Source organism: Megalobrama amblycephala, linkage group LG24 (assembly GCF_018812025.1).
Source record: "Megalobrama amblycephala isolate DHTTF-2021 linkage group LG24, ASM1881202v1, whole genome shotgun sequence".
NCBI classification, from domain to species: domain Eukaryota; kingdom Metazoa; phylum Chordata; class Actinopteri; order Cypriniformes; family Xenocyprididae; genus Megalobrama; species Megalobrama amblycephala.
The window spans coordinates 7641876-7713964 of record NC_063067.1 but is presented as its reverse complement, the minus strand read 5'-3'; the positions used below and the strand labels follow the sequence as shown (position 1 = coordinate 7713964).

General features: G+C 38.7%; 2 long non-coding RNA genes across 2 annotated transcripts; one reads left to right on the top strand and one right to left on the bottom strand.

Annotated features, from left to right (window-relative positions):
* Positions 1–38108: 38108 nt before the first annotated feature.
* On the bottom strand, positions 38109–42300 carry LOC125260796. The gene is made up of 2 exons (XR_007183124.1): positions 42241–42300; positions 38109–38553 (listed from the first exon to the last, which is right to left on the bottom strand). It is a non-coding gene; the product is annotated as an uncharacterized LOC125260796 (long non-coding RNA).
* LOC125260797 lies at positions 41739–71106 on the top strand. The gene is made up of 3 exons (XR_007183125.1): positions 41739–41774; positions 44184–44391; positions 71049–71106. It is a non-coding gene; the product is annotated as an uncharacterized LOC125260797 (long non-coding RNA).
* Positions 71107–72089: the final 983 nt, after the last annotated feature.

Below are 72089 nucleotides of genomic sequence, written 5' to 3'. Positions count from 1 at the left end.
AATTGTATTAGTGATCATAAAGAAAATACATCTTTTGAAAACTATACAGAAAACTATTTTTAAAGTTTTATTGTTTAAAAATAACACTGCTGAACACTGGTTAGTTGCAACAAATAATAAGCCACACAAAATTCTTTTACTGTATTGATGTAGAAATGATTTGATGCAAATCAAAAACATAATAGTGATTACCATTTTTATGTGACTTAGTTTAAATAAGTATTTTGCTAATATAAACATACAAAACTGTTATTGCCTTCTCATTTAAGACAACCATGTGCCATTGATTTCAATTAAACTCTTGTTTTTTCAGTTGAAAGTTGTAAATGCTTTTGAAACGATGTTTGTTTAATCTTTCACCATAATTTGATTAAATGATACGTTTCATGAATGTTTGAAAGGAAAGATGTCTTTAAAGAATATTCAAGGTCTTAGAATTTCACAGTACCTCTAAAGCAAGTTCTCTAAACAAGAGTGGTTTGATGTGTCATAAAAAACTGACAGCCCTTGACATGTATGTCCACAGCCTGAACTTCAGAGAATATATTGATAATCTTTAGTTCTATATATCCTGTCTCTTAATAGCTTTAGGTTTCTTTTAAACTCAAAACAAAGCTCTTTGACTGCTAAAATTCCTATATAAATGTTTATAATTCAAAGCCTTCACCCTGATGCTCTCTCGTTGATACTTACACTGTTGTTGCCAAGAGTTTCCTTGACAGATAAAGACCAGGGGCCTGATGTATAAAAGTTGTGTAAGCACAACATGGGCATAGACATGTGCATACACAGTTTTCCATGTACATATCAGGATTCTTAAAAAAGAAAAAAAAACGGCGTAAATATGTGCACACTGTACGGACACTGACTGTGTGTGCACACTTTTTTAGTGGTGTGTGTGTGTGATTTAGCGACACCAAATGGGCAAGCAATAAAGTGAACAGAATGATTAAAAACTCAACCACTTCATTTAGACTATTACACCATTTGTAAGTAAATTGCCTCAATCGGACAGGTAGTTAATCAATAGAAATATATTTAACATTTATCCATGTGCATTGTGCAAATACTTTGTGTTAATTCATTTACTTAAATGAATTGGCCATAAAAAGGGATGTGTGTGCATGTGTGTAGTGTTTTAAGACATCGAGACAATGGATGTGCTAGCGGTATTAGAAGACCTCGCCAATGATACTATGTGGAGGAAGCGTGTTTTCATGGCTTATGAGCAGATTTAGATTCCCGAAGGCCATCCTCTTGGAATTGTGTTCTGAATTACAGCCAGTATTGGAGAGACTCTCATGGAGAAATCACACTATACCTGTTCCATTGCAAGTATTGCCACTGGTACATTTCAGCAGGAGTTGGCAGACCGATCGGAGATGTCACAGTCATCCCTGATCCGCATCATGCCACATGTATGGGATGCCATAGTAGGGATGGCACCCCGATACATCAATTTTCCTTACGCACAAGCTGAAAAGGCCAACATCAATACGCAATTTGCAGCGATCGCCCGTTTTCCCAATGTAATCGGTGCTATTGACTGCACTCATGTTGCACCATCTGAGAATGAATTTGCTTTTCATAATCAAAAACATTTCCACTCAGTGAATGTGCAAATCATACATGATGCGCTTTTGCCTTTGACAAATGTAGTTGTGAGATGGCCTGGGTCAACCCATGATTCCTACATTTTATTCAACAGTAGTGTAAGGAACAGTATTTTACCCACATAGGATTGCGTTGGTGGTGCTCTGGATGGCAGTGGTGGTGGCACATAGGATGCCTTTGGTGGTGCTCTGGATGGTGGTGGTGATGACGTAGGAGGCATCGGTGGTGCTCTGGATTGTGGCGGTGGTGACGTAGGAGGCGTTGGTGGTACTCTGGATGGTGGCAGTGGTGACGTAGGAACAGTGGTGGTGCTCTGGATGGCGGCGGTGGTGACGTAGGAGGTGTTGGTGGTGCTCTGGATGGTGGCGGTGGTGACGTAGGAGGTGTTGGTGGTGCTCTGGATGGTGGCAGTGGTGACGTAGGAGGCGTTGGTGGTGCTCATGGTGGTGGCGGTGGTGGCGGTGGTGACGTACAGTAGGATGCTGTTGGTGGTGCTCTAGTTGGCAGCGGTGGTGACACATAGGATGGCACTCGTAGCGCTCTCTCTCTTACGTAGGATGGCGTTGGTGGTGCTCTGGATGGCAGTGGTGGTGACGTAGGATGGCGTTGATGGTGCTCTGGATGGCAGTGGTGGTGACGTAGGAGGCATTGGTGGTGCTCTGGATGGCAGTGGTGGTGACGTAGGATGGCGCTGATGGTGCTCTGGATGGCAGTGGTGGTGACGTAGGAGGCATTGGTGGTGCTCTGGATGGCAGTGGTGGTGACGTAGGATGGCGCTGATGGTGCTCTGGATGGCAGCGGTGGTGACGTAGGATGCCGTTGGTGGTGCTCTGGATGGCAGCGGTGGTGACGTAGGATGGCGTTGATGGTGCTCTGGATGGCAGTGGTGGTGACGTAGGAGGCATTGGTGGTGCTCTGGATAGCGGTGGTCGTGGCACATAGGATGCTGTTGGTGGTGCTCTAGTTGGCAGCGGTGGTGACACATAGGATGGCACTGGTAGCGCTCTGGATGGCGCCACGTAAATCAAGTACTTACGTAGGATGCCATTGGTGGTGCTCTGGATGGCAGCGCTGGTGACGCAGGAGGCATTAGTAGCGCTCTGGATGGCGCCGAGTAAATCAAGTACTTACCTTGAACTCCGGAACAATGCCACTTATTCCTCTCTCACCTATGATCGCACACACCCTCACATCAAAGGCCGAGAGGTCAGGGGTTCCTTGACCACCACCAGTCATAATAACTCCATCTGTGTGCAGAGATTCTTTTTTTATTCTCAGCAACCTTTAAATCAACCACTTTTTTTTTTATTCCTTGGACACTGGGCACAGAGGTGGCAGCATTAACTGCTGCCATTACCTGCTCCCACTCCACAGTTTTTTCTTTTATTTGAATTTCCAGCAGAGAGCCCACCAAATAGAATTTTTTATGCCTCTACCTCAGACAGCAGTACCTCCATCTCACAGTCTGAAAAGTTTCTCTTTTTTTTTTTTTGCTTTGAGTTTTTCATTTTACCCAACAGATCTATTGAAAATTACTGGTCATTTAAATGCAGTGAGATCATTAATATAAAAAAAGGGCAGTCTTAAGCTCCATATATGGTTATTTCGAGGAAAGAAACAGAGGCAAACTGAAAGCACATGCACCTGCGCATAATATTTAGATAATTATGATTTATAAAGCCAACCTTGCACAGTTTCAGGCATATGTACAGTTTTATAAATCTGAAAACGTTTGTGCGTACACAAAATCTGGCTTTTGTGCTTACGCACACTTTTAGGATGAAATCTATGCAAAGTTTTATACATGATACCCCAGATGAGCACCTCTTCATGATAAGGAACTGTAAAAGCACGGTCAAGGCAAACGTTAGAGGTGCATTTTTATGCAAGCACACAATCTTCTATGTGAGAGAACAGAATGTGTGGGCCTGAGTCATTATTACTGAATATTCTTCATAAAGTTTCAAGGATGGCTGTACTGAATTCACAAAGTGTCACAGGGTACATTCAGTCAAGTGAACATAAAATGAAGAAGCTTGTCTGTTTGAGAGCCAAAGTGTACAATATATAATATAATAATACAAAACCAACCCTGCATATATAATATATATATATATATATATATATATATATATATATATATATATATATATATATATATATATATATATATATATATATAAGGAATCTGTCATTGAAAAATGTATTATTAGGCAAATAACAAACTGAAACAACTATGTGTGTTTTTATTGACACATAATAACCAAAAACATTATATATTTTATTTATATTTTGTATGGCCTCCCTTGGCCTTGATAACGGCTTGCATTCTTGCTGGCATTGTTTTTATATACTTTTCCACAGTCTGTTGTTATTGACTTCCAAATAATTTCTAGTTGCTTTTAATGAAACTTTTGTGCAATCTATCTTTGAATTCATTAAATCCCAACAATAATTATATTTTAGTATTAGAAATATTACTGTGACTAAAGAGCTTACACATACTGGTGTGAATTAACCATTACAGAAACATAAAAAATGATTTTGGTAATCACCAATACTGTTAGTTTAGGGCAGCTGTGGCACAAACCTTACATTTGGTGGTGGTCTAATAAATTTGTTAAGCACTGTATATATTAGTTATTTAGTATTTTTAATTTGCAAACAAAATCAATGTATTTCAGTAAAGTAAAAAAAAAAAAAAACCTCAAAAGTAAAATGTCTCTATGCAATAAGACAATAAGGGAAAAAATGCATAACTCTGTGAAATTTGACCTGGACATTCACATTAACAAATAAAATATAAATGGCATCATGAATGGAGCCTTCTCAGCGTTTTTGGCAATACAACACAAAGCGAATCGTAATTGATTACAGAAAGCTCTTTTGCACTGATGGAAGATATCAGTGAAGCAATGAATCTATTGTCAAGAGTATACCTGCTCCTAATGCATCAAAGAGCTCCTTTGTCCCTCTAAATAGTGTGGTTTCTCCAAGACCTCATTACCATAGTATAGCTGACTTGTGGGATCACTTTGGTCCCCAGATGCTGCTTTTATTCCAACCAGACCCCACTGTATTTCACCCTCATTAATAAGAAATCTCATTGCACAGACTTTCATTTGATAGACCCTGCCATTGGTTTCCTGGTGGGTTCGGATATTGTTACATCAAAGACTACGGCACTGTTAAGCTGCTTATTGATATAGTCTTGTGGGATTTGTATAATATAAATCAATAACATTATGTATACAATGAAATTGATGTTTATTTTCTTTCATATTGTGGTTGGAAAGGCCTCAATAAAAGGCTAAACACTGCTTGATCACTAGAAAAATGATGAGAAAACCATGGCCAAGGCATAATAAGACAGCTCACCAAATCCGCTATCTAAAGAATTACATTAATTTACGGATTATTAACGTTCCACTATACCAATACAAACTCTCTCGCTGCTATACAAGGCTTTTCTACAACAACAACAACAACAACAAACGCTACATTTTCTTGTGAAGTCTCTAGACTCGTTATGCCATGTCTCCTGGTTTTAATTGTGTCAGGCAACCTTGGATATTTATTTGACTCATGGAGTCTTATGACAAACGGATTGAGGAAAGCAAGCACGGCCTAATTGGCTATCAAAGTAAAGCTTCTATCTTCGCAGGCTTCGGGCCCTTTGTGTTATTAGCGTCATTGATTGAACAGGGCTGACATTAAAACTACGGAAAATTGAAAACAAGATGCCAATGGATCATCAGCGGAGCACACATTTGTGGATGAGAAGAGAGAATATGATTTAGTTCTGTTGCAGAAGCATCAATGAAACGGCAATGTTTTATAATTATCTTGCTTTTGAAATTCACCATCTGGTGTATGTTTGTTTCTGTCAAATATATGCAAACAGACAAATGCATATACATTAGTTATGTTGTTAGAAATTTGCATCTCACTTCTTCTGAGCCTCCTGTTGGTATATTCGCACATTTATTTGTGCTTTCCAAGTATACTACTACTGATTTTCTACCTGGAAGACAATAAAAACTAAAACCACACAGAACAACATTAGCAACTGCATAGCAATGCCTTTGGCAACCACCCACAATATCCTTGCATCCTGGTGGCGACTTCTGCCCAAAACGTCTCAAGCTTTCGACAGAAAATATGAACACTTAGTTAAAATAAATAATAATATACTGATTCAATCGATGGACAATACAGCATTATCTGGAAACAAGTCATTTTAATAGAACACAGCCTGCTGTTACGTATTAACACACAGCATGGAGGCATACATCCCACTCTAATCCCATGGCACGCACACATTCCAGCATTATTGGGAAGCACTGAAGCGATTTACTGTACACACACACTCACTGCTTTGTATTCTTGATGAATTCTGCATCATTGAGAACATGCAGCCTCCTCTCACAGTACCTGGATGCATTAGTGAGATGTGTCATTGTCTTATCAGAGTCTCATTCCTCTGTCACCTGCTTCCCACCTTGCTGTGGGAGCGGATGTTTGTCAGTCTTCCGCCTTCTCTCTCTCTCTCTCTCTCTCTCTCTCTCTCTCTCTGGTAAAGAGCCAGTATCCTACAGTAAGTAACAAACTGTTATTTTTGTTCATTGTTATAACTGAATGAATACTCCATCAACCTCACTCTTTAAACAACAATAGCTAAAGAAAATGCTTTCTTTGAAACAAAGAAAAGATATAAAGCAACTCAATTTCATGTCAAGAATTTAAAAAGACCAGGGTCAATTGTAACACTAAATTTCTTCAATAAAAAAACAAGATAGAGTAACAACACAAAATTCGGTGGTGCAATATTTTCTGTCCTTTCTTGTAGGATTGCGCGATTCAAGCCTGGCGATCCAGACTGTAACTAGTTACATAAATTGTATTTAAATATAAATTGTATGGTGGAATTCAAAGATTGAATCTTTAAAATACATAAATGAACAATATTTCATTGAAGTCACAATGAAACGGAAATAGCAAAAATTTTCGTTCATGTTGTGACACACCGATCAGGCATAACATTATGACCACTGAAGGTGATTTGAATAACACTGATTATCTCTTCATCACGACACCTGTTAGTGGGTGGGATATATTAGGCAGCAAGTGAACATTTTGTCCTCAAAGTTGATGTGTTAGAAGCAGGAAAAATGGGCAAATTTGATCGAGTTTGACAAGGGCCAAATTGTGATTGGCTAGACGACTGGGTCAGAGCATCTCCAAAACTGCAGCTCTTGTGGGGTGTTCCCGGTCTGCAGTGGTCAGTATCTATCAAAAGTGGTCCAAGGAAGGAACAGTGGTGAACCGGCGACATGGTCATCGGCGGCAAGGCTCACTGATGCACGTGGGGAGCGAAGGCTGGCCCGTGTGGTCCGATCCAACAGATGAGCTACTGTAGCTCAAATTGCTCAAGAAGTTAATGCTGGTTCTGATAGAAAGGTGTCAGAATACACAGTGTATCACAGTTTGTTGCGTATGGGGTTGCATAGCCACAGACCAGTCAGGGTGTCCATGCTGACCCTGTCCACCGCCGAAAGCACCAACAGTGAGCACATGAGCATCAGAACTGGACCACAGAGCAATGGAAGAAGGTGGCCTGGTCTGATGAATCACGTTTTCTTTTACATCACGTGGATGGCCGGGTGCGTGTATGTCACTTACCTGGGGAACACGTGGCACCAGGATGCACTATGGGAAGAAGGCAAGCTGGCAGAGGCAGTGTGATGTTTTGGGCAATGTTCTGCTGGGAAACCTTGGGTCCTGCCATCCATGTGGATGTTACTTTGACACATACCATCTACCTAAGCATTGTTGCAGACCATGTACACCCTTTCATGGAAACGGTCCCTGGTGGCTGTGGCCTCTTTCAGCAGGATAATGCTCCTGCCACAAAGCAAAACTGGAATGGTTCAGGAATGGTTCGAGGAGCACAACAACGAGTTTGAGGTGTTGATTTGGCCTCCAAATTCCCCAGATCTCAATCCAATCAAGCATCTGTGGGATGTGCTGAACAAACAGTCCGATCCATGGAGGCTCCACCTCACAACTTACAGGACTTAAAGGATCTGCTGCTAACATCTTGGTGTCAGATACCACAGCACACCTCCAGCGGTCTAGAGGAGTCCATGCCTTGACGGGTCAGGACTGTTTTGGCAGCAAAAGGGGGACCAACACAATATTAGGAAGGTTTCATAATGTTATGCCTGATTGCTGTACATTAATAGATTACATTAATAGTGTAATAGATTACAGAAAATGCAAAAATGCAAGGCGGGAACTTGGTTCTAAGCATCAGTTTATTGACTGAATTTTTTAGATATGTCCACTACAATGAATCCCTCACAATAAGATCTATAACATGCATTCAGAAAATAGATAGGTTGAATTTTCATTTCATGTCGACTTTATCTAGTTGAAGACTTAAGATGATCGATAAGGGTTAGTATAAATGATTTAATGTGTTTTAATAAAGTTTAAAATGTAGATACATCTTAGACTTTTGCTTTAAACACAGATTATTAAGTCTTCATCAATTTAAATAGTACTGTTAAATATTACTTCTGGCACATATACAGTATTTTTAAAACAAAAGGATAGCGGCACATTTCTATAATAAGCTACAATAGTCCCTGATCTCCCCTACACTTGGCAAACCTCTGCATTCCTTGATAAAATTCAAACAGTTTGATGAGAGCGAGAGTGAGCTCTAGTCACTGCATGGATAAATGAGTAAATATGTAATTAGAGAACCCTCGTTAGCGCCTCATTAGGACCCCCTCTGAGAAGGTTTAATTAGCTCAATTAGCAGTGAGGGCTCAGACCTACTCCCTTCTATGTAATGCCCACAATGGTCATCCCTCCAGGGACCCCCTCTAACTCTGCAAACTGTCTCAAAACTCCCTGACAGCATAGCGATGGAGCCCAAGGCTCCAGGGACACATCTCATTGCTTTGCCTCCCATGCAAACAGATGGCTTTCATAAAACGAAAAGATCCCCCCATCCCACCCATTAGCTTTCCTTCTTGATGTTCACATGCTAAGATGATACACAATATATGTAGTGCAGAGTTGCAGATGTGCTTCGTAAAAGGTAAAAAGCTCAAGATTTGCATTTCCTGAAGGAAATACAAGTGCTTTGCTAGGCACCAAAACAATTGTAGTTTGAAGACTTTGGTTCAGCATGAATGAAATGCCACATTAGAGACTTTGCTGTTGTCATGACACACAGCACACATTTTCTGTTGTCTATACATCAGAATAAACATAACACAGCAAAAGAAAAAACTGCTAGAAGTGCAAAGATATTATCCAGTCATAGATCCTAAATCACGCACCCGATGTGGACTTGCGGTTTCGTGGCCTTTATTCACATACAACAGCGAAACTTCACAGAAACCGCAGGGTGTCCCATTTGACATTTTAGGTTTGAGAAGGATGCTCACGTGTATTTGTGTCCTCGTTTGCACCCTTTCAGAAGCCTTATCGAACAGTCCATGCGGCAAAGCGTCGACTCGGAGGAAGACTTCCAGGGATCAGGGTTCAATTTGAGACAAGGCCAAAGTGAAAGGGAAATTTTCAATTTGAATAAGTTTTATTAAAAAAACTAATATAGATAGTACACCTAAGGGTGAAATTATCTTACAAAACAAAGTTTGAATTGAATATGTAGAGCTGAATTAATTAAATTAGAATTGTGAAAAAACTGTGTGTTTGAAGAATATCAACACGCAACCTTGCAAGCACTGCAACGGAATCCAAATCCTAGAAACAGTGAAAGCAGGCGGACAAAAAAAGGAATGAAACACACAGGACTGTCACAGAAAAGAATATTTCACTGTCCACGGTGTCTTCCTTTCAGACAATTCCTTTCAGACAATTTTTACTTAGTATGGATTTGAAAAGTGCAGCCATACCCTGAGGCTATAGAGGCCTCTTCTAGATTTATAGTATAACATTCAGACAAGGTCATGTCGACAGTCAAAGTAGCTTCCAAAAAACATTTTTTTGAGTCCATGTAAAAGTCTTAAATGCAAGAATGACAGCAAACTGTTACAAAACTAGATTTTCTGAAGGAAAAGTGATGCTTGTCTATGAATGCTAGTGTTTATAGGGTGTTCTAGATGTTTGACCAAGATATAATATATAATGGCCATTGCTATAATGATATAATGGCCATTAAATATGTTCCCTCCTTCAATGTAAATGTGATTTTTCGTGTCCCCCCTCCTCATTTACCTCAATATGATGGCTTTGAAATGTAATAACAAGCCTCTCCACAACAACCAACACATTATAGGTATAATTCATAGTTATGCTCCAGTTATGCTCCATTCTTAGGTTTAGGGCTTTTTTTATTTAAAAAAAAAAAGAAAAACCTGTTAGACCATAATAGAGAACTTCCTGCACCAAAACACACAGTAGATGAAGAACAGATATTCAAAAGTCCTAAAAAGATGACATCACGTTTGACAGAGAGAGCAAGCACCCCTATCAGATTCTCCCTAATTGGAAGTTTAATTAAAAGTTCTTTTGAATGTGTTTTACCACTGGCTGGGGGAAATTGCATCAAAAGCCCACAATGGGGACACAACCTGCCCGCGCTTCTCCAGTCAGCAGTTCTCTTTGTGAGAGGTAACACTCGCCCTATCTGAGCTCTCCGGCTTTACAGCTGTTTCATTATGGACCACAGATATCCAATTACACGAAAAAGGCAAAGGCTGCTTTGGGACACGACACGCAGATCTGATTTTGATGGGAGAGGCAGATTGTACACTATCTCTCGTGTAATTCCATTAGTGCGGTATGGAAAGACGTAAGATGCTGCCTCTAAATGCACTATGAACATTTGCACGTCCGTTCACAAAAGGATGTTCTGACCTCATCCTGGAAGGACTGTGTTTTAACAGGTGTGGCCGAATTTATATTTCCTGAACATAACATAACACAACACAACAAACTCACCTGGCAATTTATTAGGTACATCTTCTTAGTACTGGGTTGGACCAACTTTTGCTTTCAGAATTGACTTAAAGGGGACCTTTAATGCCCCTTTTTCAAGATGTAATGTAAGTCTCTGGTGTCCCCAGAATTTGTCTGTGAAGTTTCAGCTCAAAATACCCCACAGATCATTTATTATAGCTTGTCAAATTTGCCCCACTTGGGTGTGAGCAAAAACATGCCGTTTTTGTGTGTGTCCCTTTAAATGCAAATGAGCTGCTGCTCCCGGCCCACTTTCCTGAAGAGGGCGGGGCTGTAACAGCTTATGCTTCAGTTGCTCAACAACAACAAAGCTGCAGAATCTCACGCTGCCAAAATGATGATTGTCAGTAACGGTGTTCAGCCTTACATTGTTCAAATCGGAGTCGGACACTGATGAAGAGACTCAGGAAGAAGTTACAACTTTTAGAGTGAAACTGGACGTTTCTGAATGATTACGTCATGATAATCTTTTGTGCAAATCCAGCATTGAATTGACCCTCGTTTGTGAAACAGTCCGGTGTAAAATGACGGCATGGTAACAACACTCTACTACAACAACTCTTCCTCTTCTCTAAAGCAGCCCAACATAGCCTCGCCCCCTTTGTTGCGTGTTCTCGGGGGCGGGGTTTATGTAAATTTTGGGGTTAGTGATGCCACTAACCCAGGAAGAAACTCATTGTAGTCCCTACCAGCCGTTTGTTGTAGTCCTTAAACAGAATTCTTTCCCTTCGCATTGAACTTTGAGTGTCGTAACTTTGCAGATGTTGTTTATGCTCTATCTGAACATTGCCATGAGTTGGTGCCATGTGATTGGCTGATTAGATATTTGCATTAACGAGCAGTTGAACAGGTGTATCTAATAAAGGAGCCGGTAAATGTATATTATATTATATTATACTACTACTTTTTTTACTAATCTTTGCAAGAAACTTAAGCAAGAAAGATAATATACTTCTTTGAATTGTTTTTTAAAGGCTCTCCTTCAAGGACAAAATGTTTCTTTGTGGCATTTCTTTTCTAAAAATTTGAAAGAACAGATTAAATGTGCACGTGTGTATGAGCAAGCAAGCCATGATCTGCAATGCCTGCCCACCTGGATGACAGAGGGACAGCTGCCCAGTTTCCACAAAGCATTGGATCATTTGTTCAACAATTGGCTGAGGCAAGTTAGCAATCTGTCCCATTGTACAAGCTACCTTTGATACAGAGAAAACAGCTTTGTGGTCCTCTAGTGCTTCTTTTCGCCTTAACCGCCAACAGCGACAAGCTCCAAGGTTCTGAATCAATGGAAATTGGGTGGCACACACCAAACAAATGAGGACGCTGCCTCGAGGTGTTTCGCTTAGGCGGTGAATGGTGAGGCTCTTTAGCATTAGATCTAAGGCAAATCAGCCAAGACCGCTAATTTACAGTTATATCACGCAGGAGAAAATAAAGATCCCATGCAGAAAACTAGTGAGCTGTCTTGCTGTCTACTGCAAACATAGGAAGCATCTTAAAGATGCCCTAGAATTAAATATTGAATTTATATTGGCATAGTCGAATAACAAGAGTTCAGTACATGGAAAAGACATACACTGAGTTTCAAACTCCATTGTTTCCTCTTCTATAAATCTCATTTGTTTAAAAGACCTCAGAAGAACAGCGAATCTCAACATAATAACTGACATGATCCATGATAACATGATATTTTTAGTGATATTTGTGAATTGTCTTTCTAAATGTTTCGTTAGCATGTTGCTAATGTACTGTTAAATGTGGTTAAAGTTACCATCGTTTCTTACTGAATTCACGGAGACAAGAGAGCCGTCGCTCTTTTCATTTTTAAACACTTGCAGTCTGTATAATGCATAAACATAACTTCATTCTTTATAAATCTCTCCAACAGTGTGTAATGTTAGCTTTAGCCACGCAGCATAGCCTCAAACTCATTCAGAATCAAATGTAATACATCCAAATAAATACTATACTTACATGATCCGATGTATGCATGCAGCATGCATGACGAACATCTTGTAAAGATCCATTTTGAGGGTTATATTAGCTGTGTAAACTGTGTTTATGCTGTTCAAGGCAAGCGTGAGGTCCGGGGGAGGGGGAGCACGAGAATTAAAGGGGCCGCAACCTATATATCGGTGCATAGTTAATGATGCCCCAAAATAGGCAGTTAAAAAAATGAATTAAAAAAAATCTATGGGGTATTTTGAGCTGAAACTTCACAAACACATTCAGGGGACACCTTAGACTTATATTACATCTTTTAAAAAGAAGTTCTAGGGCACCTTTAACTTTAAACAGCAACTTCAAAATTCAGAATTGAAGAACTTGTTTAGTTTCAGTTCACAAGTTGGAATGCGAGTCAAATTGAATCTGTCTGTAAGGCCTATAAATCTTCAAATTTCAAAGCATTGTAAACTTTTTAAATTATTATTTTAAAAAAAATATACGCATATATACACGCATATATATATATATATATATATATATATATATATATATAAATCTAAACCAGCAATGTCCGAAACACTCATATTGAGAAACAAAATTTAACAATCTCAAAACGCTCTAATAAGGCATAGCTCACAAAATTATAGACTTTCTCTCACACGTCTTTCCCTCAGTGCTTTCACTGGAGCTTGAAGTTTATCAGATGTTCACACTTAATCATCTTTATCACAGACATGGGAAGAAACCAGACTCACTTTCCTTTCATTAGTGACAGGAAATTTGATCAATCCGATTAGCTTTCTTCATTATCCTCTTTATTTACCTCTCTCTCGTCTTGGCTGCTGACTGGCAGGTGGAGGCTGACGTTGATGGCGAAAGAAAGGGTGATGTTCACCCCCTCGCTGGGGCTGGGTGAAGTTTGCTGTATTTTAAAACACCATAGCCAGAAATCAGAGAGTATTTCAGTGGAAAAATCACAATAGAGCTGTTCAGAAATAACGTCAGTTTGTAGGCCAACCCGGAAGGCTAATTCACCACGGGTTCCTGTGAGAATTCCCAAATTTTAGAAAAGCGGTTTTTAATTTAAGAGTAAAATAAGGGCTGTGGTTAATATTATTTGAAGAGGTTTCACATTTTGTTCCTAAATTTCACAAGGTCATACCTCAAACAAGTCTTCTGAACTTCAAATGTGTTCCTATTAAAAAAAAATAAAAATAAAGGAACAATATGAGAAAATTGTCATTTTTGGCTGAACTATCCCTTTAATACAGAGTGTAAACAATGCCAAAATCAAACTGTACACTCTGTTTTTTTATCCAAATCGGCCTGTGAAAATCACTGCTAATTATGTTATGTATGATTTTTTTCTAACCATGCATTTATCTCCAAATGGTCTCTGTCACGCTGTTTATCTCCCTCTCAGCTTGTCTCCCTCTTTTCTGATGGACAGATAATGAAGAGGGTTCACCTTACAGCTGACAGTAAGGCTGTCCGTGATGTACGGGCTCTGTGTGTTTGGGTGTTCCTGGCCTGTGGTCTTGCCTTAGGCTAATCACCTTGATGCCATGGCCAAGCACATGCAATTACCTCTCCTAATACAGATACAAAAAGTTCCTTACACTCCAATGGTCCAACAGGAAACTCATCCTCCACTCTGACTGTGTGTATAGATAGTTTTGAGTATTTTGCAGTTATTTTGAATACTTGACCTCTGAGGAAGACAGCAAGAGAAGAAGAAAAATGCATTTATTTTTCATTCTATCTATCTATATACATACATACATATACATATACAGTATATATGTGTGAGTGTGTGTGTGTGTAATGTATATATGGGATCTGTAAGATTTTGGTAATATGTAAAGTCTCTTATGCTCACCACGACTGAAATTATTTGATCAAAAACCACAGTAAAAAAAGCAATTTTGTGAAACATTATTACACTATTATTACATTAGATAATAATATTATTATCTATTTCGATATATTTTATTCCTGTGATGTAAAGCTGAATTTTCTGCATCTTACTCCAGTCTTCAGTGTCACATGATCCTTCAGAAATCATTCTAATATGCTGATTTGTTGCTCATGAAACATTTCTTATTATTATCAATGTTGAAAACAGTTGTGCTGCTTAATATTTTTGGAGAAACTATTTTTCAAGATTTTTTTGATGAATACAAGGTTCAAAAGAACATCATTTATTTAAAATAGAAATCCTTTAGAATATTATAAATGTCTCTATACTATCACTTTTGATCAATTTAATGTTTCCTTGCTGAATAAAAGTCTTACTGACCCCCCAAAAATCTTACTGACCCCAAACTTTTGAATAAGGTGTTATAATCTGCCGTTTTAAGGACTGGGCTTTTATCTATAAGCATAGGCTGTATAATCCATTACATTCTGACAAGAATCCAGCTGTAATTCAGACCCGCGAATCAGAACTTCTGTTGCTGACTCAGCACTGAATGTAATAGATGACTATTCAGACAGGAACCAGGAACAGAAGCCCAAGGGCATATAAGTAGCATGTCATGCTGAGAGGTAATAGTTATTCACCAATTAGCCTGAGCTAGAGCCATGTTTCTGCAGCGCTTCATAAATTACATCAGGGCCGTGCCAGGATCACATCTATACAGTAGAAAAATGAATATTGGAGTGATGAAGGTCTTGTAGACATAACTGCGGTCAGATAAAAGATTGTGATTGATTACATATGTATAAATACCAAATGATTGATATTATAATCTTGTACATATGAAATATATATAATAATATGGTGCTTATGATTGATTGCAGGAGGACAGAAGAGAGGGATTCATAGTCTCTAGACACCAGCCAACTGAGTTCCAGAAAGAAGGGTCTGCTACTCTTCACCATTTAAATAACTGCCATGCCATAGAGATGTATCAATGCTATTTCACTTTGGCTTTAAAGGGATAGTTCACCTAAAAATGAAAATTATCCCATGATTTACTCACCCTCAAGTCATCCTAGGTGTATATGACTTCAGACAAACACAATCGGAGATATATTTAAAAATATCCTTAGTCCTCCAAGGTTTATAATGGTTGTGAATATTTTTTTACTACATTTTGAAGTAAAAAAATAATGCATCCATTCTTAAAGGATTAGTCCACTTTTAAATACACTTTTCCTGATAAATTTACTCACCCCCATGTCATCCAAGATGTTCATGTCTTTCTTTCGTCAGTCGAAAAGAAATGAAGGTTTTTGAGGAAAACATTCCAGGATTATTCTCCTTACAGTGGATTTCAATGGCTACCAACAGGTTGAAGGTCAAAATTACAGTTTCAGTGCAGCTTCAAGGGCTTTAAACGATACCAGATGAGTAATAAGGGTCTGATCTAACGAATCGATCGGTCATTTTCGAAAAAAATACAACCGTTTATGCTTTATAAACAAAATATCGCCTTGAACGTACTTTCCGCTTCTGCATTCTTCATAACGCTTACGCTGAATGTTCTACGCCTTCCCTATTCAAGTTACGGAAAAAAACTAAACTGGCGCCGCGTTCGTTCCGTAAGTAGAATAGGGAAGGCGTAGAACATTCAGCGTAAGCGTTATGAAGAATGCGGAAGTGGAAAGTACGTTCAAGCCGATATTTTGTTTATAAAGCATAAACGGTCATATACACCTAGGATGGCTTGAGTGTGAGTAAATCATGGGATAATTTGCATTTTTGGGTGAACTATCCCTTTAAATACAGCAGAATGAAACACTATAGTATATACAAAACAGTAAGGTGCCTGCATGCTGTCTTACTGCTGGTGGATTTTTGAAGTGTTCAGGCCAATACAAGTGGTACAGTGTGCTAATATGCTATTAGAAATATAGCAAATTTTTCTTGGTAATGCCTATTTCATACTTAAAAGTACATACTTTACCATTGCTAGCACAATATTCTTCATACTTGCATGGGGCTTGGCCTTTATCAGTTACTGCATATATATATAAAGCATGTTCTAAATGTGGGGAATTTTTGTTCAATTGTGGTTTCCTAACCATGAAAGTAGCCTATTGAGAAAAGTAAAAAAGGTCTAGGTTATTTCCAGGCAGTTTGTGGGCTTGTTGTGGAAGAACCTTTTTATTTAACTCTCAAGGAAACTCTTGAACGTGAATGCCAAGCCATACAAGAACCAAATCCATGACAAATGGGTGAGTGAAGGCAGCGGGGGAAATTATAATCAGCAGAAAGGCCATATATGAGCGCCAGTATCTGTAGGAGGCTAATTTGGCTAGCATCAGCGTCTAAATGTCTGGTTGGCTGGGTTTAATTGCAGGTGAAGTGAGGTGAAGAGTCAAAAACACTTGCCAGAACAATCAGTGCAGTCTCCTTCAGTGTTTGTCTTGCAGAGCTTCACATCCCCTCTGGACTTCAGATACGACGAGAGAGATACCTGTCAGTACGCAGCTCTCCTCCTCTGCCCATCTGTTTCCAGACATCAAAGGCAGCGTCCTCAGTAGCATCCCATTACCTCATACCGGAGCGCAGCGGGGGGAGGTTAGGTTAGATACGACAAAACGGAATATGGGAGGGCCACGTTCAGGCGGTCTCACGCCTCCATAACCCTGATAATGCGAGGATGCATATGAGACATGTTTGAGCATTAGGCAAAAGGGTCTCGGGGGGAAGTGTCTGTCGATATGGTGGGGAGGGGGCTGTCAAATACGAGCTGTCAAATTTAAAGCTAATGGGACTGCAAATGTGTTTTCAATCCTAAGGGTTGTGGACAGTTTGTGTGTGTGCCTGTGTGCATAACAGTGGCTGTTTATGTGTATGGTTAAAAGGAAAGTAGCCTACATTAAAAAAAAAGAAAGAAAACTGTCATCATTTACCCACCCTCATGTTGCTCCAAACCTGCTTGGACATTATGGAGTTTTGCCATTTGTGATCTGCGGAAAGGAAAAAGGTATACCTTAGGGCCTCATGATTTGAGGGGGGAAAAAATCTAATTAGGATATGTATTACGGAGCCCAACATGACATGCACTGGAAAAAATATAGTTGTGTGCCAAATGACGCAGTATACACTATGCACTTATACGCTATGTACTTATGCATTATGCACACAACTGTGTAGTGTATGAAGGTTATTTTGTAATTTAACATTGGCGTTTGCTAGCCCCTCCCCCTCCACTATGTAATTAAAGCTGCGACAGTTGAGTGCATGAAATGTCCAACATTCCACACTTTTCGGTTAAGTGCATCATCCAGGTATTTAAATTGCACAACAAATTTATGGCGAAAGAAAGGAAACGAAGTGTGATATAACTTCTGCATACATTGACTGATTGGGATGAAACTTCAGCTGTGTGTTTGATGTAGGAAGCCGATCACATGGATGTGACTATTGTGAGTCAAAGTCATAGCACCACCAACTGTGTGTCACTTTCAAAAAGTTTTGAACTCGCCCTCTTATTTTTATCCGATTCACTTCAAACAATCAGTATAATGTCAAAACATGACAGATGCAGACCTGCGAAAGGATTCTTGATATTTTAAATACTGTTGCCATGGCAACACATTAAACTTTAATAAATATATACTATTCTTCGGTGTTTTTGAGGCTCTTAGCATGCTTCAAATTACATGAAACTCGACACACAAATCAGATTGATCAGCCAGTAGGCATGGGCAAAGCCTTAGAAATGGCCATGGAGAGGGAGCTCTGTAGCGGCACCTTTTGAAAAAAGTGGAGGGTTAGTTTTACCGACAGTCACTAAACTTGGAACATATATTGTTCTCATTGAGCCGGACAACTTTCTAATTTACAGTCATTAGTTCCGACCAACAGGAAGTCAGCTCTTTTGGTTTGAATGTTGATTTTTTTTTTGGAAAAATCAGGCTCTAAATTTTAAACTACTACTCCTACAGGGTTTATAAGATTCACACCAAACTTTCTGAACAAGGTGGTAAGGCGAGCGATTAATGACAAAAAGGGAAACAGGAAGTCTCATATCTTGACACAATTCTTTTACATTTACCCAGATCAAATGCATATTGTCCATTGTGCACAGGTGCCCTGAAGCCACCGGGGTGGCGTTGCCACTGGGGCTTGGGCCCATCATCGCTGCTTGCAGCTATATTTCTTGTTGGATTTTTTTAGTGTGAACACACTATTTATACTACAAAACAGCATAGAATAGTGCATAAATACGCAAATTGGGATGCACCTTATGTATAACGTGACCACAAATTAACAATTCACTCTCACAACTTAGTATATCAGTAATTCTGATAAAAATTGCTCTAGAAAAAATTTGGCCAATTTGCACAATTTACATTCCAACTGTAACATTATAATACTAAATATTCATGGCTATCTTAATTTCTTCGTTTGAACTATTACTTAAACCATTTCAGTGACACTCAACTAAAAGTCACTTGTGTATTTTGTTTTGAAGAGAAATAGATTGGCAAGGTAGGCAATAGATATAAATGTAGCCTAAGTATAAGTGCTGGCATGGATCCATAAAAATAAATAAAAAAAGAAAAGCTTGAGCAGCTTTTTAAGCTAAAAGTGAGCTATAAATAGATTCCATTCTTCAAAGAAAGAACCATAATGAGTGATTGAGGAGCATAGCAAAAAAGAGGGAGGGTTGGTGGAGAGAGAAACGAGATAATGAACAGATACAAGCCTCCAATATTTTCACACAGATAAAGAACACAGCATAGGAGCAAAGTCAAATCGTGTCTGAGGTCTTAATTGGTGTTTGTTGTATAATTTGACTGAATAGAAATATCTAAACACAGCCATCTAAACCAAGACTTAAAGACTAGCAGAACTTGGTTTGGGTTCTGAACCTAAGCAGGTTTTGGTCGAAGATTGTCATTTGTGTTTGCTTAGTGCATGGGAATAGTCTTTTTTTAACACATATTGCGTACCATCGTTGTCATGATTAACAGGTGCAACAAAAATCTAAAAACAAGATGTAATTGGTAAAGCATTGCACTAGCAACAGCTAGAACAATGGCTTGATTTGCATGGAATTCAAGTTATTATTCTACATTCTGTATAATTACTTTAAATAAAAAGTGTCTGCCAAATGGGTAAAATATATTGTAGCCTACTAGTCCAGATATATCAACCATCTATGTATTCACAGTGTGCATGAAGAAAAGTTGACAGAATCACTCATTAAACAGTAAATGGAGCAGAAAATACGCTTTCATTCTCTCCCCAAAGACTTTCATACAAACACTATGTGTAATGACAGAACTTGCTAAAAGCCATAATGTGAAACGCCACAATGGAATTAAGCTGTTAATTATGAGCAGAAGACTACCTTGTACACAAACAAGATCTTTTACAAGACAAATGAAGCTTAGAATCTTTGATTTAAAGTTCTAATGGACAAAACCAGTTAAATAGACAGCAATGAGCTTTTAAGACAATGATTATGTGTGTAATTGACTAAATTATTATTGGTAGTGTTGCATACCATCCTCAAAGGTGGTGAAATCTTATATTTTGACTTATCCCTATGCAAAAATAGAGTTATATAAATTAATTTACAGTATAAGCATAAAAATACAAATACACAGCACACGAAAGAATTTGATACAATAGTACTCTAGTACTCTTAAAAATAGTACTGTTTTATCAATAATATGAAATGATTTATATATATAAAATCTTACAAACTCTAAACTTTTGAACAGTAATGTGTATTTTTATGTAATTCTTCTCATTTCTTTTTCACTGACCTCACCACAATGTATTGTGGGATTGCCTTCTTCATTCTGGCAGGTATCTCAGTAGGCAGCATAATTATGTTCCTTCTGAAACAGCCTTTGCATTGGGAGGCCTATGAAGTCTTAAAGGCATAATTCACCCAAATGTTATCATTTAGTCCCCCATCAAGTTGTTCCAAACCTATATGCATTTCTTTGTTCTGCTGTAGTAGTATACTATAGTAGTCAATGGGGGGCGAGATCTGCTGGGTTACAAACATTTTTTCAAATATCTTCTTTTGTGTACAGCAGAACAAAGAAATTCCTACAGGTTTGGAACAACTTGAGGGTGAGTAAAATTTTCATTTTTGGGTGAACTATCCCTTTAAAATGATCCCTCTATAGACAGCTCACTAGGTATTGAAACAGAAAATGAAAAGTCAAGTTAAATAGCTAGTCGTTAGTTTTTAGGTGTGCTGCTATTTACACTCAGTGGCAACTTTTGGATAATAGTCAAAATATTTCAGTAAAGTATTGTGTTCTGCCCTCAAATGATGCCAAAAATCACAATAAACAGTGAGGTAGAACAGTGTGTGTGTGTGTGTGTGTGTGTGTGTGTGTGTGTGTGTGTGTGTGTGTGTGTGTGTGTGTGTGTGTGTGTGTGTGTATTACCATGACGCATTCTTCCAGACCCACTGCTGCTTCCTCTGGTGAGCTCAGCGTTGGTGTGAAGAGCGGGCTAATTACTCAAGGCCAGAAGACTGGCAGCGACCCACGCACTGATATCTGGTCTTTTTAACACACCCAACTGGCGAGTCGCAGGCCAGCTGGGGATTTAGGCGCTAAAGAATCACGGTGACCATTTCTGCCAGTTACGTCCTGTTTTTTATATCCCCTTGTAACCAAGACAATGGCTCATCAAGGCAAGTGAGACTCTGCATTCTGCAAATGAATTGGCTTGGACTCTGCCTCCACCTGCTCCTCAATGTGTTTGTGAAGCACCACTATTGTGGACGAAAAGACGACGGGCATTTTAATCCGATTCTGCTGGAATTGTTTTTAGTCTGAGGATCTGAGGTCCTTTTATTCATCATTTGGGTTTTGTTTTTTGTCTCAGACAGATGACATACTGACCCATATTTGAATGATAGCGGCAAGAGGCAACGGGGAGGTTTCTGAACTCTTAGCCCTCATTGTGTGTGAATATGACAGCTTTAAAAGACGGAAAGGAAAGGTATGAGGGTTTTTAACATCAGCTTTCCGTGTGTTTATAGCCGTCTTTAACAAAACTGTATTATGGCAGTACCATGGTACAGTGATAACAATGAATATAATACCATAATACTTTGATTATATACAACGATTGCAACGATTTCATTAACCATGGTAATTTCATAGCACTCATGGATTGGCTACTTATTTTTCATGTCTCAATAATAAAAGGTCTTAAAAAATTGTATTAAATATAAAGAATACTAAACCGCTTCACCCAATGGTTCACAACACCATACCATCCACTCTTAGCAACGTAAACTGTATGTTCTCAATTGATGTTGTTCATTGAAGCTTACAGTATTATGTAGAAGAGTGTTGTGAGAAAGAGATCGAGTGAGCGAGTTTATTACCTGCATTCAGATTTTGTTTAAATGTCCGATGTATCGTCCTTTTAACATTTAAGGGGTGTTCCCGTGACTGACAGCGCTAGTCAAAGCATTTGTCAGTTGCGTCAATTCAGTTTTTTCAATATAAAAGTCTTCGCTACTGACTGACACACTCATGAAGATCATCTAATGGAGTGAAAATGTACTGTTTCTGTTCACGGTCAGGGACTTTTTTTCTTTTTTTTGGCAGAAGGAAGGCTTTTAGAAAAAGCCTTTACTTTACTTCATTAAAGTTGCATTGATACATATTTCTGGCTTTAATATTTGTATTATGTGATAACTGTTTTATAAAAGCAATAAGGTACTCGAGGCTGATCTGTATCGTGAATAAGTCACGGCTGAAGGGGTTACTCTGCTTCGCATCCGTCAGCCGTGACTTATTCACGATACAATACAGCCGAATCACTGATTCAAAACAAAAGATTAGTAAAGCTCAGAAGCAGTGTTTTGAAATTGTCCATCACTAGATATTGTTGAAAAATCATTATTTAGTTTTTTTGGCGCACAAGAAGTATTCTCGTCGCTTTAGAATATTTAGGTAGAACCACTGTAGCCTACTCACATGAACTGTTTTAAATATGTTTTTAGTACCTTTCTGGATCTTGAGAGGTGACAGTGACATTGCTGGCAATGGAGGCCTCACTGAGCCATCGGATTTCATCAAAAATACCTTAATTTGTGTTCCGAAGATGAAAGAAGATCTTACAGGTGTAGAACGATATGAGGATGAGTAATTAATGACAGAATTTTCATTTTTTGGGTGAACTAACCCTTTAAGCCCTTAATTTCATCAATGCTGTCTTCCTGAGCTTGACCAGAACATATTCTGAAACATAAGAATATTCATTTTTAGAGCTACGTATTTAAATCTACCCATTTTTGCTTTCGCTCTCCAAATTACATTTGGACACATATTCACATCTGGCTTTCCGGATAGTTCTGCACTCCTTGCTTTGTCAGCTTCAATGTTGCAGCACCCGGCAGCCAGCGGATCAGTGTTGCCAGGACACAGGAGGAAATGGAGAGGGGTAGAGAGCTATTCATAGCACCCACACCAGGGAACCATCAGACAGAGGGTGCCAGGAGCTGTGCTGAGATCAGCACGAAACCAGCCAACACGAAGCCACAGCTCAGGGACAGCAGCTGTTTCACTGCACGGAGAACAGTTGCACCATCCATGGAGTAAGTCGGCTTATCTGAATCCATAGCTGGGCTTCAGTTCAGTCTTGGTGGACTTGCCCTTTCTGATTTGCCCAAATCCTTTAAGACTCAAAGAGACACTGCATAATCCCAGGTGTTGAGAGAATAACAGACACGTCGAGATGACCCCGTGGACCACAGCGGCACCCTACAGATCGAGAAACCAGACAACCTGCTGCGAGCCCTACGGATGCCTCAGCCCGCCAAAGTCCCCGGAGATCCCCCGTACTCTCAGCTATCAAAGTCATCTGTGCGAAATATCGAGGAGGCTGACAGTCATCGTATTGTTGCCAAGAATGTCACATCTTTTAGACCTAGATAAAAGAAGAAATGCAGGGTTTTTTCAAAGTTATATAGAAATCCTTTTCCAGAGGGGCACAGCAAGTCAATGCATTCTCAGATGTTAAGTGTAGGAGTTTCTTTTTAACAAGCTGCGGTCCTGAGAAATTCAGAGTCATGTAGGTTAAACACAACCCACTGGAACAAAGAACTGAGACGGAGCACAATTAGCAAATCAATAGCTCTATAACACGAGCGGTTCCAGCTCAGTCCACGCGTCATTGTTAGGAGATTTTGCATTCCTGAAATATTTATTTCTGGACTATGCTAATTAAAACTAAAATGCTATTTTTTGAAAACCTCTTCAGCAGAAAGTACAGCATTGATTTGTATTTTCTTGCTTATCAAAAGGCAATAAAACAAACCCCCCCCCAACAAATAGTTGATAGGAGCTCAACTAAAAAGACAGACCATGCCAGGAATATGACCGTGCACGTTCACATGAGCTATCTTGAGTTTACAAATATCTAGTTCATTTAATGAGTCAGATTTTAATTGGAAAGTTCTCCAATCATGAAAAAAGTCAATGTAAGGCAATGTCAGACAACTAGGGATTCTGGTAAAAAAAAGTTTTTCCAGAGAGTTCAGCTAAAAGTAGAGCAGCAAGTGCTTCTCATGGTTCAACTTTTTGCATGATGAAACACCTTTAGAACTTTGCGAATTAAGCCAGGTTTCTTTCCACATTTTTTAATGAAAAGTTTGGGATACTGCATAAAAAACTATGGATGGAAACAAAAATCATGCCAATCAAATGTAGTGTTGTCAAAAGTACCAAATTCGATACCAAGTTGGTACTGAAATTTAAAAAATGTGACACTTTGAGCGCTGTTGAGTGGATTCGTAAACGCCTCTGATTGGCCATTGTGTTCACATGCTCAACATATAGTCCTGTGATTGGCAACAATGATCAACGCACGGGAGCATTTGAAAGCACACGGAAGTGTTTGAATTTGAAAGCGTTTGAAAGCAGGCATCTATCAGCGAATCCCTAATATATCCGCTGATGACACAACACTGACAAAAGCACTCCAGACGGATCCATCACAAGAGCTGATGTCCAACAGCAAATAACACTGATTCTGAGAAAATTTCTGAGAAAGGCCAGGTAACTGTGGACACTACGCCGTGGACAGTGTCATCGAGACTCTAGATGTTATTAAAACTTGATAGATAGCAAGGGTGATGTGTTGTAGCAATCTAGGCTGCTAGCCAAAAGACAGGTGTGATCTGTCTTTTGAAAAGTGTTAGTGTTAAATTAGTGGGTCTCAACAGGTTTAATTAAACAAAAAAATGTATTTATAACCAAACTTTGAAATGTATTTATTAATTTTATTTATTTATTAATTAGGGCTGTAACAGTACACAGAAGTCATGGTTCAGTACGTACCTCAGTTTTGGGGTCACAGTTCAATATGATTTCGGTTCAATAGGAAAAATGGTCACTCATTAGTTTAGGATCCAGTTCTCATTATTAACCAACTATTAACTATGACTTCTGCCTCAATAAACCCCTAATTACTGCTTATTAATGGTTAGTAAGGTAGTTGCTAAGTTTAGGTATTGAGTAGCATTATGGGATGTAGAATATGGTCATGCAGAATAAATCATTAAAGGATTAGTCCACTTTTAAATAAAATGTTCCTGATAATTTACTCACCCCCATGTCAGCCAAGATGTTCATGTCTTTCTTTCTTCAGTCGAAAAGAAATTAAGGTTTTTGATGAAAACATTCCAGGATTATTCTCCTTATAGTGGACTTCAATGGCCTCCAGACAGTTGAAGGTCAAAATTACAGTTTCAGTGCAGCTTCAAAGGGCTTTAAACGATACCAGACGAGGAATAAGGGTCTTATCTAGCGAAACGATCGGTCATTTAAAAAAAAAAAATACAACTGTATATGCTTTATAAACACAAATTATTGTCTTGCATGTGCTTCCACTTTCCGCATTCTTCAAAAAGCTTACGCCGTATGTCCTACGCCTTCCCTATTCTACTTATGGAACGAATGCGGCGCCAGTTTTGTTTTTTTCCATAAGTAGAATAGTGAAGGCGTAGGACATACGGCGTAAGCTTTTTGAAGAATGCGGAAAGTGGAAGCACATGCAAGACAATAATTTGTGTTAAAAATTAAAAAAATTTAAAATTAAAATTATGTCATTATTGACTCAACCTCATGTCGTTCCAAACCCCTAAGACCTCCGTTCATCTTCGGAACACAGTTTAAGATATTTTAGATTTAGTCCGAGAGCTTTCTGTCCCTCCATTGAAAGTGTTTGTACGGTATACTGTCCATGTCCAGAAAGGTAATAAAAACATCATCAAAGTAGTCCATGTGACATCAGTGGGTTAGTTAGAAGTTTTTGAAGCATTGAAAATACATTTTGGTCCAAAAATAACAAAAACTACGACTTTATTCAGCATTGTATTCTCTTCCGGGTCTGTTGTATATCCGCGTTCACGACTCCACAGTGACGCTGCTTCTTCTTCTTCTTTCCTGTTTTACGGCGGTTGGCATCCAGCTTGTAAACGAAGCTCGGGCGCAGCGGATAACACGTCAGCAGCATCACTGTCCGGAGCAGAAGGGGGCAATAATGCACCAATAAGATGGATGCCAACCGCCGTAAAACAGGAAAGAAGAAGAAGAAGAAGCAGCGTCACTGTGGAGTGAAAGCGGATATACAGCAGACCCGGAAGAGAAGACAATGCTGAAAAAAGTCGTAGTTTTTGTTATTTTTGGACCAAAATGTATTTTCGATGGTTCAAAAAATTCTAACTAACCCACTGATGTCACATGGACTACTTTGATGATGTTTTTATTACCTTTCTGGACATGGACAGTTTAGCATACAAACATTTTCAATGGAGGGACAGAAAGCTCTCGGACTAAATCTAAAATATCTTAAACTGTGTTCCGAAGATGAACGGAGGTCTTACGGGTTTGGAACGACATGAGGGTGAGTCATTAATGACATCATTTTCATTTTTGGGTGAACTAACCCTTTAAATGTCCTAACTGAACTAAGGCCTAATCCTGGCTTAATCTGTGAAACCAGGCCTTTGAAATTCTATATCTAATTTTTTTCTTCATCACCATGTCCCACTAGTTGGAAACCCCAGCGCTAAATGACTACATACTCACAGTTTGTTTTAATGATTTCCCACAATGCAAAAACCTAGTTACACATTTTTGTAATGGGGTTACGGATAGAGCAGTACAGCCAGACAAAGAGGTATCGGGGAGCATTGTGCCAGCGAGCACAGTCTGTACAATAAATCTCTCCAAGCCTTTAAGTATCTCTTACACTATGTCTCCCAGAACTCCTCCGTTTCTCGTAAGTTTACAGTACCTTAAACTGCACTAAAGGTGAAGCCGCTCTTGAAATTGATGAATTGGCTTCCTATTGTCCTACCTGATGGCTCACTTTTGTGGAGCCAATTCTTTTGTCCCGGTCTATCAGCCTCTCCTCTCTTCCTGAATGAGAGGCTCCGGCACGCCACAAAGTTTCCTAGCCTGAGCCGTTGATGAGCGGCTGTGGGCCATGCGTGAAGCTCTAATGGTTGGCCGTGGTGCGGTTGGGTCGGGCTGACAGGTCCCTGTGTCTCTGTGAACAGGTTCAGGGCTGACACCTCATCCATCTCTGTCCCTGAGGGGGCTCTTGCTTCTTGCTTTAATGACAGGCGAGCGGTCTATATATTTGTGTGCGTATAGGAGCGTGCGGATGGGGATCCTTACCTATAGCGCCACAGGCTCTGTCAGAGCACAATTACCTCCCATGAGCCTCTCCGCTCAAGGTGACTGCAGAGATCAGGGTTAATCTCAAGTGATGTCGTGGCTCCCTGCGTGGTGTTTGGGTGAGATGATGTCTGGAGCACAACATTAACACCATACACTTGATCTCCTAATACAAATATGCATAAATCAGCATAAAACAATCAAATCAGTTTCTATCTCTAACTTTTTCCATAAAACAGAGCTGCGTGAGGCTAAAATCTCAGTCTATTAAAAAATGCGTTGAAGCCATATTTGATCCATTTATATTTCTGTATAACCTTGTGCAAGGTTCAGTACAAGCTATATTTGTAACAATGTTTCTTACCAAGACACATTGACTCATTGAACATTTGTCAGTTTACAGTTCTCCACCAAAACAAAAATTCTCATGATTTATCACAACCTCATGCCATTCCAGAAGTGTATGACTTTCTTTGTTAGATTTTTTTTTTTTTTAAAGATATTTTAGTTCTGTAGGACAATACAATGCAGTTGAATGGTTAGTAAAACTTTGACGCTTCAAAAAGCACAAAGTGCAGCATAAAAGTAATCCATACGTCTCCAGTGGTGTAATCCATGTCTTCTAAGCTGTTTGAATTTAGATTGTTAATGTAATTCTGTAGATAAATGTGAAGGCTATTCAAAATTGTTTATAACTTCACCCAGAAAAGGTCAGTATCACACCAGTCTAATGCTAACACATGTATAATGTAAAATCTTCTGATTATAACTTAAAAATATCTAATAATATTAAAAATAATATTAGCAAAAATACAATTAACAATCTTTCTCTTCAGGGAAAAGTGACCAAAAGTCACTTACAATCTTACCCAAATTTAGAATGAATGAGAACATAACCTAACAGGCTACTTCTAACTACCAATATCAAGTAGGCTAACGTAAATGGACAAACTGCTCTACAGAGCAGGTTTGCTTGACTGGCTACTCTGTTCTGTCTCAGACGATGACATTTTTGTCCTGTGTTGGCCACCGTAGCTTCCCTATATTACAATTCGCAACCTCACCGCTAGATGCCTCTAAAATTTACACACTGCAAAGGACTGAGTAAAACTGAGGGTATAAATACACAAAGGGACTAATCAACATAACGTGGAACAGGTGCGTAACTCAAATCAGAAACCATGGCAACTAACAATGGACCTGCAGGGGCCAGTTGCATAAACTTAGTCACTATATTAAGACTGTGTCTTAAGAACTAGTTTGACCAACTTGCAGTTAACCAAAGGGTAATCAATGTTATTTTTCCAATTCCAATTCCACCAATCTACCTTTTTATGTAACCGACTTTAAAAAATTAGGACCACTCTTCAAGAAAAAAAATAGTGTCTTAACTTTTAAGACTAGACTAAGTGGTTTATGCAACCGGCGGCCACAAGAACTCAGACAAACAGGAGCAGAACAAAACCAAACTAAAACACAATGAAACAATGCTTACAAAACAGCAAGCCAACTTTTTATTTATTTATTTTATGTAAATACATGTTCTGGATGATGATTAGATGATGCAAGAATTTTCTTTGAGTGTTTTTTGTCTAACCGCAACATTACATCACCAGAATCCTTTACTATGACACTCTGTTTATGAACTTCACTTGTTAATCTTAAACATATTTCAGCTTAGCATGTTCAACCTAAAATAGAGCTGTTAATGATAACGTCGTAATTATCACTCTTATTTTAAATTGGAGAGGTGACAAACATGTAGCTAAGGCAACATGGAACGAATGCGGCGCCAGTTTTGTTTTTTTCCATAAGTAGAATAGTGAATCCTTTACTGTGGGGGCGGAGCCTCAGAGGAGGGTTACATGTAACTTGTTTGCGTGAGTGTGTGTGTTTGCGAGGGTCTGAGGAGGCAGGGGACTCCGTTAACACAGCAGTGAGCTCTCATTAAAAGCATCTTTCTCTTGGCCGGCAGTGGACGCTGTCAGCTGCTCACTTTCACTGCATGCAAATAAGCCTAATTAGTCTGCAAATCTTCAGAGTTTCCAAATGATAGTATTTCAAAAAGGCAAATTTCTACTCACACCATGACAAAAATCTCCAGGCTCTCCTGGGGAACATTATTCATGCATTTAAAAAAAAAAAACATTATTCATGTTTTTTTGATCTAACAGCGAGTAATTTGATGAAGTATCTGTTTCTTTCATATCCAGATTCTTTTCGTGTCAGCCGTGGATCTCACAGACATCACACATACATCACAGAAGTGGCAATAAATATGTCTAAACAGGGTGAAGTGAGCTGTCAATCATTTTGATTAATGACCGGCATGTTTCTAAATGTGTGTGATCCAAACTGTGTAGTCAGCAGGTCACGAGGCAGCGCTGCAGCTTTCTCTCAGTGATTGAGACTACGGGTCGCATTAAATGGGAACATTTCCTGAGGCAGGCGTACAGACAAACGTGCTCTACAGAGACTTCTGCATACGTTTGACACTTCACATCTAGATCGGTTTTGATGTTGCTGAATGTGGACAAGGAGGAATAAAGTATTTTAAAGTTATAGTTCAACCAAAAATGGAAATGAGGGCATCATTTATTCACCCTCATGTCGTTCCCAAACTGTATGACACATTTTTTATTTTTATTTTTTCTGTGGAACACAAAAGGGATGCTTTTAGAACGCCATTCGAGACGTAGCAAGACACGAGCGCAATGGTCAAACAGGTCCGTCTAGCATGTTTACATAGAAAAACAATAGAAAAGCAGCAAAGTAGAATGAAAAAAACACAATATGTCTGTCCATCTGTATTCACTTTCACTACATGGCAAATGCAGAGTAAATATGCAGCCTAGCATCTCCAGGGTATCTGCATGTTGAAAAAGTTAGACATCAAAATTTTTACTAAAAAATTAAAAAAAATAAAGATTTACATTTTGTCAGTAAGTGAGGTATAAACTTAACAATGTGTTTTGTTGAACTCTATGAATAGTAATTATGGCTGAGTGGCCATAAATCCTCCAAGATTTATAATGGTTGTGAATGGGGGGCTGTGTTTTGAAAAAAAAAAAAATAATTATATATATATATATATATGCATCCATCTATAATCAAAGTAATCCATACAGCATATTTAAAACCTTATAAATTCAAATAACTAGCTTCCAGTGGAAGACTGTATGCATACTGTGCAAGTTGATTTGGGGAGAAGAGCAACCATTGACCCCACGCAATGACGTACGAAGAGCCGCAGAGGAGAGAGCTAAACAAAACAACAGTCACAAATTAGAAGTCTAAAATGGGGAATTTTAAAGAGAAATGTTGGAGGATTTTGATATAAGAGAAGAGAGGAGCTTGAGTTTGTTACACAGCCCTATTTTTTTTAACAGTGAGAGGGGTCTAAGCTCACTCAACTCCTACATCCTGCATCATACATCGGGTCACGGGTTACTCATTTGGCGCAAAGCGACTTGCTGACTCTGCCCGAAGCTAGTTATTTGAATTTATAAAGTTTTAAATATGGATACCCTCAAAATGGATCTTTACAAAGTGTTCGTCATGCAACATGTCTAATCGCGTAAGTACAGTGTTTATTTGGATGTTTACATTTGATTCTGAATGAGTTTGAGGCTGTGCTCCGTGGCTAAAGCTAACATTACACACTGTTGGAGAGATTTATAAAGAATGAAGTTGTGTTTATGCATTATACAGACTGCAAGTGTTTAAAAAATGAAAATAACGACAGTCTTGTCTCCGTGAATACAGTAAAAAACGATGGTAACTTTAACCACATTTAACAGTACATTAGCAACATGCTAACGAAACATTTAGAAAGACAATTTACAAATATCACTAAAAATATCATGTAATCATGGATCATGTCAGTTATTATTGCTCCATCTGCCATTTTTCGCTATTGTCCTTGCTTGCTTACCTAGTCTGATGATTCAGCTGTGCACAGATCCAGACATTAATACTGGCTGCCCTAGTGTAATGCATTGAACATGGGCTGGCATATGCAAATATTGGGGGCGTACACCCTGACTCTTACGTAACAGTCGGTGTTATGTTGAGATTCGCCTGTTCCTCGGAGGTCGTTTAAACAAATGAGATTTATATAAGAAGGAGGAAGCAATGGAGTTTGAGACTCACTGTATGTCATTTCCATGTACTGAACTCTTGTTATTCAACTATGCCAAGGTAAATTCAGTTTTTGAATCTAGGGCACCTTTAAATATATCTTCGATTGTGTTTGTCATTTTTGGATTAACTATCCCTTTAAGATATTAAACACATTTAATGGGCCTTAAAATTGGAATTTTTTAAAGATCCACAGATAGCCTAATCTCCTTTTGTTTTCCACATAAAATCATACTGGATTAGTACAACATAAGCTGAGTAAATGGATGAACTACTGTATTCCTTTAAGTTATGTCAATTAAACTTCTACAAAAGTTTGAGGCCACACCTCTCTCATCCAGCACGAACCAACAGAGTTCCAGCCCTGAGGCTGACGGCCTTTCTAAAGGGCCTGTCAGAACCAATCAGCAGTCGCATCACACACCAAGGACAGACGTGCTAGGTGTCCATCGCTTGTTCCTCACTCTCTTGTTGTCTCATTTTGTTGCTCTCTTCCTCTTTCATTCTCTCTCTCGATATGCAGTGTATTGACACCATCTGTCAGAGCTCCAGCCGGTGCCTGAGGGTGATCTCTTCAAACCAGTGAGCATCTCACCATTGAGACAGAAGCCCTCTGACCTGGACAGACACTTACAGCCAAGCGAAAAAGCCCAAAAAGGTAACTCAGTCCTATACTTCAGTGAGCATAATCACTGAATAAACCTTGAAAAGGGATACGATCACATGTAAAGAATCCAAAATAGGCTCACTGGATAAAACGTGCCTCTACCTACAATTCTACAAAACTCCAAAAAATGTACCTATATATAAAAGCATTTTCCAGCTGAAATGAACACTGCAGCAAAATACCTAAAATACTTTTATTCCTCTTCACACAAATTATGATTACAGGGACTGATTATAGATTACTAAAGACTTATTTATGTGGAGTTCCTTGCACAATACTATGTCAAGACTGCAAACCACTTTTATCATAGTATATGATTTGTAAACTAATGCAGTGTAACTAATTTGTAAATTTCACATAATCGGCTCCATATGTACGGCTGTTCTGATGTAGTAAACTTGTACTATTGCTCACCTAGCCAGTGGGTAAGTTGAACCACCCCCTATTTCTTGGAAACCGTACACGTTTATTGTCATGTGACCATATATTTTGGAAGCACCTATAATTTCTGCCAGACTGTGAAGGAGAAGCACATGGGAGGAGTGGAAAGCAAATTTGTCCAAGTCTAAAAATATTTATGATGCATATTGGTGATTTAGCAACGTATAAAACCATGCAAATCATTAGGTAAATATTAGCCTGAATTGGTAAGCTAGCTATTTTTTTTTTCCCAAAATTGTAGCTATGAGCCAAATGCTGTGGGGTAAATTGAACCAGCATTTTAACTTACCCCACCATAAGGCACTGAAGTTAAGTTTAAGGTGATGATACACGGGGCAACTTTTTGAGCAATGTTGCCAAGCAATATCGCTGAGCGATGATGCTTGGGCACTTTCCCATTCAGAATGGGCAACAAATTTCTATCTGGATACTTTAGATTTACAATGGGAAAGTGCCCAAGCATCATCGCTCGGCGACATTGCCCAGCAACACTGGTCAAAAAGTTGCCCTGTGTATGATCACCTTTAAATCTCTGAAGTATAAACTGGTATAATTTCAATGTAATGTTACACAACTGGTTTAGTTTATCTTTTTTTTTTTAGTTTATTTGATAGAAATCCGTCTGATACGAACCATGACAATCGTCATTTTGGCTGTGTGAGATTCTCCAGCTTTGTTGTTGTTGAGCAACCAAAGCACAAGCTGTTAAAGCTCCGCCCTCTTTTTGAAAGTGGGCCGGGAGCAGCAGCTCATTTGCATTTAAAGGGACACACACAAAAACAGCGAGTTTTTGCTCACCCCCAATTAGGAGCAAATTTGACAAGCTATAATAAATGATCTTCACAGACACATTCTGGGGACACCAGAGACTTATATTACTTATTCTTATTCTTGTAAAAGGGGCTTTATAGGTCCCCTTTAACCCTTAAATGCATCGTCGTTCACTACCCTCCTCCTCTTTCATTTTTTAAAGTTAGACATCAACATTCTTGGTATTCCTCAATCAATTCATTATAAAGAATATAACAAGAAAAAAAATCATAAAATTATAAAAGAATGCCTATTTTTGCGTTCATTTTGTGTAAAAATTGTATAGGGTCGCTAACGACCCGAGGTGTGTATGAGTGTATGTATATTTTTTCTGCACAACAATAAGTGCAATTCACCTTTATTCCACAAGGTGGCAATGTCTGATACACAATGCTGAAGTGACGACTCATTTAGACATGAAATGGCTCAGCGATTTACTGCAGAGCAAAGACTGAACGCAATCAAATATGAGTAACTGTTACTGGATTGATCTGGTGAAGCTCTTAGCAATCGAAATATTGATTTTGAAGATGTTGAAAATTATATAGTTTTGAGAATATGTTTGAGATTGCGAATGGGCTCATATTTGTGACCTCAAACATAAAACTAGCCCATTATTTGCTGAATTTACTGGGAAATGAGCTCTGACGAGGACAGTGGTGATGGCATAAAACATCTGCTCAAACGGAGCCCTTTCAAGCTCCAAAAGGTAACAAAATATGATTTATTTTATTCTTCTGTAATTGTTACTCTAATATCAGAGGAGTTTTATTTTATCGCGACAGGAAAAAATCCTTCCGTTTTAGATATAGATCCGGGTCGATAAAGACCCGAATATGTAAGAATGATTGGCAAAACAGTCATGCATTTAAGGGTTAATAGTCATTCTAATTCTTTGAAAAAAGGGAAGTCACCACAACTATAACGATAATGTCAGAGAAACTATATCATTGCAATCACTTTTAGAATTTTTTTCCAGCTGATGAATGTTAAAACCATTGACATCCAATCAGAATCCCCTTTTAAAGCCTGGGATACACTTCACGATTTTAGCAAATCCTATTTATGTGTGCTGGGGGAAAAAAAGGAAGCAGCGAAAGAAGGGAAAAGAGCTTGAGGTTAAGCAGTTTTAGGTTTAGCGCCATGTCGTGTTGATTTCATGTCGCATTTTTATGGATGGTCAGTAGACATAGGGTCGTAGCAGCAAACACACCATTTCTGCCACTGTCAGATATAGGACCACCGATTAAGAGCCATGATCACAGAAATTCCCACGATTGTTTCACGATGGCAATCCTGCATGGACAGCAAAAATCGTGCAGTGCATCCCGCATTTAAAGCATCAGAGAACGAAATGGCAGTGCACGCTTATAATAAACATAATGTTATTGTGTGATGATGTGAATCTTAATATAGCTATTGTTCTTGATGTGAACAGGCATTTAAAGGCTCAGCAACAAAAACAGACAGTTAACCTGTAAAGGCAGAGAGAGGGTAAAAAATGGTCCTGAAAAATCTAATTATGACTAATTATGGATTGGGGGCGGGGTGGGAGGGTTGAATAAACATCACGGAAATCACTTCATGATGTTCATGATGATGACCACAAGTCAGTGAACTAGACGTAAAGCATCACTGGTTTAAAGTGCATTAAAAGGCATTCCACATTAATCAGAATATGCTCTCCAAAGGTTTGGAAATAAGCCTGAATGGAGATGGAGAGTTAATGTCAGAGTTTAGGTGAATATAAATCAGAATGTGAAAGACGCAGACAGAAGCAGGGGAGCTAGAAAAAACAAACAATAAGGCTTCAATATTTGCCCTTCATCGTTATCAGTGAGGCTGTTTGCTTCTGATCCCATTCGCCATGCTCCTGAGCCGAGACGGCAGCTATACCGAGACAGAGAGAGAGAGCAGGCAACAGCAGGGAAATCACACCCAAAAAGCCCCTATTGAACCATCAAGTAACAGGCTTTGTTGAGACAATGCTAGCCGGGGGCTGGTGGAAAGATGGGTGTATTTCAGGCAGCCAATAAACACTGGGCTCCCGGAGGGCATAGAGCAGGCAGAAGACATCGAAATGGAGTGAGTGAGTGAGAGAGAGAGAGCGAGAGAGAGAAACGGAAGCAAACTTCTCATTCTCTCACCCTAAACTATGACTTTAACCCTCGCCTCATAAACATATGAATGGATCCACGGCGCACACTCCCCCACAGATGTGCTAAGCAACACCTATGCACAGTGTAGTAGGCTTAAGAATCCATTCTCTCTGAAGCCTGCATTTCTGCAATGCTGGATTAGTCCGATTTGCAGAGATTAAGAAGTTCAAGCCTTTCTTTTAACGGTTTAATTCTTGGGACGGGGTTGGGGGGTGGGGGTGAGGGTTTAAATGGATCGTCAAGTGTCTTCGATTAAGCTCATTAGCTCTTTTAAAGGAGCTGCCTGACTTGTGTGCCCATCAGATCCTTTGAAAATGAGAATCAATTAGGACCATCATTTCTCATCCTTGTCTGGGTGGTGAACTCGGGGTGTAGAACTTCACATTTATCATGAACTAGGACACCGAACACAAAACCAGGTGTGTTTAACATGGGAGAGAGCTTTGAACAAGCTATCAGGCAACTCAATGATGAGCTCAGGGAAGGTATGGTGACTTCAGAGAGAGTGACCCCAAAATGTATTTGGAGACTTAAGCAATGTATAAATATAGTTACATTAAAAAAAAAACATAAATAAATAAACTTCAGATTGTTCATGCAGAACATCTTCTTGAGTTTAATGAAATGGAAACGAATTTCAAAACATTCAAAATTAGGGTTGTAACAGTATACCATTATGATGAAATATAACTGTTTGAACACATACGATTATCATATTGTGCACATTTGCTAATCTACGGTATTGGAAAAAAAATCATACATAAGCAACTTCTTCCACTTGACTGCTTAGATTCAACTTTCTCCACCCACACACATGCAGCGGAGAAAATGTCAGAGACAGGGTTAGGGTGTTATCTCTAATCTCTATTCCCATCAAAAAAGAAGTTAAAATTTGCAGAATGGGAATACTTTGGATGTAGAAAAAATGTGTGGTTGTCCTTGAGGATAGATATCCAATTTGGTGTTCACTGTGTGAACATATCCAGAGCTGCTCTGCAAGGATGCTTAATGAGCCTTTCATCATTTTTTTGAGAAAAACATTGTCAGATATACTCTGAAACTCAAAGGTCTTCACTACAACCCATCAAAATAAAAGTTTGGTTTAACTTGAAGAAATTATGACAGAAATATATTGCTATTGTACAAAAATTAAAATAATAATAACAATAATAATACAATTTATTTAAACATTATGTAAAGGGGCCCTATAATGCCCCTTTTAGAAGATGTAATATAAGTCTCTGGTGTCCCCAGAATGTGTCTGTGAAGTTTCAGCTCAAAATACCCCACAGATCATTTATTATAGCTTGTCAAATCGTTAGCCTCATAGCATAATTGCCCAAAATAATTTGGCCAAAAAATGACAATTATGCTATGAGGCTAACGAAATTTGCCCCTATTTGGGTGTGAGCAAAAACACGCTGTTTTTGTGTGTACCTTTAAATGCAAATGAGCTGCTGCTCCCGGTTGCTTTCCAGAAGAGGGCGGGGCTTTAACAGCTCGTGCTTCGGTTGCTCAACAACAACAAAACTGGAGAATCTCACGCAGCCAAAATGAGGATTGTCAGTAACGTTGTTCAGCCTTACATTGTTCAAACTGGAGTCGACACTGATGGAGAGACTCAGGAAGAAGTTACAACTTTTAGAATGAAACTGGAAGTTTCTGAACGGTTAGTGGATAAATTTATGTAGTTGCTGTGGAGTTGATTCAACTCATCGACTAGCATGTGCCGTCATGTTAATCTTTTGTGCAAATCAAGCATTGAATTGACCCTCGTTTGTGAAGCGGTCCGGCGTAAAATGACGGCATGGTAACAACAACAACAACTCTTCCTCTTCTCGAAAGCAGCCCAACATGGTCTTGTTGTGTGTTCTCGGGGGCAGGGTTTATGTAAATTTTAGGGTTAATAATGTCAGTAACCCGGGAAGAAGCTTGTTGTAGTCCCTACCAGCTGTTTGTTGTAGTCCTTAAACAGCGAATTCTTTAAAAGAAAATATCTCCCTTTGCATTGAACTTTGAGCGTTGTAACTTTTCAGATGTTGTTTATGCTCAAACAGCAACATTACACACTAACTAAAGTTAAAAAAAGTGAAATCATAATCAACCACCCCTTTAAGGAATATCATTTTTTCCCCCCATGTTTTAATTTAGTAAATCTCTGTTGTGCAGAACTTTGGCAAAAATTAAAAGGATAAAAGTTGTTACATTTTCATTTGATTACATTTTAAAACATTAATTAAATTGTTAGTTTTATGCATTCATTTGATTACCACCGTTTTTGTAATAAGTTGATAATCTAATCCATAATCAATTATTTAATTTAACTGATTAGACATGTTTTTGATCATTGAAGTTTGAATAATGAAAAACAAATGGTTTTGTTTTATAACCATTCCATTGTTTTATAACCATTTGTTTTCATTCATTTAACAGTCATTTTAACTGATGATGATGATGATGATAATAATAATAATAGATTTATTTTTATTTTATTTTTTTCTGAGACAGTTATCATACTGTTAAAATCTCATACCATTACAACCCTATTCAAAATTTATCTTTTTTAATTTTACATCATCTTAAAAAGTCAAAAGCACAAATCTTGCACATTTTTACATAAATAAACAACTAAAGGCCGCATCTTGTGTGAACGGCCCCTAAGCAAAGTAAAGTTATCTCTATAGAAATGCCAATTGTTTGCAGATGCCACTTGGTTTGATATTTTATTATCAAATGGAATTGAATTCACACATTAAATGACGCTTGAGTACAAAAGCTCACCTGTCAGCACAGCACTTATGCAGGAGTTGAGTAAAGATATACCGACAGAAACAGCAGATAGATTTGCACCGATCATCTGATGACATAAAACTGAAATCTAAAGGACGTCGGATCCATGTTCTGCCAAGCTTTTAAATGTAAGGGCAAAAGAAGGACGTGGTGCTTTGATGAAGTTTCTTTGTCCCTTTGAACCAATTTGAAAGCAGGAGAAAGTCAATTTTTTTATACATATTTCTGGGTTTAATCTCTCGTTCAGCACTGTGCCTTTGGTTCCTGGTGGGATTGGATGAAGTTTAAATGTTAGCTCAGTGGGTGTGGGCTCTCTGCTCTTCCTGCCCTTTGATGCCTGCCACCCTCAGTCTGTATGTCAAAAACAGAGAAAAACACATAGATAGAGAGTAAATGTGTGAGAAAAAGAGAGGACGACAAAGGTTATATGTAATGGTGGCTTTAATATGCTTAACAAATCTTTTAGCATGCTAATTAATAATCAGGGGGTCGGGTTTTTGAGTTTTCACTACAAAGCAACCGTTTGAGTGAAAACAGCTTAGCTGAGAAGAGATAGACAGATTGACAGAGAGAGAAGAGAATGAACAGGATGCGGAGTAGACAGGAGGAGGAAGTGGAAATACCATCTTTTATACACATGGCTGCCATAAGGAGACCGTGTCCAAAGGACCTGCTGATTTCAGATGAGTTTTTAGATTTGCGCACAGTGCTTGAAAGATAAATGGAAAATAGCTTATGGCTACTTTGCTCCTTGGTGGCATGAATGAAGAGAAATTCTTAAATGGATAGCAAAATAAATAAATAAAATTCTGTCATCATTTACTCACCCTCATGCCATTCCAAACTTGTATAACTTTCTTACTTGGATCAAGGAGAATTTATACCATATATATACAGTACAGTCCAAAAGTTTGGAACCACTAAGATTTTTAAATGTTTTTAAAAGAAGTTTCGTCTGCTCACCAAGGCTACATTTATTTAATTAAAAATACAGTAAAAAAACAGTAATATTGTGAAATATTATTACAATTTAAAATAACTGTGTACTATTTAAATATATTTAACAAAGTAATTTATTCCTGTGATGCAAAGCTGAATTTTCAGCATCGTTACTCCAGTCTTCAGTGTCACATGATCCTTCAGAAATCATTCTAATATGCTGATTTGCTGCTCAAGAAACATTTATGATTATTTTCAATGTTGAAAACAGTTGTGTACTTTTTTTTTCAGGATTCCTTGATGAATAGAAAGTTCAAAAGAACAGCATTTATTTGAAATACAAAGCTTCTGTAGCATTATACACTACCGTTCAAAAGTTTGGGGTCAGTAAGAATTTTTATTTTTATTTTTTTTGAAAAGAAATTAAAGAAATGAATACTTTTATTCGGCAGGGATGCATTAAATCAATCAAAAGTGGCAGTAAAGACATTTATAATGTTACAAAAGATTAGATTTCAGATAAACACTGTTCTTTTGAACTTTCTATTCATCAAATAATCCTGAAAAAAAATATTGTACACAAATATTTTGTACAATTGTACACATTAAATGTTTCTTGAGCAGCAGATCAGCTTATTAGAATGATTTCTGAAGGATCATGTGACACTGAAGACTGGAGTAATGATGCTGAAAATTCAGCTTTGCCATCACAGGAATAAATTACTTTGTGAAATATATTCAAATAGAAAACAGGTATTTTAAATTGTAATAATATTTCACAATATTACTGTTTTTTACTGTATTTTTAATTAAATAAATGTAGCCTTGGTGAGCAGACGAAACTTCTTTTAAAAACATTAAAAATCTTAGTGGTTCCAAACTTTTGGACTGTACTGTATGCATTAGGGCTGTCAATCGATTAAAAATTTTAATCTAATTAATTGCATACTCTGTGATTAATTAATCTAAATTAATCGCATACATAATTTTTGCTGTGAAAGTATTAAATATTTCAATTCAAATGAATCAATGCAGGGTTTTTCCTGGGTCAAAAATGGTCTTCGGTGGTGACAGACATGGTCATCCACACAAACAGTAAAAAGTGCCCTACCCACATGATCTGCAAGCCCGATACTGACAATAAAGTACCCGTCACTCTCACTGTAATTCTTTCTTGCCCTCTTTGCAAAAAAAAAAAAAAAAAAAAAAGTGATTTTATAGCTTTGTAAGAGAAGATGCTTTTTTGCTAAACCTGAAAGGTATTAAAAAGTAGCATTTAGAAGTTATATTAATTAATAATATAATTTTCTACCATATACAATTGAATGCACCTAGATAACAACAATTGCTTTGTTCTGGTTTCACCTCACTCCAGACTAAACTAACTGATTTTATAGGTAGGCCTAATTTACTACACATTGTCATTTAAATAACCTGAAAATATTGTGGATTATTAAGGCTAATTTTACAAACCACTCTTGCTAAATGGGGTAAGCACCATAGACTGTAAAAAAATATGGACGTAGTGTCCGTGACGTCACCCATAGAATTCTGAACAGCAGTTTTGACGCGTAAATGAGGCCGCGGCCATCTTAGCTGCACGTGACCGCACGTCACTCACGGATAACTGAAAATGGGCAAAGAGGCGGGACGAAGTTTGAGCCCATGCGACTTGTTGCTGAAACCACGCCCGCCCTAGCCATCTATCTTAGATACTATCTAAAATATTAATAAAGATAGCAATATCATTAGAAAGTACTAAAGGATTACTGTCAATCTACGGTGATTTTTTTACGATAACGTTATAGATGCTCCAACACCAGTAGGCTAATTAATTTGTGTGGGGTGTGCAAATAACACAAATCAAATAGGATTTCATACCTTTATAATGAAATAGAGATCGCGAGATGAATCCAATCCGTGGCACTTGGGTAAAATATATGTACAAGATGTATATCTCTCAAATGTTCTCTCAAACTAATGAGCACGTATCCAAAGTATAATTTTTCAAAATAGTGCAGCAGTTTTAGTTATATCCAAGCAGTGCTGTCGGAGTTGTATATCCTCCTGGTATTGTCATTGTAGTAAATCTCAGGAACAAAACTTTTAGCCAATGCCATGACGATCCAACAACGTGTGTTCCGCATGCGAGCACATGTACACAGACTGACATCTGTCTCGAGTATGCAGCAAGCCATATATTGTATAAAATAATACAGAAAAAAGCACAAATACGACTGAGATGCCAAATTCAGCGGCTGAAATGAGCTGCTGAGGTAACATGACGGCTCACAGACAGCAGCGGCATACCTGTCACTCAAGTGACCACGCCCTTAATTATGCAGAACTTTAAGGCTTAATATAATTTAAACAGATGAGCTATAAAAAAAATTCACCCCCCTCAGAGTTGTCATGAAGGGCAAAATTCACAGTATAGACCAAAACCACAATATGAACCAGACTGTAAACATGTTTTTTTCTGCTGTAAACTTGGCTAATTTAACATGATGGTCAATGAGATTCTGCTCACTTCTGCAGCCTGTCCCTAGCGGCCAGTCGATGAATTGCAGTTTAATTCACTTCCGTATTGGCTTCACGAGAAACAGGGGGAGGTTGGAGGGGGTTGCCGCTTGGTAAGCACACTTATGTTCTCATTTCAGAGTTGTTCGAGTAAATGATTCATTATAGACCGTGTGGACAAATCAGTTGTTGTCATGATTCATTCAAATGAATCTGTTCAAATGAGTCATTAGGTCGCAAATTGGACATTAGCGGACGTTGACGCGTTGCGTGCGAATCGCGACTGTTATTAGGACATCGCAAAAGATTTGTCAACACAGAAAACACTTCACCACTGGATAGGATTTTCTTTTTGTTTACTGAAAGTGTGGTTTATGTCAGCTGCACGTGCAGGGCGCCTGTCAGAGAAGATGAGGTGATGTTCTTTTGAGCACTATTCACACCCAGCGGTTATTCAGGAAAAACATTCTCCGAATGCGCCTCGTGAAACATGGATTCGCTCTTACGAACTTTTAGCGTTGTGTCAGTTGATTTAGATTATTATGTTCGAGGTAGAGAGAGTGCAAAGACGGTGCTTACTTTGAAGAAGAAGAGAGCTCGCGCGCACGAGGGAGGAGCTCTGATCGTTCTGTCCGTCAGCGCAGCAGTCGTCTCCCTCCTTCATTTTACAGTCGAATGGTGGCTAGAACGGCTCCAGGTTCAAAGGTCAATACGGAATGGATTAATCTGCGTTATTTTTTTTTAACGCGTTATTTTTTCTCAGATTAATTAATCGAAATTAACGTGTTATTTTGACAGCCCTAATATATACATATACATATATACATATATATATATTATATATATATATATATATATATATATATATATATATATATATATATATATATATATATATATAACGTTACACAATAATCCCATTAAAATCTAAGTGATAAATGAGTTAGGTCAAAAGTCATCTAAAAGTCATCTAAAAGCAGGGACGTGCACAGGAATTTTGAGGGGCAGTTGCTCTGACCTAAAAACACTTTTTTGTAATGCCAACACTTTTTTGTAATGCCTCGTTTTTGTTTTTATTTCAGTTAACGACGATGTTTTTTCCCACCTAGTTTTCGTTTTTTCGTTCGTTTTCGTTAACGATTATAACCTTACTCACCTTTCCGACAACGTTAAGTCGTCTCACCCGACAACCGCGACAGTCTCCTTCTAGTGCCGCTCATGCAGGCTCAGCTCAGGTGCCGGTCGCGTGCAGCGCTGCAGCCACGTAAACAGAGTTTGCCCTTCCCCTACTGACTTTCACTTTCGGACGGGTGCCCGAATATGGAAGTGAATGAGGCTTTGCGATTTTTTTTTTTAATCTAGGCCTACGTGAAATTCTGCATCCATTGTACGATTTTTTTATTTATTTTTTTCCACCTCGGAAGGGCAACGTGAGTCGAGAAGGGCATATGGGCAGTTGCCCGGGCAACCTGAGCAACCCCCCTGTGCACGTCCCTGTCTAAAAGTAGTCCGAATATATTACCTAAAATTAGTAATCTAGATAATGTTACTACTAAAATTTTCATCATGTAATTTGTAATCAGTAACGGACTACAATTTGCAAGTAATCCACCCAGCACTGTTTATGGGTAAGCTATCCTTTTGAATGAAAATATACAGAAACTCTCAACCTATTTACAGTACATTACCATATCACAGTTTCCATGAAATTATTACGCAGCACAACTGTTTTCAACGTTGATGTTTCTTGAGCACAAAATCAGCATATTAGAATGATTTCTGAAGGATCATGTGACACTTAAGTAATGATACTAAAAATTCATCCATTACACAACAGTTATTTTAAATGGTAATAATATTTTGCAATATTACTGTTTTTACTGTATTGTCTTGAGCATAAGAGACATAATGCTCAAAAACATTTTACCCATCCACTCAAGCCTCAGTTAGGAAATTAACTATAGACCAGATTTCATTGGAGTCTGTCGATAGGAACACTATCCGAACACCAAAGTCGATTATTCTGCTTTTACAGCTTTTTAAAATTAGTTTCTTTCTCCAGTCCTCCGTTAGTTACTATCAACCGCTTGCACCTTTTCTCTTTCATTTCTTATAATTTTTTCTCTAATGCTTAACCTGCTGACACTATTCAAATGAACCCTTCATGTAAGCCCTCCATCAGTACCAATATAATGTCCAGAAAGGTGGTATTTACAGTCACAATGGTTAAAGAAATGAGAGTGAGGAGGAGGGTGCTGTCACTTTAAAAAAAGAACAATGATGTTTAAGCAGAACTATAAAGATATTTTCATGAATATTAAAAGGAGTCTTGCAGTTGTGCATGTTTGATCTTATCAAAGCACCGTCTGATGTCAATGATGTCAAATACAGATGAACCAAGCTGCAACATTTTTGAGATCTGAGAGCAATGAAACATTTTCAAATAATGAACAAAAAACTGGCATGAGGATGAATAAATGACAGAATATCCAATTTTCCAACACTTTTTCGTTTCTATACAGATGAATAGAGCCAGTGACTTCTCTTTTTGCACTTCTGAGCTCATCTATGGTTCTGCTGGACTCTCACCGGCTGTCCTTCACATCTGGCCATCTGAAGCAGCTCCCATCCCACTCACGGCTGACTGATCTGACTGTACTGAAAAACTTGTTCTGTGGCCATGAAAACTACATGTGGGCATCCCAGACTACATCTCTAAAACACAGACAGGTGAGAGTGTTCAGACTGACACAGAGGCCACTGAGACCACACATATACACGGCCAAAACTATCACTTTTTTCCTGTTTACATATACTATCCATTTTGTGAGAAAAAATGTTTACGTAATCCAAATCATTGTTACATCAAAAATAGCATTGAAAGGATACTATTTCAAACTGTTTCTAGAGGATTGTGGATGTGTGCATCCCTGCATGCTGTATATGGTAATTTTATCCACAACCCCTTGCACAGTGGAAGTTTCAATAGTTCTTTTTCAAATTTCAGTTGTAGACAAGTGACAAGGAGTGTGATGCTGATGTTGTCACAGCAGACATTAAAGGGTTAGTTCACCCAAAAATGAAATTTCTGTCATTAATTACTCACCCTCATGTCATTCCACACCCGTAAGACCTTCGTTCATTTTCAGAACACAAAATAACAAAATCATAAAATCCGATGGCTCAGTGAGGCCTCCATTGCCAGCAAGATAATTAACACTTTCAGTGCCCAGAAAGCTAACGAAAGTCTTACGTGTGAGAAACGACATGAGGGTGAGTAATTAATGACAGAATTTTCATTTTTGGGTGAACTAACCCTTTAAATTCATGAACCTGAATGTTAAAGTCGTCATATGAGGAATCAATTTTTTCTTGATCTTGAAAAATTTACTTCAAAAATAAGCTTCAAAAATTACTTTTCCTGTACTTCCACAACTTTCTGACACAGTCAGAAAATGAAGACAACACGACCATGTTTACTCAGTGACACTTAAGTAATCAGAAACTTGGCCCGCCTAATATGGCAATATGCATTATTGCCATTTAGCATTAAACAGGGTTCTTAAAGCTTTTTTCTGCATATTTTTTGACCTTCAACCTGCCCAGGGACAGCAGATAAAAGTTAGCCATTGGCTAAATTTGGCACATTTGCATCGTGATGTTTGATAAATGTTTCCTGTAAGTAAGTAGCCTAAATAAATATTTTTTCTTACAGACTTAGGCCACATCCACGCGAAGCCAGAGCTTTCCCTATCCGATGGTTTTTTCCTCAAATAATATCTGTGTACACACGAAACCACTAAAACAGACTGAAAACGATGTAGCATACATGCCAGTCCAGTATGTGGAGCTGTAATTCTGCCACAGAGATACACTAAAAACAGAAAAGACTTGGAGCATGCGCATAAACCAACCATTGTTGTTGTTGCTGTTACATGACGTAGCGGTGTCTGACTAGGGTCGAGACGTGGGGTGATGACATCTTCATTTCACAAAATATATGGATTGACTGTACACACGAAACGCAACGGTGTCATTTTTAGATTTATCCACTCTGGGACCCAGTTTTAAAAAAAAAAAAAAAAAAAAAAAAAAAAAAAAGCGGTTTCAGGCTCCTAAAACGCCGATGTTACAGTAGCTGGTGTATAAAGCACACGACGAGGAGATATAGTCCAAACAAGTCTTTTACTAGATAATCCACAGGAGAGTACAGGAACATACACCAACATATACATGAACAATACTACATAGGAAAGAGTTTATATACACAGAGACATGAGGGGATGATTGGACACAGCTGAACGTGAGGGGAAGATGAAGAAGAGATGGTGCCGATGGTGTAGGAGGCGGTTCGGGAGGCGGATGGCTATCCGGGAGGAGGCGAAGTGCAGGAGTCCAGGGAGGTGCAGATGATGAAATCCAGGGAGGTGCAGATGGTGGTGAAGACCAGGTGGTAGCCTTGAGCAGAGGAGTCCAGGTGTTGCTCCAGGCCACAGCCAGGATGGCGACCCATGGCGGCGTTGCTGGAGGGAGGAGCCGAGGTTGTGAATCACTCCAAACAACCTTGGGGAGGCATGGAAGTAGCGCAGCCGATGTAGAGGGATCCTTGGGCGAAGACAGAGAGCCGAAGGAGCGGAGTGATGCCAATGACCTCTGAGTCCACGACGAAGTCGAAGAGGCGGCCCCCCGAGGCAGCAGCAGGGTACCGGAGGACTGAGGTGGAGCTGGAATGACTGAGGGCCGAGGCGGAGTCTGAGGGAAGGCGGAGCCCAACGGAGCCGTAGGGGTGGAGGGTCCGAACGACCCGTAGGTCCGTAGCGAAGTGATGGCGAAGTCTGACCTAGGCGGAGTCGCAGGACGGAGGGAGTCCAGTGGAGCCGAACGCTCGATGGTCACTGCTGTAGACGAGGGTAGCAGGAGCAGAGACGGAGGAGCCAGGACGATGAGTCGAGGTGTAACGACGTGACCTGAGGCCGGAGGCGGAGCCGCAGGATCCTCATCGCCTGAGGCTGGCTCACAGCAGGCCCCAGGTGTAGCCACACCACAGAGGAGGCTGGTGTAGAGCTGAGGGCGTGATGTGAGACAGCGAAGGCTGGGTAACAGGCAAGGTTGTGGGCTGGAGAACAGGCAGAAAAACAGAGGGACTAGAACAAACAAAGTCATTATCAGGGTTTTGGAGAGGAGGTGGGAAAGGGAGGCTGGGCCATTCATCCAAAATGGAAATGACAGTTTCAGGAGGAATTAACTGAGGTAAGGAATCCTCTCCAAAGTCATAACAGTCCATAGTGCTTGCCTGGAACTCACGGTCAGTGGCGGCAGTGTGGGCGGGGCTCCCTTCCAACCCCTCGTCTTCCACACTGTCTCCCTCGGCGATGGTAACAGCATACTCACACACCTGGTCAGACATGCTGGGCTCCATCTCCATGGCGATGTTACACTCAGTCATTCCGCTGGCCGCTGGCTCCTGCATCGTGGTGGAGGCGGGCTCTCTGTCTTCGGTGGGGTCGCGCTGTCCTTCCACGCCGTCTGATGGTTCCTGGCTGGGCACTGGTGTGGGAGTGGGACTGGTGTCGTTGTTGCAGAAATCCACGGTCATTGAGGATTGATGGTCACACATGACGCCAGTACCCACTCCACGTATTCAGAGAAGCTCCCTTGAGGCCCTTCCCCGGACAGCTGCGCCTTGGTGGCGGTCTTCAGGCCGGCAAACAGAAAGTTGCAAAGGCTGCTGTCCGGGAAATGTGTCGATGGTACTAGAAACAGAAAGTCGTTCAAATGTTCCTCGAGGGAGCGGTCCTTCTGCTCAAGGCAGATTAACAGAAATGCGGGAGTGTACATAGTGATGGGTACGAGAAGTGAAACACAAAAAAACACTGACACGGAAAACAACAAACAAAACACACGCCGCAATCTGTCTAACTGTTTTGGTCCGGTATTCTGTTACAGTAGCTGGTGTATAAAGCGCACGACGAGGAGATATAGTCCAAACAAGTCTTTTACTAGATAATCCACAGGAGAGTACAGGAACATACACCAACATATACATGAACAATACTACATAGGAAACACAGGGTTTATATACACAGAGACATGAGGGGATGATTGGACACAGCTGAACGTGATTAAGGTGATCAGTAACCATGGTGAGTGACTAGTGGCGGGAAATGGAACAACAACAACAAGTCCAGAATGAGTTCAAAACAGAGTGTACATGTAACATGCATACACCTAAACGCATCTGCGAACAATTCATCCATGGGCGTTTCATTTTTCAAAAATCTTTTGATCTCGTAATGTTTAATCTAAATGCCATAACTGGAATTTGTGGTGAAAACTAACAGGTTTCTCTCTGGTGATGTATGCAGAACTTAATTTTGTTCAGACCCCATCCCTGTTATCTCACATTCTTCTGACACAACTTTTCAGTGCAATGCCCACATCTCAAAATCCAATCAACAACCACTGCACAGAACCAAGTCTCCACCCTACATTTCTACTTTTTTGACAATCTGTTACACTATCACATCACAATACAGAAGAAAATATCTGTTACTACTTCCATTTCATTGCAAGTTTAAAGACATTTTTGGTCTCAAATTTGAAGTCCAAGTCAACTCTCAAGGACATTTTTCTGTAAATTAAGAACATTGAGCTTCCATCTTTGCTATAAGCTCATGTAGAATCATCTGCGATACTGTTGGAGGGACCAAGATGAGTTCCCAGTGAACACAAAAATGAATTGCCTCAGAATACTAAAAAAGGATGAAGGAACCCTAGTCTTTGACAGAGAATCAAATGGACATTTTTTATTCTGTCTGTTCCCATCCGTCTCCCTCTCTGTGCCCACCCTCCACTGCCCTTTATTTTTATCTCCACCGATGCGCTTGCGGCAATGTGACTTTGTCTTATTTCACGTCCAAAGATCGCCATTGCAACACTACTGCCGACAGCTAAATAGTCAAAAGTGATCCAAACAAAAGATGAAATGTACAAAGGAGAAAAAAACAAGCCTTTGATGTACACTATTCATTCATGTGCCGTGGCGGTACGACAGACCAAAGCCTATCTGTAGTGCGGGACCTGACTGAGCAATAAATTGTGGGTTAAAAACTCATCATCCTCAAGGTTGGAAATGTGAGTTCCTCAAGTACTTGTACTGGGCCCCATGCAACTCTCATAGGAGGCTTGTAGGAATGTACGACTAGATACCTGACCAGCTCTCACCTATCCATGTTACCATGCAGGTCCATTAATGACTCCACCATGGGCAGCCCTGGAGGCTCTTGGCACTGCTGCGCTGGCTTTATTGACTGTTCTGACATGCGGAGGTCTCAAGAGGGGTGCTGGGGAGAGCAGTGAGTCACACAGCTGCAGGGCCAATGTGACAGGCCTGACAGACACATACTCTCCATGCAGAAAGAGAAAGCATGCATTCGGTCTAGGAGATTAGCCCACAGATGCATTCAGCCACCATGTCTCTGTAAATCTATGCAATATGTCTTGAGGAGACTGGCTATGCCATCCCGCAAGCGACTTTGCGGTAAATGCAATTAGCATTAGGAATTTATAGGCTCCTGTCACACGTTCACTAGCCCCTATCACTTCCTGTAAAAGAAAAATAAGGTTTATCCTCCTATACAATGATATATATATATATATTACACACACATACACACCAGTTACTTCTGGTCCTCAAATCAAATTGGCTGAGAGGTCTTTCCAGCCATGCAATATTCTGCCAGTATCACCACGGGAACTGTTTCTTCATTTGTATTACTCCGCTTGCAGCATTTCTCACAGCGAGTGTCATGACGTAGAGCAAAAACACTATAATTTTACAAATACTATTGCTGTTGTATGTAGTTTTTAGAGGGTTTTTTTAGGCAAGAATGATGTTTAAACTTCAAATATGCAGTTTATTTATAAAGAGTGCCCATTTGAAAATTTGCTCCAACGTTTTCGGAGACGTGAGCTCCAGGGTATCAGCGGCCGTTCAGCGCACACATACCCCGCCAAGAACAGCCTTACCTCGACAAGTTTTTCTGGAATTTGCTGCTGGCTCTGATGTCTCTATCGTGGTTAAACATGAGATATCATTCGTTTTTGGTATATCTAACAGGCAATCTTTGGTCTCATTAATTTATTATTTGCTCCAGTGCAGATTTGGCTGAGGGCAAATATAGAGCTATATCGCACTCCTACTCGTGTGATATTGCTCATAACACTGAATCATTACACACACAGATTCATTGAACTACTGCGTTTGCTCTTATGCGCAATCATTCATTCAGTTTTGCCTAGTTGTTTGTAACTTTGTTGGCAGAGAAAAAATAGATAAAGTAACTGGCTATATTGTGTCTAAAATATAAGTTAAAAATGATTAATGTCTGAAATCAAACAACTAATTTCAGATATTTCCTCACCCTAAACTCAAGCGATTGGTTAGGCCTATAGGTCAGGGTCAAGATGCATAAGAAAGAGATGCATTTTACAATTCTCAGGGAAACACACCTACGAACTGCATATAGAAAGTACTTCAAACATTAAAGGATTAGTTCACTTTAGAATGAAAATTACCCCAAGGCTTACTCACCCTTAAAGGGTTAGTTCACCCAAAAATGAAAATTCTATCATTTATTACTCACCCTTATGCCGTTCCACACCCGTAAGACCCGTTAATCTTCGGAACACAAATTAAGATATTTTAGTTGAAATCCGATGGCTCCGTGAGGCTTTCATAGGGAGCAATGACACTTCCTCTCTCAAGATCCATAAAGGTACTAAAAACACATTTAAATCAGTTCATGTGAGTACAGTGGCTCAATATTAATATTATAAAGCAACGATAATATTTTTGGTGCGCCAAAAAACCCCAAAATAACGACTTATTTAGTGATGGCCAATTTCAAAACACCGCTTCAGGAAGGTTCGGAGCATAATGAATCAGTGTATCGAATCATGATTCGTATCGCGTGTCAAACTGCCAACAGCTGAAATCACGTGACTTTGGCGCTCCGAACAGCAGACTCTAAAACAGTGGTCGCCAACCCGTCGATCGCGATCGACTGGTCGATCTTTATCACTGTTCCAGTAGCTCGCGAAAATAACAGAAAAATGAGTACAAAAATACATTACATTTCTCCAGTCTTTGTACTGTATTTTTGTATTTATTTTTATGTTAATTTCTGGAGCTACTGGGACAGACAGATAAAGGTAAATAGCCCACATTATGTCTGAGTCTGTAAAACGGCCGATAACAAGAGGCCAGAGACGCTGAAGACGGACGCGAAGAGGAGAAAATTCTGTAACTTAGCAGGCAGAGCAGCTCACTGTTCACGATGCTTGAAATATAGGAAGAAAATATAAATATTGAATTGGGAGTGAGGGATTATGAATTCATCTCTAAAAGGAGATCAATCTTCAGGAAGATTTCGATGGCAATGGCATTTTATTTTCCTCTTACCTCCGAAAAAAGTAGCTATAATTATTAGCGCATTTCAGCTTTGTTTACAGCGGTAACCAAGGAAACGCTGTTTCACTGCTGCTCCATAAGCGCCACCTGCTGTCAGAGAGTGAATCTGCGTCTCATTCAGCCTGCTGTTTTTGTTTCATGCTTTTTTTTGTGTGTGTAGCATTTATAATTTCACAAAGATAAAGTCAGACCGTTCTGTTTTTGCTTTAAATCTTGAAATTAAATCTAATTCAAATAAAAAAACAACTGCTCATGCAACGTGCGTAGCATCTTTGTTTGGATTGTGATTAAAAAGCAGTGGTTCCCTCTAATTTGAAATGGCTATGTATTTTTGTTTATTATAATAATATTAATAATAAAATATCTGCAACCAGTATCAGAATCGGCCAATTTGCTTGTAAAAATAAATAAATAAATCAGAATCTACATTGACCACGAAAAAAATACTAAATACAATCTGGGCTGTCTTTTTCTATCAAGTAGATCTTGTCTTTCAAAAAGGTCAAGGTCAGGGATCTTGGGCTTAAAAAGGTTGGTGACCACTGCTCTAAAAGATTAACGAAGGTCTTACGGGTGTGGAATGGCATGAGGGTGAGTAATAAATGACAGAATTTTCATTTTTGATTTAATCCATCCTATGAACACAATCGGAGTTATATTAATAAATATCCTGACGCATCCGAGCTTTATAATGGCAGTGAACGGAACCAGTGAGTATGAGCTGAAGAAAGTGCATCCATCCATCATAAACGTACTCCATACGGCTCCGGGGGGTTAATAAGGGCCTTCTGAAGTGAAGCGATGCCTTTTTGTTAGACAAATATCCATATTTAACAAGTTATAAAGTAAAATATTTAGCTTCAACCAGACCGCCTTCCGTATTCAATTTACGAAAAAAGTGTAATGCCTCTCGCAGTTTAAAATACTTACGCTACGCCTTCCGCATTCAACTTAAGGAAAAAGCGTAACTGACACGACGACGGTTCTTGAGTTTCAAACTCGTTGCCCCCGTTCACTGCCATTATAAAGCTTGGATGCATCAGGATATTTATTAATATAACTCAGATTGTGTTCATCAGAAAGAAAATAGTCATATACACCTAGGATGGCTTCAGGGTGAGTAAATCTTTTTCATTTTAAAGTGAACTAATCCTTTAAATTTGTTTGTGCTTTAGTAAATATAAACATAAAATGGCATTTGCAACCCATGTTACTTCCATAAGGGATATAATTTTAAATGAAAAATAAAAATAGAGAATAACATTTTATCTATTGGGAATTTATGAATTGTGAAAGGTGGCCACTATATGACAGGTGGTTGACAAATAATAGGGATCATTTCATAGGCGAAGCAAGTTATTACACTTTGAGGAAGGACTATGAAGACAAATATGTTTGGTTTGGAATAACATGCACCAGTGAACCGTTCACTATAAGACCAAGTATATGTACCAAGTAAATGGGGTCCATTTTGATTTCATGTTGACTTTAAGGTTGTCATTTAATCAGCGAATTCTTCAAGTAGTACTCACTATAGTACACGAGCCCCACCTTACTGGAGTGCGTTTAGCTGATCAGCCCAATGAGTTTGGTACACAAGTCTGCCTGTGGGCTTCCCTGGGGCCTTCGACTGTCGACTTCATTTAGCCTGTTCCGTTTCCCACGCTGGGAGAAATACACAGTCTCTGGCCTATTGAAGCAGAATGGAAGCAGAAGAAACCACCTTCAGGAGGCTGATTTACCTGGGGCCGTTTCCACGGCAACACACCCCAGGGAGGTCTCGGAGACAAGAGCGAGGATACCCGAGCCCCCACCCCCCCTTTGATTTTATCCAAGGAAAAGACAGAATTTCATGCAATATATACAGAGGAGATGGTGTTTTTCTAGCATGTGAAGGAGGCACGGAGACATACCCTGGATTGTTTTTCCATGCTGATGCACATCCACTAACCTTTTCAGCAAAGATAGTTCATCTCCGTCACTCGTCTCCACTACACTCGCACAGAAGCGCCCTGCAAAGGCCGGGCAGAGAGAAAACACACAGTAATTGCTGTCACACAGTGGCTAGATGTGTTAGCCTGCAGTCCTACACATGTTACAACAGTCTCAAAGACTGTCGTTTATAACGGCAAACGTGGGATGAGTTCAGCCCGTGTCTCGTTTTGTTTTCGTTTTACCTGCAGAGCTGCGGCTTAATGAGAGTACGTTCATTAAAGGAAGTCTTCATTAGAATTGCTTTTATGTTTTGTCAGTGACACTTATTGTGCCGCCCGCTTGTCATCAAGCACAAGTTTATCTACAAATATGCCATTTAGGCTTAGAAAAAGCAATAACCTGTGTGCATCGAAGGATTCGGGGGATAATAGCCTTGTGACAAGACAGGCTGTGGTATGCGTGTCCCATCTGTATGTCTAGCGCCCCACCTGCCCTGTCCTTCTGTCCATCTGCACAAATGCTCGCACACAATCCCATGCTGCCAGAGACAACATACAATGATTAATAAACACAAACACATACAATCCACACCTCTGCACTGGCAATGAGCATTGTAACAAGTGCAACTTTAAAGCTCAAAGAGGTGCTCTTTAATACTGATCACACATTGGAATGAGAGTTTGCAAAGTTGCAAAGTCACACTTTATACTCCAGTGAATATTTCTAATTTTTTAAAAGTCAATTTCTGTATTGACACATAAAGACTTAGCTACAAAAATGGCTAGGAAAAAAAAAAACAGTTTATTTAACACATTGCCCTTTTGTGACAACATGCCCCAATGACTTGACATGCTCACTGTCACAAATTTGATTTGAATGCAAAATATCTTATATATTTTGATAACACCTTAGAAAAAGGTTTAATTGGTTTACGTTAGTTAAAGGGGTCATGAATTGAGAAATTAACATGTTGGCATGTTAGAGGTCATTGTACTATGAAAACATCCTATAAAGTTTCAGAACTCAAAACGTCCTTGTTAGTCCAAAAACAGCTTTTATTGAATCCAAGCTCCAAATTACTTGTTTGGAATTTTGTCACATTATGACATATTAGTGTGACAAAAAAACGCCTCTGAAGTATCAAATCAATTCCTACTTCTACATCACCAAGTCTTTGGCCCCGCCCACTGGCGCGTTAGTGATATACATGATCACTTTACTAAAAATAACATTACCTTCCAAAGGATCCTAATGCTAGGAAAGTGGTTATTTATTTTCAATTATGCGAATGTCTCAATAGAGCATTGTTTGTTTGTTTGGTATGTTTCACTGTGGACTCTTTGGTAAATCAGTCACATTTGCACAGTGAATCTCTTATTTACATCATGTTTGTACTGTTAGCTGTGATGAAAACATTCTCGTAAGAGTGCAGAAATCGAGTGTTGATAAGATCACTGCATTCATGCACTCAACAGACATGTCTGTCTCCGTCTACAATGCTCATCACTGCAACCTTTCATGCTAAGGGAGTAGATCTAAATATAATGCTATAATGAACAATTTTCACTATTAGTTAATCTTGACAGCTGTAATAGTAAAAGATTTCGAGAGAGTACCACATGTAATACTTATTTCATATGCAAAGATGTTAGCCAATCATAGCAGTGGGCGTTTACATTGATGTCTCACAGCAGACACGCCCCTTCAAACTGTGTGTTCAAATCAGAGGGCTAAAATTAGGGTAGAAAATTGCCTTTTATTTCTAATTTACAATTTTGGATGTAAAAATATTACATTATAAGTGGACTTCAGGAAACATTATTAAAATTTAATGCAATTAGTATTATTAACTACATTAATTTAACACTTTTAATGTGAACATAATGTTATTGTTATATACTGATTTAACTGTTCATAATTCATTAAATAAAGTTCATGTATACAACTTGAAATTGTTAAAAGATTATGCACAAACTAAACCAAGATTAATACTGTAAAAGTTCATTGTTAGTTCATGATACCTGGTGTTATCAAATATTTATACCCATATTTCTAATTATTTTTCATCATTGTTTCTTAATTTAAAAATGTTCAGACTCCTAAAACTTGATTCCAGGTTTAATTTAGATTTCATATTTCAGACATTTGGACCACTTTGTGTATTTTCTGTTTTTCCCTCTGCCTCTATTTTTATGTCAGATGGAATGAAAAAGGCAAGCGTTCTGCTCCATGGATAAATCACAGATTGTGGCACGTGGTGCTACTTCCTGTTGCCATGACTTCTCTGAGATCTACCATTTTAAAGGCATTTTTGCCACCTTAATATGATGTTTGAAGAAAAAAACCCAAAAGCTGTTCAAAAGACTCTTATTTATTAAGAAATTCTGAACTTTAATGGCAATTTTACACTTTCTCACAAAGACAGGGGGTCACAGAATAAATATAGTATCTGAATTTGATGGCTATTTCCTTTTAAATGTCTGGGGAATTTGTGATTTAGTGGTGAACGTAATGTTTCGTAATTGCATGGTTTCATTTCGGAAGTCACAGGTGAGAATAAATGAGGATAAAGAGGTGCGCTTGAAAAGAGGAAAAATATGGTCTTTTAAGTGCTCATTTATAAAAACTAGCAAAAGGGAGCTCTGAAAAAAACTGAAACGAGAATAGAGGAAGTGCACACAGTGGAAAAAGTTTGCGTTAACACCTCTATAATTGACTGAGTTCAAAAGCCTCGCTTCTTAGTCAAAAACCAAAGCGAATTAGCGCCTGACGCCGCTGCTGCAATAGTCTGGACCGTACAGGTTGAATGCATGCCCGCTTCCTTACTAAAATTAATTAGGAGTTCTTAACTAGGTTCTGACTGTCACTCTCTCTGGTTTTGATGTGCATTCTTTCTAGAATGAGAATATGACACACATAGGAAAGTTTTCAAACATATTAGACAATAATGATCTCATCCGTATTACTTCCAAGTGCAACAAAAGGAGCCTTTCCAACTTTGAGCACAATGAACAAAGATGCCAGTGTTTGGTTCAGTCCAATTTTTGCCAAGAGCTGCACTCTGCGTTGAACGGCTCACTTAATAAAGAGCATGTACGTTTTGTATTTTAAATAAATACCAATTTTCCCCACATCGTCGTCCTGTAGTGGAGTAATTTCTAACACCAACAAGTTCTCATTGTTCATACAGCACAGAGGTGAAAGACACTCTCTCTGTAGGGCGACAAAGGTGCATACATTTATCATGAGCACTCTGTGTATCTATCTCTGCAGTACTCTCACAATGCAACGCCGGCAACAAGGTCTCTGCAGATTCATAAGCGTGAAAAATGGATGAATAAATGCATGAATAAACAGTATGGAGAGGAAACATATTCATGAGATAAAACATTTATATTTGCATTCACAACAAAGTGGGTATTGCAGTTTTCCTTCCTGTAAATATTAAATAAAGGACATACTGATAGAGATGAATTAAATACATTTCCACGGGCGCTGAGCCTCGGGTTCAAATCTGTCTGACTTGTTATTGTCACATCTGACCTCGCTTGAGTCCAATTTGAATCAATATCCTCCCTGTGCAAATTGGGAAATGTGTCATAAAATTTGAAGTAAACAGGTTTTCATCAGCAAGCATTCCTTTAACTAAAATAAATACAACAAAACATTTAAAAATCAAACTTTAAATGATTAAAAATATTTGCTTAATATTTAATTAATACATGTTTTTTTAGAAAAACATGAAATTAATTCACTTCTATATTTGGCTGTGAATCTTTCCAAAAACAAGCTCTAAACAACATAAAATCAAAACATAAAAAATAATAAAAGAATGAAGGCATAAGGAATATTGACTTAATTAAGCAAGCAACTCCTTAGCAAACACTTATTACACCCTAGCAACTGCATAGAAACACACTGGCAACCACTTAACCCTCTGGTGCTCCTTGTGTGGCAGTCAAAAAAGACAGAATTTTTTCCTCAAATAAATAAATGTACTGTATTTCAGTTCGATTATGAATTTTCATTTAATAATTTATATTTTTAAGGGATTTTACGGTATTAAATTATATTTATGCAGTAGCTATAATCCATTTATTTACTTTTTGAGCATAAACCTAAAAAATGGAATTTCCATCTTTAAGTGTTATAAATCTTGAATGCTTTGGTGCATAGACTTAAGTTTGGTCTCTTTTTAAAGAAGATACATGACAGATTATTGCTGAAGTGAAAAAAGTGAACTTATAGTTAGAATAAGTTTATTGTTATGAAAAATGCTAGGGCTGTGTATTGCCAAGAATCTGGCGATACGATACGTATCACGATACAGGGGTTACAATACGATATATTGTGATATATTTTGATACTGTAAGAAAGGCGATATATTGCAATATTTCTTGTCTTTTTTTTTAGAAAGAGGATCTAATTTTAGAAAAAACTCTCATCTAAATCTAAAACGTAAAATCTTTTTGTCAAAAATGACCGAAGAGCACCAGAGGGTTAAATCAGATAGATAGAACGATAGATAGAACAATATTTAAAGGTGCCATAGAACGTCTTTTTAAATGATGTAATATAAGTCTAAGGTGTCCCCTGAATGTGTCTGTGAAGTTTCAGCTCAAAATACCCCATAGATTTTTTTAAATTAATTTTTTTAACTGCCTATTTTGGGGCATCATTAACTATGCACCGATTCAGGCTGCAGCCCCTTTAAATCTCTCGCTCCCTGCCCTCCCGAGCTCTCGACTATAAGTGCAGTTATACAGTGCATAAACAAAGTTCACACAGCTAATATAACCCTCAAATGGATCTTTACAAGATGTTCGTCATTCATGCTGCATGCATCGATTCCTGTGAGTATAGTATTTATTTGGATGTTTACATTTGATTCTGAATGAGTTTGAGGCTATATGCTCTGTGGCTAACGGGCTAATGCTACACTGTTGGAGAGATTTACAAAGAATGAAGTTGTGTTTATGAATTATACAGACTGCAAGTGTTTAAAAATGAAAATAACGACGGCTCTTGTCTCCGCGAATACAGTAATAAACGATGGTAACTTTAACCACATTTAACAGTACATTAGCAACATGCTAACGAAACATTTAGAAAGACAATTTACAAATATCACTAAAAATATCATGTAATCATGGATCATGTCAGTTATTATTGCTCCATCTGCCATTTTTCGCTATTGTCCTTGCTTGCTTTCCTAGTCTGATGATTCAGCGGTGCACAGATCCAGACGTTAATACTGGCTTGTGTAATGCTTTGAACATGGGCTGGCATATGCAAATATTGGGGGCGTACATCCATGACTAATATATGGAACGATATATTGAGTAATATATATATATATATATAAAAAAACTGTATATTGAGTAATATATATGGAACGATGTATGGAACAATAGATGTAAAGAATTTAGAGAAAGATGGATCGATAGATAGAAGGTAGACAGATAGAACAATATTTAGAACGATAAGATCCGAATAACAGAACGACAAACAGCAGACGAGATAGATAGATAGATGCCACTGAGCATGTGCATTACAGCCCAATTTGGTTCCATTTTTAATAGTGAATCTTCACAAAATCATTTGAGTAATTAGATGAGTTGAATTAGACGAATCTCAAGTCACAACGGATATTCTGAGGTCACATGTCTCAGTTGCTGTGACTGTATAATTAGCGTCTCTTTCTCTTATAAGACACGGATCTATCAGTTAACAAGCCCTAAATACCACCTGTGTTGTCAGACAGCTCTGGGTAAGTCATGCTGGAGCCCCGCAATCATGTTTACTCAGAGCTGGAGCTCCAGCTCTCAGAGCCCCACATAAGCAGATGCTTGTACAGGCTTCTGGCACATTGAGCTGTGTGAAAAGTCACTTTCTTCCTCTCTCTTTGATCACTGCATATAACAGGCTGAAAAAAAAACAACCCCTCAAGTTCATCACGCTGCAAATAATTACCACAGAAAGGTGGATCGCTTTAAGGAGCTCAGAGTAAACGGAAATTTTAACGGCTGATTTTCACAGCTCGCAGCTTCTTTGAAGTTGCTTAGCTACAACAAAAGGCTAAAGAAGTTAAGAGAGCGCTTGGGTTTTAACTTTTCCGCCGTTCGACAAGTATTCTCTCTTATTTACCTGTCACAGCCTTCTTTGTTCTGTTTTAAATATTAGTCCGTTTTACTGGGAAGTTCAGATAAGCAAGCCTACATTACACAGTCAGCACCTTGTAGGAAATACGTAGAACTACCTGCGTACGACATCCTGAATCATTCTCTGACTCTTAAAATGCCAAACCACTCCTGTCCCCTCTGTGCCTGAGAGTCTTTAGGTCCCTTAAGATCCTGCCTGACTGGATTCATTAATGCAGGAGGAAGTCTCTCTCCGACATCTCTCCCAGTGCACAATGCTCTGCGAGGCGGCTGATAAGTCCGGCTCAGCTCGTCTCCGGAGCTCTGCAGGGAGCTAAAGATCCTTGAGCGGGCTATGACTTCCATTCCTCAAGGGGTAATGTCGAAACTTTGTGCAGTGGCGAGCGAATACGCATAAGCAAAACCGCTTTAATGATTCCCAGCTCAAAGAACCTCAAGTGTTCTCAAGAGGGAGAACATCTCATTATTGGTCAAGAGTGGCAAGTGATTGCAAACAAAACGGTTGTGCCTAACTAGTTTTTCTGGTGAGATTTTAAATGTTTTCAGGAGTCTGTAAAGCACAAACCCGATGAAAGTGCTGGTTCAGATGACTTAGTGCTGGTCTAGCAGATGGACCAATAGAAAACTTGTGAAGCTAGTCAAGCCGCACTTTCACTGCCAACAGTCCATTTGCTGACCATCTGATGCATAAAGTTCACAAAACAAAAGTACTTTCTCGATCTGTCAAAGTCTAATCTGTTAATCTGTTTATTATTTTATGATATTTTTTATTATTAAAGGGGTGATGAACTGAGAAATAAAATTTTCCTTGAGCTTTTGACATATAAGAGGTCATCATACTATAAGAATATCCTGTAAGTTTCAGAGCTGAAAACTTCCTTGTTAGTCCAATAAAAGCTTTTATAGACACCAGACCCAGCAAACGACAGGATTTTCAAAGTGGGGATCTATGAATTCAAAGGGCAGCAAGCACCGCCTCCACAGAAGATGATCAACTTCATCACTGCCTGTTTAGCTCCGCCCACCAATTCGCGCATGACATGCAATAGAATAGGTAGCCTAAGAAACATAGGCCTATGTGGTGCTAAACCAGATCGAGCTACCAAGCAATAAACATGCCGTTGAGGATCACAAAATATTGTGCAGTGCCTGGACTCGACAGTAATGCAACATGTAAGTAACTGTGTTAATTTTAATGCCTGATCTGATATGTAATGATTCATGTACAGTCAGATGTTCTTTGTCTGCGTGTCAGTAAATCAAACCAGTGACTAAACGGTGAAGCTGTCAATCAAACAGCGTGAGTTTATCGTGACTGCCACGTGCAAAACTCCCGTTTAATTCAACGAATCTCTTAGTTATATCGCGTTTGCACTGTCAGTGAAGATGAAAGCATTTGTTAGTGTACAGAAATTGAGTTGCAATGATGAGATCACTGCTTGCGTGCGCTCAACATGTCTGTGATCGGCTACACAGTGTTCATCTCTGCAACCTTTCATGCCATGATCTAAATATAATGCCATAGATCTAAATGTAATGCAACACTTTTCATGATTAGTTAACCTTGAGAGCTGTAATAGTAAAAACGTGCTAACAGTTTTCGAGAGACTTAGCTATTTCATATGCAAAGATGTTAGCCAATCACACCAGTGGGCGTTTACACTGAAGTCTCACAGCAGATACGCCCCTTAAAACAGAGCGTTCAAACCAGAGGGCTAAAATCAGGGTAGGAAAAATGCCTTTTATTTATAAATTATGCTAATTTTGGATGTAAAAAGCATACTAACGTTATAATGCACCCCAGGAACCATTATAAAACAACGCAGTTCATGACCACTTTAATATCAGCAATTCTAGCATGTTATATGTTTGGCAACATCACAACATTTATTGTGCATCAATTTTTGGTCAAGATCTTGTATTGACAATGCAAGAGGTGAGCACTCTGTAAAGTCTACTCCAGCACATCCCAAAGACTTTCTATGAATTTAAGTCTGGACTCAATTCATGTGTTAAATTGATTCTTCATTCTCCCTCCAAAACAACCTTTCACAATTTGAGCCTGGTGAATCTTGACATTGTCATCCTGGAATATGGCCACAATACAACATCACAACACAATAATCACACACACAAAAAATCTTACCATCCCTAAACTTTTGAATGGTAGTGTATACAATATTTTTTATTCAAACTAGCTCGAAATATGTTTCCAATAATGGCATATACATAAAAACTGTTCGTTTCTTTACAAGTCAATCAGTCAGTCAGTCTCTTCTGTCTAAGTGAATGATTCTTGCCCAGAATAAGCTTCAAAGCAGTTCAGATGTTGTGCCATTTAGGTCTGGCTATGTGAGCCTAGCTGACAAATGGCACCTTGCTGTTTAAGCTACTTTAAAAAGTTACATAAGGACACCAGCACAATGGCATCCCATGCTGGGAACCAGCATCCAAAACACAACATATGCTGGTGACCACTTAAGCTGGTCTTTTCAGCAGGGAAAATGCACATCTGCTACACGAAGGGACTCAAAGCTGCCATGTCATCTTATTTAGTGTCTTACTTCTTTCTCGCATACATGCGTCTCACTGTGTTTTCCAGGGACGGTCTCCACGGTGTCCTCTTATATGTCTACTTACTGTCTTCGTGAGGATTTGTCCCTGAATTTTTTGACAGGAAAAGGTTTTTAGTCTTGGGAGGCATCGTCAAACAAAATTGCAAAAAACTTTAAGAGTTCCGCCATAACACCAGCTGTAACACCTCAGTCTGATCTCCTATTAGACTGTCAGCAGCTTGCGCAGCCTGACAGACCAAACGGAGACGAGTGGGACAGCTGTAGCAGCAGCCTAGCCGTTTAGCACCTAGCTTTAGTGCTACACAGCACCGCCTTTTGAGCGCAGGAGCCAAGACTGAATACAGAGGGAGGGAGGCAGTGACTCACAGGAATCGGCTCCGAAAACCTTTCGGGAATAGTTAAACACGACACTCCACACAAATAATAAGCACCGATTGTATTTCTCTAAATATTTCCTTGGCTCCTGGGAGGAGAGAGCCGCGGGGAAGTTTTCCTCCTACTAAAGATGCTGACCTTTACAAATAGAGTTGTGTCTCAGCCAAGGCTGGCCTCCCTCGTACTCGGCCGTTTCTTTGCACTAAGCTTCTTTCATTTCCATTTCAAATCACACCATTTCTTTTTCAAACAGTCGCCCACAGCACTGCTTTGTGCTTTAATGTGAATTAGCAGCTTGTACTTGAGACAGGCAGAATTATTGTGGTGGGCTGATGCTTTTATTTAGGTGTTCTGTGTGGCTTTTGCATTATAAGGTCATGCAAATGCATGAACACATAAAAAATGAAGTCATATGCAAGACAGGTATGGAAAAAAAGAGTTATAAATGCCCAGAAGTCAGAGCATTCGGAGTGCTCTGACATATTAATATGTGCTTCTCATGGGAGCGCCTACAGGTTTGAGATATTGGTAGTAAATTTCACAATTAAATGGCAAATAAAATGTGAAGTAGAAAGACTAAAATAGTATTTTCTCATAAAACATACTCCCCTGCTCTAAGAGAAGAAAAAAAAAAGTAGAAGACTTAATCAAAAGTCTTCATGTTATCTCCATTTAATTTCATTTATTTGCTATCTAGGAAAAACATATAAAAGCACATAAAATCTAATTTCACTGGATACACCTGCAAACACAAATACACACTCACATATGTAAACACGTTCATACTCTTACATGCAGGCACTTATTAAGATCTCCTCCTCTACCTGCAGAGAAACACCCTTTGTGTGTCATACTCAATGGATATCTTCTCGCTCACACACATAGAGTCGGTTGGCTCAGCGGGGGGACCTCATGCTGTGTGCTAAGGGACACGGGTGTTGTATTATACCAGGGGTGACAAATGAAAGCTGGCATACTAAAAGAAACGGCAGCTTATTTGGTATGCTAATGTGAGAGGGAGAAAGAAAACACAGGAGGCTGGCGTTGAGCCCACGCAAGAAAGATCAATTCACTCCAATTGGCTCCAGCCATCCTTGGTTTTCTCCAGACTCTCCCACTGGGAGAACTGCGGCATCCACCTGGGACTCCATCTCTCTTTACCCCACCTATTCTTCAAGTTGGTTTTAAAGCCCAGACAGCAATGCGCAATAGACAGGATCGATTCTGGTGGGGGTGGGGGTGGGGGGTGTCTACAAGCTTGGCCCCCCTAAGTTTTGAATTATATCACACCAAAAACATTTCTGAAACTGGGTGCAATGCATGGTTTGTCCTGTGGTGGCAGTGATGAAAAGAATAATTTACTGTGCATTTCTTTTAAACTAAAAGAAATTCCTCAACGACCAAAGCAGAGAAGAAAAAACGCAAGAAGAGAGCATCCGCAAGTAGTAGTGACGGCCGTTCACACATCCTGAAAAGTGAAGCCAAATATTTTGATCGCCCCCTGGTGGCTGGCTTCAGTATAGGTCATAAACCCCACCATTTCCATGTAAACGAATGGGACTAATTTCGCTTGAAATTACACTTCAAATAATTTTCTTTATTTTCTTTAAAGTGTTTCTGTCATTTTAGGTAGTTTATGTATGTTCAAGTGTTTGTTTTTCTAATACGTTTGGTTTCATGTAAATAATTTGATGCTATAAAAAGTGGGTGTGGCATCATGATTGACAGCTGTGCTTGTGATTGAGTCTGCAAAAGTATGAGCGGACACTACTGCGCCGACATCGGCTCCAAATGACGTCATCAGCACAAGATGGCAACGGCCATTTCTGGGATATTTTGGAGACACATCGTCAACTTCTTACAGTTAAGTGTAGAGATTGCAAAATAATACATGACCTAGTAACATTATCATCAATAACCCTGAAAATAGGTAAAGATAAAAATGTTAATGTGTGCCCCTAAAAGCACAAGTGGTCCCTGCCTGGCAATCATGTTACTGTCCTCTAGAACAACCACTGTCAACAAAGCAACTTTTGCTAAAGCGCAATGCTAGCTGCTAGTGTTGTTGTGCAACAGTCCACCAATCTTCCAGGAATTTACCTTTTTTGTTACATGACTACTTGCAAGCTTTTTTATATAAATTTTTTAGAGACATAATAATCAGAAACAGCCTGTTGGCTTTGGCATGTGGTGCGGACGCCTATTAATTAATCCAAGAGCACTGCTTTCAAAGAAAACCATAAAGTGAGCCTCTCGGTATAATGTATGGCACATGTAAGAACGGCCCAAACCAAAAACATATTGGGAGACATTTACATGAAAGTCTTTGGAAAAGTAATAAACTGCTGTATATAGAGTTTTTAAGGCTAGAATCACTTATAGTTGTGAAAGCCCTGAGCAGTTTAAATGTACAGTTCAGTAGCTGTCTTAGAAAATCCCTAGGTTCTCAACCAGCCAATTGCAAAAATAAAAGAATTATATTTTAATTATAGTGCTTGCTAAGGCAACCATCATTTTCGCCTAACACTTTGGGTGTGAGGGATTTGAACTAACTCCTAATCCTAAGTACATTAAACTTTAGAGCGTAACTCATCCAGGATCGTTCATGCAATGAGCATGAATGATACCTCAAAGAGGTATGCCGTTACTTTTCTGAATGACTTTTACTTTGCAAACAATAAAACAGGTTTAAATCTTGTAGACTTAAGGTGAGGTCACATTTATCATTGCTCTGCAAAATTTCGCAAATGAAATCCAGACATTTCAATAGGAATCTGTGTGATTGCGTGAGGGTAAAAAAGTTACTTGGTTTGAAAGTTATTTCTGTGAGCAATATTTCATACATTTCAACGCTGTTGACAATGGGCCTTCTTTACGTGAAATTTCACTAATGTGACCACATCTTTACAGTGAAAGAGGGACTTGAGTCATATAAAGAAACTCTTTGACTTGGGATAGTAAGCAACCACCTAGAACAAACTAAATCACCTACTGTAGAAACTAGCCAATGCCCTGGTAACCAACATCACAACATGCACTATTCAGACAATGCAAACTCTTGTTTATTATATAGAAGTGTGTTTTCAGCTGCTATGATTACGTTTCACTCATCATCTTATGTTTACAATTAAGCAACATTCATAAGGAAAAATGTTCTTTCACCAGCCTATAATTAGTCATGAGCAGGTGATGAAACAAAGACGTTTAAAAGCAGAAAATGCAAGTGAGATTATTCATCTCTGTCCTTGAGACAGATTACACATTTGCAAGGTTTGTCACATTGCGATGCGATGTAGCTGGTGTGTATTTGAGCACGAGAAGCATTTTAACATTAACAAGCCAAACATGCCACTGTGACTGCAGTGCACTGAATTAAATGATTGTACACACAAGCATCAGGAAAAAAGTAGAGTAAAATTTAGCTGCAAGTGATGAAATTTTTTATAGCACATTCCAGTAAAAGTAAATAAATAAATAAAAAAAATTATAAATTAGTTTTAAAAAACTTTATTTATATTCATAAATATTTATTCTATTTATCATATGATGTCTGAAAGTTTTGCAACCAAAATTAGTCTAGGGCAAAACATTGCTTAAATTACTTAAATGACTAAAATTAGATAAAATTGAATTGAATACATTTATTCAGCAAGGACATGTTAAATTGGTCAAAGCTGAAAGTAAAGACATTTACAATGTTCAAACAATTCTATTTCAAATAAATATTCATCAAAAATAATATAATATATAAAATAAAATAGGGCTGCACTGATTTATCGCGATTGAACCGCACGCGATTTGGCAAAGGCTGCGATTTTTTCATGCGCAGCTTATCAGATCTGTACGGCTCTGTGATCAGTAGTAAATGCTTCTCCATCTGAAAGCCAGAGGGTGCTCTTGCGCAGAAATGTGCATCATATCGCTGAATAAACAGAAGATTGAAATGCTTTGATTGATTAAACATGACCAGTGTTGCCAAGTCCGCGGTTTTCCCGTGGAATTGGGCTACTTTTACACTGTTGCCGGGGGTTGTTTTTCATGTCCGCGGGTTGAATCGACCCAAAATAACGTGATATTTAGTCCCTAGAATGCTAATTTTCCTAGGGGAGCCCTGCCAAAAACACAAATTTTACCCTCCGGAACGCGATTTTTACCGTGGGACCCCCCTGAAATGCCATTGGGCTAGTTTTGAGGAGCAATTGGGCGAATTTTGTTGTGAAAACCTGGCAATCCTGAACATAATAAACACACGACTGCCTTATTCTGTGTAAGAAGCCACATCATCTCACAGAAGGATGCTCAACTGTCGTTATGAAGTGAGTTTGGAGTAAAATTGTTATTAAATGTTGTCTTTTGTTGGATAAAAGAATCGTGTTTAAGCGATAAGGGTCAAGCTGATTGGGTCAAGGACCTATCAGCACGCTCCATCTAGAGTTTCATGACAGAATTTTGTATTTTTCACAACAAAAAGCAGGACACCAAAGTGTACCAAAGAGCCTATATGGATTTCCGAATGCCATGCCCAACTTCTCAGCGGCTCATGCACCTCCTCACACCAGGCTAAGCACCCCTATAAACGATACACAATCACGTTAAAGCCTATTAGACATGCATTAGTTACTTGCTCCCTCACACACACACACCCGTACTCTGTGTCTTAAGGAGGGGTGTAACACACACCTGAGGGGAGACTGTTGGGGCTAACGGCAAGATCCACATGATGACAGAGTGTCAATACAAAGCAATTTAAGGGCGCATGAGAAATCGACCCCCCAGATAACAGGCAATTTCTCTGCTCCGATGACTCCTGTGGACAGCCAAATAACCACAAAAACGAGAAGAGAAAGAGGGAGTCTACTGCTGAGAAGCTGTGATTTGGATCACGTTGCACTGGTTACTATTGCACATTCACTAGCGGCTTCTCGATCACCCTCTCGCTCTCTTTGTCTGTCCAGTTCTCTTTTATTTTCTGTCCATCTCAGTCTTCAACACACACACACATATATATTCAGCCCACCACTCTACTTAAGCCTTAAAACAGTAGCTTAAAACAAGATGGAAAGGTGTAAAACCTAACTTGAGGGATTGAGATTTAGTGTGAAGTTAAATCAAAAAACAAAGTTTGGGATGCCCATGATGTGATTTCCAAGGCACCATGGGCACATATGGTACGTTTATTTGTCATTCTACCTCCTTTTTTAAAACGAAAATTGTATGCAGTATGTATACGATGTGCACTGTGATAAATACTGTAATGCATGGTGCTTAACTTGACCTTCCAATAATGTGATCATTGACTTCGTCAATCATTGTTAGAATTACAGTATTAATCTTAAAATAAATTTACATGAAAAAAAAAAAAAAAATATATATATATATATATATATATATATATATATATATACACACACATATTATTAATAATTAATATATATATATATATATATATATATATATATATATATATTAAAAAATTCAATAGAAAAAAAAACTGGACTATACCAGAGTCAAAAACCACAATGAATAATAAAAACATTTAACTGATATTTGACTACAAAAAAAAATAAAAAATTTAGTAAAATGCCTCAAAGGGGCTTAAAAATATCGATGACTCATTTTAAAGAATAGGTTCTTTCAGACGTTTCATGTAAATGAAGCAGTTTTGTCAACCACTTGATTAACATGAACTGTCCTAACTGTGAATTATTATGGTTGGGTTCAATTTAGAGAAATATTTCGTTCAGATGGTTCATGTAAACAGTTCACAAAAAGTGAACGGCTTGATTCACATGAACTGTCAGAACATACTGATTGTATGTTAATGAACTGGTTCATTCTTATTCGTTTTAGTTGTAATGACTGAGGCAAATCAGACACAATTATTGGTTAGTTAACCAATAGTTTTAAGCTCACTCTGGAGTCTGTCCCCATCCCCCGGGAAGTTTTCAGTTACAAGTTTATTGCGCTGAGGAATGCGGTTGCCGCATGGAGAACAGAGTAGAGACACAGAAAATCTGCATCTTCCCTGCATTTTCCACAGAGAACACAGACTCTATGGCATTAATGTATAGACAGACTGTGCTATAAATGAATCCTTCTCAGGAAATGGTATCCATTATTACTGATGTTGTATTGTACTCATTGTATTTACATGTTTGATGATTGTTAAATGTTATGACCTGCACGGTAACTTCAATCATGCCATGTTTAGTGTCTATACGTTCGTAGCGGGAAGATTTAAATGCTTGTGTATGCGGTACATCCATACCTGTGCAACACATCAGTATTAAAAGAATCTTTAATAGTTCTGATTCAAGAACTCAGCTTGTTAATCTTTCTGGGTTATAAAAGCCCTGACAGGAGGGGTGTTGCCACCCAGAATTACAACATCTTCATTGGTCCGGTCAACAACTGAGAGGTGTGACTTTGACCAGAGGTTAAAAACCAGCGAACAGTGCCACTCCCCCTCTTCTTCCTTGCTTCTGGACCGAACAAATCTCCTTGCGGCCGGCCTCTCTAGGCCCGGCCGCAAGGCTGGTAGGCCCCTGGCCTACAACACCCAGCCATGTGCTCATCACCCAACAGACTGGCAACAACTTCAGACGATAACGTCAAGAGTTATCCTCAACCTGCAGATCCGACGCTCCTCAGCCTAAAGGCATCTTGCAAGTATCGTACATTTTAATGCTAAACAGCGATTTAGTATTGATTTGTAAAGACTTACCTTTGCTATTGCTAAAAGAAACTGATGAGTCCTTTCCAGATTGCCTTTGACATTTCATGTAGCTCTAGTAACAGCATCTCTTCCGGTTCAACTCTATCATTACTCATTCTGACTTGTGTATGTGTGTGTGATCCTTTGTGTATGTTATGTTACGTGTTTGTTAGTTTAGTTATGTGTTTGTGAGTTAGTTAATAAAGATTGTGCACAAGACATGTTTGGTTCTGACTCCGTCTGCTAATGAATTGCCTCTTAAGTGATAGATCCGGACTACGTGCTCTGAGTAGTACAGTACAATAAGAAATATTGTTTTCCATAACTTGGAAATTAACATTTCTTAGAATTAATAAACAATCAACACTGAGCGTTCACTGGACGAACAGGTTAACTGATTGTAATGTTAATTTTAATGTAGCTATGTCCAGTTAATCTGATTAACGGATTTGCATATTCATAATTAATCATAATTAATAATCATAATGAGTTATGAATAATTATTAATATTTCCCCTTTGAGTTAATTTTCGCTACAAAGTCATTTGGTTAGTTTAGGTGGTTCATGTACCGTAAATGGTTGATTTGCATGAACTGTTTGAACAAACCGATTCACTAAAATAAATTCAACTATACTGATATAATGAATCAAATTGTTCATAAGGTTTATGTAATTGGTTCACAAAAAGTGAACCGCTTGAGTTACAAAATCTCTCTTAACAAACTGATTCCCTAAAATGAATCAGAATTCATTTTGAATTATGAATCAGAAGCAGTTTTGTCAACCACTTGATTAACATACACTGTCCTAACTACGAATCATCATGGTTGGATTCAATTTAGTGAATCGTTTCGTTCAGATGGCTCATGTAAACAGTTCACAAAAAGTGAATGGCCTGATTTAGTCATTTGGTTAGTTTGGGCAGTTCATGTACAGTAAATGGTTGATTTGCATGAATCGTTTGAACAAATTCATTAAAATAATTCCAACTATACTAATATAATGAATCAAATTGTTCATATGGTTTATGTAAATGGTTCACAAAAAGTGAACCGCTTGAGTTTCAAAATCTCTCTGAACAAACCGATTCCCTAAAATGAATCAGAATTACCAATGATACAGAAAGAGAGGAGAGTTTAGCATGATTATTCAGATCAATAAGCTGTGTATGCATAAACAATATTGTATAAATCTGTGAAAATCTTTTGTCATGCTAATTGTTGGAGCTAAAAGTACTACTGTACTACTGTCGCGCTACTCAAAAGAGCTTTGCTTCTTGAAGCTACTTCACATTTAACGGTATGACAGCCATTCAAAAGTAAAGTTCTATTCTAATAATAATAATAATAATGATAACAATCTATATTCCTATAACATATGAATCAAAAATTATACTAGATGTTTCACCATTAATGCCCAATGTTTTAGAGGGCTTTTAAACACGTGAAATGCAGAAAGAGGCTTTGTAATGGAGTAAAATGCTTTATACCATGTATTATACTATGCAATACACTAGTATTCCATTCCAAACACATTTGAAGGCTTGACTCATTATATTTATGACTCTGTTAAGGGGAATCAGACATTCCACTCAAGACTGAAGTTCAAGACTGAAAGAAAAGGAAGGTATTGGCCAACAACCCCATATTAAAGACTACAATGCAGGAATGCAGAAGATTTATTTAATTGCCACATTATATTTCCTTATAAAATGCTCTATTATTCAGAGCAGGCTACAGTCACAGAAAGCCATCATTCAAGGACTGTTTTTGTTAGTGCTCTCAGAGACCTGCCTGCTAACAGGGAGTATAGCTTAAAGACTGACACTTCCTGCAGGCAGTGTTTGGTAATAGGGTGGGTTGTCAATCACAAGCTGTTTCCCGAAGACGACAACTAGTCTATATATTCTCAATGTTTGGGTGAGAGTGAGGTTACGAAAAACTTTACAGATTTATGCATTTATGACTACGGATGCATTAATTTTTCAGAGATTCGGGAAATATTGAAAGAGTTCTAAGGGATGGGTGTTCTTTCAATCATTTTCATGCATTACCAATTCATGGAGTCAATGACTGATTTGTTTAAAGGGATAGTTCACCCAAAAATGAAAATTCTGTCATCATTTACTCACCCTTGTGTCGTTTCTGTCACAGATCCCTTGTCTCCCTGGACTACATTTCCCATGTTCCTCCTGTTCTCCACACCTGCACTCACTTCCCTCGTCATCTCCCCATCATCACGGATCACCTGCACCTGGACTTGATTATCAGCACTCCCTTTATATTGCACTCACTCCCTTCACTCATTGTCCGTTCTCTGTTGTGTTAAGTGTATGTTTGGTGTTCCCTGCCTTTGTTTATTAAAGTACTCTATAGTATTGTGGAAATCCGTATCTGCCTCGTCTCTACACCAGCAACACGTAACAGTTTCATAGACTTTCGAAACACAAATGAAGAGATTTTGATGAAATCTGAGAGATTTCGGTCCCTCCAATGACAGTCCACGCAACTACCACTTTGTCGCTTCAAAAAGTTCATAAAGAGATTGTAAAAACAAATCCAAATGAATTGAACAGTTTAATTAAATTTTCTGCACAATCACTTTGTGATTAACACATTTAATTTAGGCTTTTATTCACATAAACATTCATCAACTCACACATTAGTTGTGTTAAACAGAAGCTCAAGCATGTTTGCTTGACGTGCGAGAACCAATGAGGTTCATTCTCGTGTTACGCAGCACAACTGGACTTCCACATGAACCAATGAGCTTCGTTCTCATGCGTCAAGCAAGTATCGTTGAGCTTATGTTCACTGATCAATGTTTATATGTGAATAAAAGCCTAAATTCAACCTGTTCATCATATAAAGCAATCATGTCTCTTCAGAAAATTTGCACTCAAAATGGTAGTTGCGTAGCTGTCAATGGAGGGACAAAAATCTCTTAGATTTCCATTTAAAATATCTTCATTTGTGTTTTGAAGATGAACAAAAGTCTTCATTTGAGGGTGAGTAATTGATTACTTTTTTCATTTTTGGGTGAACTACCCTTTAACCTTTGTTAAAAGTCCTTTGAAGGACATTAGATAGTACTCTTTCTCTCTAGATAGGTGAAACAAGTTGATGTGTGAAGAGTCAAAAAGGATGGCATGGCAACACTTTTACAGACTTAGTGTTGGGAAGTTACAGTCTGAA